General features: G+C 43.2%; 2 protein-coding genes across 3 annotated transcripts; both read right to left on the reverse strand.

Annotated features, from left to right (window-relative positions):
* Window positions 1-1,867: 1,867 nt before the first annotated feature.
* On the reverse strand, window positions 1,868-6,268 carry LOC115200372 (vesicle-associated membrane protein 8). The gene is made up of 3 exons (XM_029763393.1): window positions 5,814-6,268; window positions 3,470-3,625; window positions 1,868-3,124 (listed from the first exon to the last, which is right to left on the reverse strand). Exons 1-3 carry the CDS (start codon window positions 5,826-5,828, stop codon window positions 2,945-2,947), a joined length of 351 nt encoding a protein of 116 aa, XP_029619253.1. The 5' UTR covers window positions 5,829-6,268; the 3' UTR covers window positions 1,868-2,944.
* A 920-nt stretch (window positions 6,269-7,188) lies between these two features.
* On the reverse strand, window positions 7,189-28,215 carry LOC115200373 (condensin complex subunit 2). 2 transcript variants are annotated; one of them, XM_029763396.1, is made up of 19 exons: window positions 28,007-28,215; window positions 26,856-27,079; window positions 26,658-26,748; window positions 24,909-25,001; window positions 24,501-24,618; window positions 24,152-24,291; window positions 20,180-20,369; window positions 17,855-17,937; window positions 17,400-17,602; window positions 14,918-15,063; window positions 14,661-14,767; window positions 10,761-10,880; window positions 10,312-10,410; window positions 9,966-10,109; window positions 9,663-9,774; window positions 8,486-8,561; window positions 8,133-8,208; window positions 7,746-7,797; window positions 7,189-7,229 (listed from the first exon to the last, which is right to left on the reverse strand). In XM_029763396.1, the coding sequence occupies exons 2-19, from the start codon at window positions 27,068-27,070 to the stop codon at window positions 7,201-7,203; spliced, it is 2,094 nt and encodes a 697-aa protein (XP_029619256.1). In that variant the 5' UTR covers window positions 27,071-27,079; window positions 28,007-28,215; the 3' UTR covers window positions 7,189-7,200. The 2 variants fall into 2 exon arrangements, with proteins under 2 accessions (XP_029619256.1, XP_029619255.1); XM_029763395.1 differs by having other exon boundaries at window positions 8,486-8,559; window positions 9,664-9,774; window positions 24,152-24,330.
* Window positions 28,216-72,089: the final 43,874 nt, after the last annotated feature.

A 72,089-nucleotide genomic window follows, 5' to 3' on the forward strand; every position in this document is an offset into this window, starting at 1 on the left:
GGGCTAGGGCCATTCCCCTCCAGAAATGTCTGGGAACTTGCAGGTGCCTTGGTGGAAGAGTTGGGTAACATCTCACAGCAAGAACTGACAAAGCTGGTGCAGTCCATGAGGAGATGCACTGCAGTACTTAATGCAGCTGGTGGCCACACCAGATACTGACTGTTACTTTTGACTGTTACTTTGTTCAGGGACAAATAATACATTTCTGTTAGTCACATGTCTATGGAACTTGTTCAGTTTATGTCTCAGTTGTTGAATCTTATGTTCATACAAATATTTACACATGTTAAGTTTGCTGAAAATAAATGCAGTTGACAGCGAGAGGACATTTTTTTCTGAGTTTATGATGTTGAATGCTGAGCTATAATCAATGAACAGCATTCTTACATAGGTATTCCTCTTGTCCAGATGGGAGAGGGCAATGGGCAGTGTAATGGCGATTGCATAGTCTGTGGATCTATTGGGGCAGTAAGCAAATTGAAGTGGGTCTGGGGTGTAAGGTAGAGGTGATATGATCCTTGATCCTTAACTAGCCTCTCAAAGCACTTCATGATGAAAGAAGTGAGTGCTACCGTGCGATAGTCATTTAGTTCCGTTACCTTTGCTTTCTTGGGTACTGGATCAATGGTGGACATCTTGAAGCCAATGGGGATAGCAGACTGGGATAGGGAAAGATTGAATATGTCCATAAACACTCCAGCCAGCTGGTCTGTGCACGATCTGACGTGGCTAGGGATGCCGCCTGGGCCGGCAGCCTGCGAGGGTTAACACGCTTTAATGTCTTACTCACGTCGGCCACAGAGGAGAGCCCACAGTCCTTGGTAGTGGGCCGCATCGGTGGCACGGTGTTATCCTCAAAGTGGGCGAAGGTATTTAGCTTGTCCGGAAGCAAGACTTCGGTGTCTGCGATATGGCTGGTTTTCACTTTGTAGTCCGTAATTGTCTGTAGACTCTGCCACATACGTCTCATGTCTGAGCCGTTGAATTGCGACTCTACTTGATCTCTATACTGACGTGCCTGTTTAATTGCATTACGTAGGGAATAACTACACTGTTTGTGTTCTGCCATATTCCCAGTCACAAGGCCATGGTAAATGCATTGGTACACGCTTTCAGTTTTGTGCAAATGCTGCCATCTATCCATGGTTTCTGGTTAGGGTAGGTTTTAATGGTCACAGTGGGTACAACATATCCTATACACTTCCTGAAAAACTCAGTCACCGTATCCGTCAATGTTATTCTTAGAGGCTACCCGGAACATATCTGTGCTTTGTTAAAACCCCTCAAATTCATTGTTGGAGATAAACAAGAGTAGAAAGGATGTCAAATTTGAGTCAGTGCTATTGTGAAATATAATGTGTCATCAGATTTCCAACTGCTGTGATCCATCATACAGTACAACACTTGAGACATTGTAGATCACATCCAAGCAACCTCATCCCGTCTGAGATCTGTGCTCTGAGATATCACACATTGATGGAGATTTGGAGAGGTCTATGCATGGTGAGTAAAAATCCTAAAAGTAAGCACCCACTGGAAAATCAAAGATATAGTCCAAGAAAATACTGTTAATGATTCCCCCAAAGATATTAAATATTAGTTTAAAAACTCTTGTAACACTGACTGTTGCGGTAATGGCTCAACTATTCTGTTCTGTCAAATCACAAAGAAAGCACTTCTTTAAGACGTCCTTGTTTCCGCTTAGCTTATTGAGTGATTCTAGTAGTAAGAACACAGTAAAAACAATGAAGGAATTTCTCATGGTGCATTCAACAACTCTACCAACCTCTTTGTGTTAGTGTACTGTCTGCCTCTTGGCTGGTCAGGCAGAAACCATTTGAGATAACAGAATAATTAACAAAATCACTGCGGAAGTAAATGCTATTTATTCTAGAATGAATCCGATATAACATGATTGAACTCCATCAATGAATGAAAAACAAAATAATAGAATTCTATAGCAATTGAAACTGGCCCAAATCCCCAATACATCCTACTTGTCTAAAATACAATTATATCTCTAAACCACATATCTACTGATAGGACTCTGGGGGGGGGGGGTCCATATCATTCTCTTTCATTGGTTTTGTTGATTAAAAACAACATTAATACAGTCATATGAAAAACAAAAAAGAAAAGATGTTCAGTAGGGATGAGAAAAATAAAACATTAATAAATAGCCTCAAATTAACCTCATTGTTACACTACTGGGATGGTTTAGGGCCCCATGTGGGTGCTTTACAAATGTATATACAGGTAAGATAACTATATACAAGCATGGGAGTTAACTCCTTGACCTCCCCAAAGCTTGGCTGGTATTGTAACATTGGAGTGTGCAGGGAGATGAGTTAAAACCCACATGTAGTTAAAGAATACAGGTAGGCCTACCAAAAGCTACTATGCAATTAACCGTTTCAATTTAGTCAAGATTACATTATCTGGATGAATACATTTTTGATGAATGAAGCCTTAAGTGGGAAGAAATAGTTGAGCAACTGCTGAATTACAATTGATCTGAAAGCCATTGGCCTATTATATGAGAGGAAGACATTAACAAAGCTATGAGATGGCTGACAGTAGTCCTATGAGCTTGAGACACTCGTTTGGACCAGCAAGGGGAGTTGTTAGCTGTTCAATTCCACCTCTCTCACAACAGGTTGACTGGAGTTAGCCAGAGTTTCCAAGGCCTGAGTACAGGGACCATGAGAACCCTCATTAGGTCATGACATGAGTTCCCGCAGTTTGTGTATGATGGAGTATCAGGTCATGGATAGAGGTCAAAAGGCTCTCATGTTTCTTCAGACTCTCTCTCCGTTCCCCCTCTCTTTCAATATACCTTTGGAGCAAAGTTTTCCCCATCTTTCAAAACAAAAAAACCCACTGACATCCTCTCTAGTAACCAGCTCAGCTAAAACACATTGAAACACAGTGGGAAAAAACATGACTAGTTTGGTTTTTTAGTAGGTTTGGGAACAGGGGAGCTGGTTGGGATGACGCCAGTGCTGAGCAGTATGATGATGAGGATTATGATGAGGACAATGACCACGATCACCACCCACAGCTTCATGTTCTTCCACCAGTAGGAGCGAGCCACCTTCTGGGACGTGTGCTTGAAGTCCTCAGCCTGAGGGAGAGATGGGATGCTGCTAGGAACACGCTCACAGAAGTTCTACCATTTGCAGCGTTTTGCAGTAATCAATGCTTTGTAAACTGCAGATATGTAGTCTACACATTTCAGAAGGTTTATGGCCTGCAATTAGATTTTTTTTTTTTAAATGCACACCTTGAACAAACCCACACCATGGTTCACTCTTTAGGTCCATTGAATACTTTAGCTATCAATAATTGGATGTACTATGAAGTTATAGTAGATGTTAAGTGAGGACAAATGAATGCAGTGAGGAGCACATGATGAGGAGAGAGACAATGTAGAACAGAGATGTGGAGCAGTGTTGCAGGACTGACTGACCCCAGCCTGCAGGTCCTCTGACTTGCCCATCAAGTCGTCCAGCCTCTCTCCCCGGGCAAGGATCCGGTCCACGTTCTGGGTCATGATGTCCTTCACTCCCTCCACCTGAGACTGCAGGGTCTTCACCTTGTCCTGCTCCACCACCTCTCCCTTCTCCTGGAGACAGACAGAGACAGACAGAGGCGAGAGCCATCCAGCACGTATTTTCATAAACTGAGGATATCTGTGTGAAATATAAACCATCAAGCCAATGGTAAAGGACTCAAGTACTCAAATGCTGCTAATGGGCTGACTGGGGTTATGGTGTAGATTATTCCTACAAAGCTTTATCAACAATCCATTAACAGTAGTAAGAAGAGAACCCTGTGGGGAAGTTTTACACCTGTATCACTTCTCAAATAACCTTTTACGGTCTAGTCAGAAGAATGTCCATATCTTATGTCATAGCAGCCTTTGAATGATCATGTAAGACCTGCACAAAAATAACAGATGCACACAAGAGCCAATGAAGATCCATGTCAGGAATATATATATATTTTAAACAGGCACATTTAATTGACAGTACATGTCTGAAGGTCCCTGTAAGCCAGGAAATGCTATTTTTCACATCCAGAGCCAGTTAGCTTGCTGACGAACTTCACTACACTTAAAAGTACAAAAGACTTGATTAGACGTTGCTGACGTGTTAGGCTTTGTATGTGAGACAAAGAGAAAGGAGTGAGTGTGCATGTTGCAATTTTTGTTTCTCCCAAACCCCACGAGCAGGCTCACTGGCTCAAAAAACACAGGCGTCTCCAGGAAACGGTAAGATTTGCTGCGTCACAACCTGGCTCCCCCCCTCCTCTGTTCTCAGTCTCCTCCCTTCACAACCTGCTTTCTCCTGGCACAGGGCTTTGCCTGTATGAGGCCCACTGAATGGCCGACTGCTATCAAATGACAAGTCCCACCAAGAGAGAAACATTACATACTGACAAAGGAAGTTCACTGATGTTAGAGAGATTAGTAGGCTACATACAGTATTACACAGTATCATATTCAAATACTTGAGAAGCAAGCCTTTTTGAAGCTTTGAAAGTCCTTCAACTGGTTAGAGATCCAAACTCACAACACACAGCATTACGGCTGTATTCTTTCCTTCTTGACAGAGATACATCAAACAGATAACCACTTTGCTGACATAAATGAGGAAATCATTTAGATGAATTATGGATCTTAGGTCAGTAAATAAGTGCCAGTCTGTTTGTGATATGCCAACTCCTTGGCATGCCAAACATGTTGAACAGGGGTTAAGCACTTGATTTGTGTTCCACTGTGCTCTAAAATGTACATGTAAATACCAAGTCATTTCCCTCACATTTTGGTCAGCTACAATGTGCAAATGACAATGTATCAGGTCATAATTTTTATTTTGTTCTAAAGTGCATCTCATGGATATTGTGGACTGACTCATGGATCAGACATTTATGTTTAAGTAATCTCTGAACCTCAACCCAGAACCAAACTCTTGGGTACACGCTGGACTGTGTCTAGCTAATAGATTTGGGAGAAACTAATGCTGAAGAGCCTGTCAAGTGGTCTGTCTACAATCTACCCAGGCAACTGACACCAGGCAAGCAATATTAGGCCTACCAACCTGCCCACTTCCTTGTGAACGAACGGTCTAAACTCAGCTCTAGCTCAGAAGTAGAAAATAGCCAAATGTATGTTTGTGTTAGTTTAGCTGAAGTCCCCCTTGTAATGGCAATTCAAAACTTGACATCTACTCCTGAGGGGAAAGTACAGTACAGTAATCCACACTAAATGCATACGGGTTTCTCCAAGTATTCTCCCATAGAGCCCATAAAAAGTAAGGTGTAGTATTTGAGTTTGGTATATTTGACTATCCGCCTATATTTTCCTTAAAACATACACAGCTGACGATTCAAGCGAAAGTCGTTGAAGTGTTACATAATGACTCTTTATATGCTCTGACAGGGGTATACTTTCATGAATTGTTGTTGTTGTCGTTGTGGAATAGGCTACAATTTGTGGTGATTATCAAAATACCCACAGTAACAATTGGTGCACAGGCGCCATGTCAAATACACAAACGTTACAATTGAATTAATTCAAACGCAATCTTCCGCAAAAGCGATACTGCCAGCGACTTCTTGATCAGATACAATGTGCGCAATGAATGAAGGCAAAGCATAATATTTTCACAACTTCACACACTGTTGACTCGCAATCAACCTGTAGCATTGATTCTCAAGTGAGAAAGCCAGGCTATTAATGTGTGGATTCGAATGAGACTGGTTCAACAACACATCAGAAAAGAACCGAACGTTCCATGATCAGCACCTACCAAATTATTATCCATTTTGTCTTCAGTCTTCGTTTATCGTCACCGGAGTTTATTTTTTAATCCCGATGCATCCAATTTGTATAATTTTTTTCATGGATTATGCGAGTTTGATGTTCCTGCTGAACAGCCTTCGTTGCCTCCTGTTGCTCATGAACTTTTTTTTCTTCCTTAAAGTGAAGAGGTCCTTCGACTTGACCCACCTCTTCTTTCAGCTTCCACTTTGCATCCTCACGAGGGCGTTAGAGCACGCCGTTCTCTGGTGCACCTGCAGCAGGTAAGAAAATGGACCCAACTCAGAATGTCGTTGTGCTTGTTAGCCCACAAACTTTCACATCAGGATTCTTGATTATCGTTGGTATGTACTGGGTGCTACAGTAAGGAACGGTTTCATTTTTATCTGTAACTTCTGTTTGCAAGAACTGTATAAAATACAGCAGGTCGATTGACGTCAGCCCCCTATCTGCTGCCTGGCCCGATGCCGCGTTCATAACGACTGGGAACTTGGACATCTCCGACTTCAGTACGTTCAAAACAACTGGGAACTCGAAAAAAAACGAGGTCAAATCACGTCGGCGATCCTCAGGTCGGAGCTCTAGAATGATGCCCTACATTTTCCAACTTAGAATTCCGAGTTAGATGACCATTAAACTACTTTTTCCAGTCGGAACTCGTTTTTCCCCCGAGTTCACTGTTGTCGTGAATGCCCTGAGTCAGGGATTTCCTAGTTGTTTTGAACACAGAATAATGTCCCAGTGATAAAGATGGATCTTGTCTAAAAGGATTGATCTCGCATGCTGACAGATACATATCTGATGCAGGTTCAGTCTCAAACATGCTTTTAGGTCGACAGTCTTGTGTGGTTGCTTGTAGGTAGTTTGCTGTAAGCTTTTGATGCCAAAATCTCATTCAGTAGGCCTACATTATATGTAATACAGTGTTAATGGTGGGAGTGGACCTATGGAAAACAATGATCTGCTTTACATTCCAAATGTAGTGTGTCATTCAAGATAGGGAAGGGGGTGGGTGAGAGATTGAGGCAGTGTAACAACATACAACACATTGTCAGACAAGTCAGGCTGTATCAACATGCAAACCTCCCTCTACAGCCACCAGATCAATAAGTGAGTGACTCCACCCATCCCAGCAGCTCCTGTTCTACCAGTCATGCTGACGCGGTATCACCCAGCCCACACACACTGTTAACCCTGACCAACTGGTTTTTAGCCTGTGCCTGCGTCCCAAATGGCACCCATTCCCTTAGAGCTCTGGTAAAAAGGAGTGCAGTTTGGGACATTCGTGACAAGACTGCAGGGAGTACACTACAATCCAATGACGCCAGTTGAATGTTTAACAAGGTAGAGCATAAATAACCATTACCTAAAAATAGCTACCTTGCAGTTTGCTTGTACCCGATTCCTGTGCAATGTAGAAAAACAAACTTTTATTTTTGGTATGTACACATTACAGTCTTGAGGAAGGCAGGAGCGAAGCATTTATATTATTTACCAGTGGAGGCTCCTGAGGGGAGGACGACTCATAATAAATGGCCGGAATGGAATGGTATCAAACACATGGTTTTCATGTGTTTGATACCATTCCAGACATTATTATGAGCCACTCTCCCCTCAGCAGCCTCCACTGTTATTTACACACAATAGATGTAGAACAAAAAAAGGACAGGTTCAACTGAATGCACAGGTAAATATGTTTAACACACTATTCAGGTAATAAACAGATGAGTCATTTTTAAAAAGGGACACTTACTATACATTTCCTAGAAATAACATATTTCACCTAAATGTGATGGCGCCTTTGATTGACACGAATGGCCGGGAATTCATCATACAGAGAAAAGGTGAGAATAAGCAGATTGAGGAGAAAAAGGAAACCAGTCTCTGTTTTAAGTCCCATTGTTTAGCCCTTTTCATTGACCTTGCTTGATGACGATATCTGACATGTCGTCCACCTTCACGAGCTCCAAATTCTTTTTAAAGAAAACAGACAATGAATGACAAAAAAAATTGAGTGGCGTGGTTAACTCTTCATTCACACTCAACTACCAAGTGGAAACAGTCTTGATACTGACGACTAGATTCATATCAAGTTTATATTTAACACAGGCAAAATAGATTGTGCAGATTAAAGGGTTTGTGAACCCCTCCACACACCCGCTCAGTTGATAAAAGCTCTAAATGTATTGAGTTAATAATGTAGATATGTACTACCACTACATGCTACATGACAACATAATAGCCATGTCTAGAACCAACTTATTTTACTAATGACATGGTGCAATAGGTCAGAGAAGTAGCTACTCACCTTCTCATTGGCCAAGTGCAGCAGGACGACGAACGCCAGGGGCACAGACAGGTTCTGAGCCATGGTGGGGGGTAGGCTGAAGTGACAGGAGAGGGAGAACAACACATGGCTTTTATTACATTATTTATTAGCACATATGTCCCATCCACATCCCTTTTAGCAAATGAATGTTTGGACCATCACCATCCAAAGTCCCTCAGTTGGCAGTAATGTCTAAATAAATGACACGTCTATCTCACTACTAGTTTAATGAAAAGAAGAAGAAGCAAAACTACAATTCTCTTCAAATGGCAGCTGAGAAAACGATATAGCCATTTAAGAATGGGCCCAGTGGTGATACTAAGGCTTGGTACCTTTGAAGCAGGGTCTTTGTGGTCTGACTGAAGACTTTCTCCCCAGACACCTCTAAAGTCTCAGCATTCTCCACCTGAGAACAAAACATAACACTGTCAACCACAAGGAAGCAGTCCTGGGTTCAAATACTATTTGAAATCATTTCAAATGTAATTTGTGGTAAATTAAGCTTGGCTGTTGGAATGGAACCAATCAAAGTGCAAACCGTGCAGACCTGGGACTTCTGGCAGACTTAAGCAAACGCCCAAAATATTTGAAAGCTTTTGAATAGTATTTGAACCCAGGGAAGATTCTCAATGGCGAAAGGTGCATAAAGATGGAGGAATTCAGATGAAGTTATTGCTTTAGCAATACCCACAGTTTTTAAACTACGGCACGCAACATGGTTCAATGTGCCAATAAATCTACACAAATCTACTTTCTCGCTTTTTAAAATGGTCTTGGTTCTAGAATCGGGATCAAGTTTACTGTACTAATGCAGATACAAAACAAGAGTAAATGGGGAGCACTGTATAACACAGTGAACTTTGCAAATTAGGTATTTGTAGTAAGTACATGGGGGTTGCCATCTTTATGCATGTCAGCTATTGGGCAAGTCTGTCCACTCCTCCATGACCCGGAAACTCCATGGTCAAGGAGAGTATCAAATTGTTAGTAGGCGAACAGAGGAGTGCTCACCTCCTTGATTACCTAGTTCAGCAGAGGATGCACAAGAGTATCCTTTCAGCTTCTAGCACGGAAGTGTTTTAAAATCTGCCAAACCCCCATTGAATCAGCCGTTTTCTCAAAGGAGAAAAGCAAGCACACATTTAAAAACTATATGCTACTTATCCTTTTATCTAGAAAATGTCTTTCACATCTAGCCACATTTGTTTTTATCAGAACACTTTTGTTTTGGCATTCCACCCCTGTATACACAATTTACCCGATGAAGCGTGATTGGAGCAGGAGAGTCTGACTTCATACAAGCACATTTGTTTCCTCTCCCTGACTACCTTTGACCTTTTTCAAAAGCAGGTGAGGAGAGGAGACGAGCAAAACCTATTGATATTCTACCCAGGTCAGCAAGGAAGAGGCATGGAGGGGAAAAAAACCAACATATTAGCCAACCATAGAAGCCAGTCAATGAGACCTCGGAAGTGGAAAGAGAGGCATGAAAACACTTTAAAAAATTGACCTTGGCTGTTTTTTCCAGACTGTCAGTCAGAAGATTCCACATGGTGTTCTTGAGCCTCTTCATGTCCATCTTCTTGGCTGTTTTGGCGTAGTTTATCTCAATCTTGTTCACCTGAAATGAAAAGCAAAGCCGGGCTTTAACAACATTTCAAACATGATGCTGCCATTTATACCCTGGGTCCCAAAACATTGGTGTTTACCCATTCAATTATTTAGTCTTTATTCATTTCTACACAAATTTCAGAGCATGACACTTGCTGAACACTGGCTCCCCATAACCATTCCCCTTCCCACCCGTCTTACCCGGTGTGGTTCTGGCACCAGGTTGTCCTCCCCATAGGTGGACACGTCGTCATGGTCTTGTGAGGAGGCGAGGTTACTGTCTGCGGAAGGCTGGGTGGCATCTGCACCTCCACTGAAACCTTCACCATCATCACTGTCCCCACCCTATAGAGAGAGTCAGATAGATATGTAGAGAGGACGAGAAAGAATAGCCAAATAATTACAAAACCAGCTACTAACAAAATAGGGCTGAAGCTATAGAATTAGTGGGGGTAATGATACAGTGGCAAGTTCCATATCTCTGTAGTGGTCTTATCGACACATAATGGAAGCTGTATAAGACTGACACGGAAGTTACAATACAGACCTGCAGGCCAGGGCAGAAGTTGGCTGTGTCGTTGTTGTAGTCGTAGTCTCCGATGCTTTCCAGCTCTCCAGACAACCTCTTCTGTCCCTCTTTACACAACTGACATGGAGCACACACACACACACACACACACACACACGTTTACTGACATGGAGCACACACACACGTTTACTGACATGGAGCACACACACACACACGTTTACTGACATGGAGCACACGTCAGTGGCATCACAATCTTCACTTTATCAGTTGCACCAGCATATCAGTTCCATTCAGCTACGGTGATGAAGGCCTGACTGTATCTGGTGGCAGCTGCACATTGTTTTAGCACACCACTGTCCCCCGGTATCACCATGGAGACGCAGGACAGGGTCAACTAATGTGTGTTACATTCATTTCACCCAAAATGTGTTTATTCCATGCTGGTTGTTGTGTACAGGAGGTCTTACTGGGCTGGCAGGTTTGAGGCTGAGTTGGGACAGGGTCTCAGGGGGGAACTGGAAGTCTGCAGCTAGAGTGGTTTTCCTGTTGCTGGTACTGAGGGCTGACTTGATGATAGTGGTAGCAGCCTGGGAAAACACATTAGGCAGAGGTGAGGGAAAGGTTCGAATCAATGTGTGAGTGGTGAGGAAACTCCTATAGCCACATTTCCTCGGCTGCAGTGACTAACATTTGAAACAGCTTAACTGTCTTATACATATGCAGAGTTTGTCAAGACACTTGACCCCTGTATTAGTATCAAAAGTGATTTTCAGAAGTGACTAATACAGTAATTGACAACGGCTCAGAAAACGGGCACTTTAACGTTAGAATGTGACTGCCTACTAGTGATTATACAATCAAATTTAGTCACATGCGCCGAATACAACAGGTGTAGACCTTACGGTGAAATGCTTAAGAGCCCCTAACCAACAACGCAGGGAAAAAAAGATTTGAGTAAGAATAAGAAATAAATGTAACAAGTAATTAAACAGCAGCAGTAAAATAACAATAGTGAGACTATATACAGGAGGTACCGGTACAGAGTCAATGTGCGGGGGCACCGATTAGTTGAGGTAATATGTACATGTAGGTAGAGTTATTAAAGCGACTATGCATAGATGATAACAGAGTAGCAGCAATGGAAGGGGGGGGGGGGGGAGCCATTTGATTAGATGTTCATGAGTCTTGTGGCTTGGGTTTTTTTTATTTTTTTTATTTCACCTTCATTTAACCAGGTAGCATAGTTGAGAACAAGTTCTCATTTACAACTGCGACCTGGCCAAGATAAAGCAAAGCAGTGTGACAAACAACAGAGTTACACATGGAATAAACAAATATACAGTCAATAACAATAGAGAAAAAGTCTATATACAGTGTGTGCAAATGAGGTAGGATAAGGGAGGTTGGCAATAAATAGGCCATAGTGGCGAAATAATTACAATATAGCAATTAAACACTGGAGTGATAGATGTGCAAAAGATGAATGTGCAAGTAGAGATACTGGGGTGCAAAGGAGTAAAAAAATAAATAACAGTATGGGGATGAGGTAGTTGGATGGGCTATGTACAGGTGCAGTGATCTGTGAGCTGCTCTGACAGCTGGTGCTTAAAGTTAGTGAGGGAGATATGGGTCTCCAGCTTCAGTGATTTTTGCAATTCGTTCCAGTCATTGGCAGCAGAGGAAAGGCGGCCAAAGGAGGAATTGGCTTTGGGGGTGACCAGTGAGATATACCTGCTGGAGCGAGTGCTACGGGTGGGTGCTGCTACGGTGACCAGTGAGCTGAGATAAGGCGGGGCTTTACCTAGCAAAGACTAATAGATGACCTGGAGCCAGTGGGTTTGGCGACGAATGTGAAGCGAGGGCCAGCCAACGAGAGCAGTGGTGGGTAGTATATGGGGCTTTGGTGACAAAACGGATGGCACTGTGATAGCAAATTGGATGCAGTCTGAGTAGAGTGTTGGAGGCTATTTTGTAAATGATGTCGGCGAAGTCAAGGATCGGCAAGATACCCTCGTAAAACTGACTGTTTGGCAGCATGAGTGAAGGATGCTTTGTTGCGAAATAGGAAGCTGATTCTAGATTTAATTCTAAGTCAGAACCGTCCAGAGTAGTGATGCTGGACGGGCGGGCAGCGAACGGTTGAAGAGCATGCATTTAGTTTTACTTGCATTTAAGAGCAGTTGTAGGCCACGGAAGGAGAGTTGTATGGCATTGAAGCTCGTCTGGAGGTTAGTTAACAGTGTCCAAAGAAGGGCCAGAAGTATACAGAATGGTGTCGTCTGCGTAGAGGTGGATCAGAGAATCACCAGCAGCAAGAGCGACATCATTGATGTATACAGAGAAGAGAGTCGGCCCAGGTAGAAGCTGTTTAGAAGCCTCTTGGACCTAGACTTGGCGCTCCTGTACCGCTTGCTGTGTGGTAGCAGAGAGAACAGTCTATGACTAGGGTGGCTGGAGTCTTGACAATTTAGGGCCTTCCTCTGACACTGCCTGGTGTAGAGGTCCTGGATGACAGGAAGCTTGGCACCAGTCATGTACTGGGCCGTACGCACTAAACTCTGTAGTGCCTTACGGTCGGAGGCCGAGCAGTTGCCATACCAGGTAGTGATGCAACCAGTCAGGATGCTCTCGGTGGTGCAGCTGTAGAACCTTTTGAGGATCTGAGGACCCATGCCAAATCTTTTCAGTCTGCTGAGTGGGAACAGGTTTTGTCGTGCACTTTTCACGACTGTCTTGGTGTGCTTGGACTAGGGCTAGGCGATATGATGATATATATCGTGTGACGATAGAAAAACGTCTATCGTTTCATATTATGCTCTCGTTTATTTTGTTGTGTCGCAAATAACACTCTTTATGGCAATATTTGGACATTTGCAACACAAACAAACATGGAGGGAAGTGAACGTGGCACGGAGACCGTACCTAAAAGAGGGGCTACTTTGGTCGCAAGGGCATGGTTTGGGTATGTAAAGTATGACACGCACCAGAAAACCATCCTCTGCAAAATATGCCGCAGGCCAGTCCTGACAGGCTCAAACACCACTAACCTCTTACCACCTACGCAAGAATCATGTGAAACAGTATGGAGAGTTTACGGATGAGACCCCAAAAAGTACAGTTGAGTGCTCAAAACAAACCCCCGACTGACATTGCAAGAGGCTTTTGCCCACGGCACACCATATGGCAAAGAATCACGAAGATGGAAGGAGGTAACAGCTGCCGTAACAACTTACATTTGCAAAGACATGGCCCTAATTTACACTGTCGAGAAACGGGGGTTTCGTGAGTTGATGCTAACACTCGACTCAAGGTACCAAATGCAAATACCTTTTATTTGTAGAGTATAATTCAAAATGTAATAAGAAATAGGCCTTTACATGTTGTCACTTTATATAAACTATTTATTCATTGAATTTACAGAATGTGTCTATCGTGATATGTATCGATATCGGGATATGAAATTACCTATATCGGGATATGAGATTTTGGCCATATCGCCCATCCCTAACTTGGACTATGTAAGTTTGTTGGTGATGTGGACACCAAGGAACTTGAAGCTCTCAACCTGCTCCACTACAGCCCCGTCGATGAGAATGGAGGCGTGCTCGGTCCTCTTTTTCCTGTAGTCCACAATCATCTCCTTTGTCTTGATCACGTTGAGGGAGATGTTTTTGTCCTGGCACCTACCCTTATCACCTGGGGGCGGCCCGTCAGGAAGTCCAGGATCCAGTTGCAGAGGGAGGTGTTTAGTCCCAGGTTCCTTAGCTTATTGATGAGCTTTGAGGGCACTATGGTGTTGAACGCTGAGCTGTAGTCAATGAATAGCATTCTCACATAGGTGTTCCTTTTGTCCAGGTGGGAAAGGGTAGTGTGGAGTGCAATAGAGATTGCATCATCTGTGGATCTGTTAGGGTGGTATGCAAATTGGAGTAGGCCTAGGGTTTCTGGGATAATGGTGTTCATGTGAGCCATGACCAGCCTTTCAAAGCACTTCATGGCAACAGACCTGAGTGCTACGGGTTGGTAGTCATTTAGGCAGGTTACCTTAGTATTCTTGGGCACAGGGACTATGGTGGTCTGCTTATAACATGTTGGTATTACAGACTCGGACAGGGAGAGGTTGAAAATGTCAGTGAAGACACTTGCCAGTTGGTCAGCGCATGCTTGCAGTACACGTCCTGGTAATCTGTCTGTGAATGTTCATCTTAAGGACCCGCCCCTTTTTTTCAATTTTCACCTAAAAAGACATACCCAAATCTGACTGCCTGTAGCTCAGGCCCTGAAGCAAGGACCTTATTTCCGATTAATGCTCTTGGGTGCAGCTCAAACAATAAATCAGAGAACTGGAGGGGTTACCAAGGGCTTACTCTAGTGGTGCGGAAGTAGGTTTCAAAGTTGACATGGACGTTAAAGTCGATTTCAAAGGCCTTCTTAGGCTTTCTCTTGCGACCCTCCTTCTCAGGCATGTTGTCCTCTACACACGCACGCACACACACACACACACACACGAGCGAGACAGAGGAATGAACAGGTGCTATTTAGTGGCCAATGCTGTTAAGGAATTCACCCAAACACATATAAACTACATATACAACATGGCTTTGTGTGTACAACCACCACTCACTCTTGTGCAGAGGTTTGAAGCGCCAGTAGCCAGGACCTGCCCAGGCAGCCATGGTCCTAGGGCTGAAGTAGGAGTACTCTCTGGGCTGGTTGGACAGCTGCAGACACATGGTGGCTATGTCCCTCTCTCCAATGGGAATCACATCCCTGTGGACAGGCAGCCACACCACAGAATTACATTAAAATACATGGCCAGCAGCATACCACCCTGCATCCCACTGCTGGCTTGCCTCTGAAGCTAAGCAGGGTTGGTTCTGGTCGGTTCCTGGATGTGAGACCAGATGCTGCTGGAAGTGGTGTTGGCGGGCCAGTAGGAGGCACCCTTTCCTCTGATAAAAATAAATAAAAGCCAATCCACCTGTGCAGTGATTGGGGACATTGCCCTGTGTATGGTACCGTCTTTCAGATGGGACGTTAAACGAGTGTCCTGACTGTGGTCACTAAAGATCCTATGGCATTTATTGTACGAGTAGGGGTGTTAACCCCGGTGTCCTTGCTAAATTCCTAATCTGGCCCGCATACTATCATGGCCACCTAATCGTCTAATTGGCTCATCCATCTCCCCTGTAACTATTTCCCAAGATGGAAAAGAAACATCAGTTTCATTTTTAAACCTAGACCGAGAAAAATATGGATTTAATAAACACATCTTCAGTTAATCCAATTACTTTTGCTCAGATAAGTAACTCCAATTCTAAAGCTTGCCTGGACCTAAGTTAAGGAGGTCAAAGTCATTAGTAGAGCTTTTTCTGTCGAGTCAAATTGTTTCCCTTCATTCATTCAGACATCTAAACTGGACATTTAATGGGTTTGGGTGTGTTGCCGTCATAACAGTTTTGAAACACTCAGGACATCATGGTACACAAAACAACAACAAAACTAGAGACAGAACAAGGTCAATTCAAGCTACCGGACCGGTTTCCTTGTGGGATACCATTCCTCGTGAAACATCGCTGGGATCCTCTATGGCAGGTATTCCCAAACTGGGGTATGCATAATGCTGTCGGGGGTACGCCAAATAAAAATGTGATTCACACACACACACACACACAACACACACACACACACACACACACAGTGAGGGAAAAAAGTATTTGATCCCCTGCTGATTTTGTACGCTTGCCCACTGACAAAGAAATTATCAGTCTATAATTTTAAATGGTAGGTTTATTTGAACAGTGAGAGACAGAATAACAATAAAAAAATCCAGAAAAACACATGTCAAAAATGTTATAAAATGATTTGCATTTTAATGAGGGAAATAAATATTTGACCCCCTCTCAATCAGAAAGATTTCAGGCTCCCAGGTGTCTTTTATAAAAAGGTAACGAACTGAGATTAGGAGCACACTCTACAGGCTTCCCTGTAGCTCAGTTGGTAGAGCATGGTGTTTGCAACGCCAGGGTTGTGGGTTCGATTCCCACAGGGGGCCAGTACGAAAAAAAATAAATGTATGAAATGTATGCATTCACTACTAAGTCGCTCTGGATAAGAGCGTCTGCTAAATGAGTAAAATGTAAAAAAATGTTAAAGGGAGTGCTACTAATCTCAGCTTGTTACCTGTTTAAAAGACACCTGTCCACAGAATCAATCAGATACCAAACTCTCCACCATGGCCAAGACCAAAGAGCTCTCCAAGGATGTCAGGGACAAGATTGTAGACCTACACAAGAATGGAATGGGCTACAAGACCATCACCAAGCAACTTGGTGAGAAGTAGACAACAGTGCGATTATTCGCAAAAGAAACACAAAAGAACTGTCAATATCCCTCGGCCTGGGGCTCCATACAAGATCTCACCTCGTGGAGTTGCAATGATCATGAGAACGGTGAGGAATCAGCCCAGAACTACACGGGAGTATCTTGTCAATGATCTCAAGGCAGCTGGGACCATAGTCACCAAGTAAACAATTGGTAACACACTACGCCGTGAAGGACTGAAATCCTGCAGCACCCGCAAGGCCCCCCTGCTCAAGAAAGCACATATACATGCCCGTCTGAAGTTTGCCAATGAACATCTGAATGATTCAGAGGACAACTGGGTGAAAGTGTTGTGGTCAGTTGAGAACAAAATGGAGCTCTTTGGCATCAACTCGCCGTGTTTGGAGGAGGATGAATGCGGCCTATGACCAAGAACACCATCCCCACCGTCAAACATGGAGGTGGAAACCTTATGCTTTGGGGGTGTTTTTCTGCTAAGGGGACAGGACAACTTCACCGCATCAAAAGGGACGATGTACGTCAAATCTTAATAAATGTATCGTATAGTGTGTGGTAGGCACAATGATGGCAAAAAAAACAACATTTGAGACTGCGCTGACCCTGGTGCTACAGGGGGTACGCAGCTAGAGGTTGAATGTTTGAAGGGGTACGGGACTATAAAGTGTTTGGGAACCACTGCTCTAGAGGTATAAACAAGCAGAGTACCAACAAACGCCCCCAGGTTGTTACCACCCTGTAACAAACACCCTCAGTACACTCACCTTCCTCTCCCCAGCCCTCCAGCCTTACAGCCATCCTTGTGTTCCTTGGAACCCTCTCCACCATAGTCCCCCTGACCCTCGTCATAGTCTCCATCAAAATCATCCCCAAAATCCTGACACTCCTCCTCATCCGGCTCCGCCTCAGCATTCCGGTCAAACACGTGATCCCCCTGCTTCATCTTCTCCAGCATCTGGTTCATGGTCTGTAATAGAAGAACGATTTATATAGAGACTGTAGGGCTATATGACTACTGTATCAAAACAATACCTCCAATCTGTATCATTTCCAAACTAAAATAAAGACGGGTGCTTCCCAAATGGCACCCTATTCCCTATATCGTGCACTATATTTGACCAGGACCCATAGATTCCTGGTCAAAAGTAGTGCACTATATAGGAAATAGGGTGCCATTTGGGATGCAGCTGTGTATATTGCCAGTGTATGTTGCTCTCACCTGGTCAGGGTTCCAGCTGGTGAAAGAGAAGTCTGCCAGGGAGGGGCAGATGGAGCTCTTCTCCTGGGTCTGCTGGAGACCACCTGTCCAATCACACAATCATTTCATGAATGATACCATTAATCGGAATATGTAGGCCAACTGCCAATACCTTACAGCAGTGTTTCTTAATCCTGGTTCTGGGGGGGTGCACATTTTTGTTTTGTCCTCACACTACATACCCGATTCCACTAACAGACTCATCATCATACCTTAGATTAGTAGAATCAGGAGTGTAGTGCTAGGGCAAAACAAAAATGTGAACCGTTTTGGGTCACCAGGACCAGGATTGAGAAACACTGCCTTACAGCATCACTCAACACAACCAGCTATAGGCTCTGAGAAAATCTAGAGATACTATGCCAGACTACAGCAAAAACAGCCCAGGGGTCACATGTATTCATGTCTCAGAGTAGGAGCAGTGCTTCATTTAATCTGGATTCTGCTGCAACAGGATCCGGCACTTCTCAGTTTCCTTTCGGAACCTATTTGCCAGGATTCAGTACCTGTCGTGGCACGAAACATTTTTTTTCTCTCACTGTTTTCAATGTCAAAATTAAAGTTGACTCCACTAGATTTCTGCCCCCTAACATATGTTATGTGAAAACATGCCTGATATTCTAAGAATTGATTCGTGTGGGCCGGCCCGGGTTTTTGCGCAACATTGTAGCCTATATAGACCAACGCACGTGGCCATTGCGGTGGTGAGAGAAAGAAACACGCCTGTATCTTGCACTACATTATTTATTTCCTTATAGAACCATAGACGCAAGAATTGTGCTGGAGGTGCCGCAGCACCCCTGATAAATGTTCATGTATTTACCAAAGTTATAGAATTATTGCCGTCTGTTCAGAAATAAGGAGTAGGCCTAAAATTTAGCCACAGAGGATCAATAACATTTATTTTTTTAATAGCCTAGCTGTGGATTGTGTGTAGCCCAATCGCAATGCAAGCCAAAAGACTGCTGAACAGTTCATCAAATGGCTATCCGGACAATTTACATTGACCCCCTTTTATTTATTAATCTTAAATTGTTTTGCACCGGCTCTATGCACACTCAGAGTCTACCCACACACACTCACAATGATATTGATGCCACACACACACACACTTTCACATATGCTGCTGCTACTCTGTTTATTATATATCCTGATTGCCTAGTCACTTTTACCTCTACCCACATGTACATACTGTATTACCTCAACTACCTCGTACCCCTGCACATTGACTCAGTACTGGTACTCCTTGTACATAGCATTTTTGTTGTTACTATTCCTTTTTATTTAGAAAATATATTAGTTTTTTTTAACTTTTGCATTGTTGGGAATGGGCTTGTAAGTAAGCATTTCACTGTAAAGTCTACACCTGTTGTATTCAGCGGTATGTGACCAATAAAATGTGATTTGATGCCTACAGTCAGGAACGAGCAGTAAATCTGTAAGTGAACAGCATGCTGCCAAAACAGACCTTTAGCAATAATTTAAAATACAATCTTGGGAAAACACAGGTTGTAAAGCAAATGGATCCTGCTGAAAAGACTAATATGTCTTCCAAGTTATCAACTTCCAAATAGACCTATTGAGTGAACTTCATTGTTTTACAAAGTAAAACAAGAGATAAGCTTTTGGCACGAGCACATTAAACATCACCGGTGAGTGAGCTGCATATCATTGGGTGAGTCAGTGAAACTGGAAAGCTTTTTAAGACTAATTTCCTTTTCATATTGTACAATATGTTTGTCTCCACACACCTAGGTCAAGGCTATTGATGGATTCAAGACAAGGTCGTTTTTATTGATCTCAGATTCTTAGTTTGTCAGTGTCAAAGTATCCAGAAATTCAGATAACTTGTTGGGTATTAAAAAAGATTCTGCTAAAGTCTCGAGTCATCTAAAAGGATATAGAATTGCATGAAATTAGTTTATGAAAGACCACATTTTTCTCGGATCCCAGGCTACAAAATGGTTCCCCATGTGCGCAACTTCTGCAAATCATCTCTACTGTGCTATGCCAGTACGCAAAAGCGATAATGCATCCGATGCTTTATTATGAAGGTGAAAGTATTTTTTTATGCGTTCTGGTACCTCAGAGCCCCCCAGGTCACCGCTCTCAGGCTCACTTTGTTCAGGCACCTCCCAATTTACAAATTAAGCACTGAGTAGGAGTGCTGTTCTAGGATCAGGCTCCCATTGTACACATAATCGTATACATTGTGATCTAAAAGGCAAAACTGATCCTAAATCAGAACTTCTACTCTGAGGTATTTGCTACATATGTCAGTGTTACCTGTGAAGGACAGCGCAGGGACGTGCTGCAGAGGAGACTGGGAGCAGGATTGAGTGGAGTGCAGCAGGGTCATGTGGGAGGGGAAGAGCAGCTCACAGTGACTGTCTTCACTGAACAGCACTGACAGGAAGACGCCTGCTGTGCTGCTCTCATCGAAGGACGACGCCATGCGCTGGAACATGGGGTCCACCTGTAGTTGGAGGGGTGGGATGATAATGAGGAGAATATTGGTGAGCTTACCATGTGTGAGCTTTGTAGGAACTTTCACAATCCTGTCTGGATCCATACTTAGTAAATATCATAATAAGTCCTCTGGCTTTGTATTTATTATGGATCCCCATAAGCTGCTACCAATGCAGCAGCTACTCTTCCTGGGGTCCGGCAAAAGGCAGTTATACAATTTTAATAACATTTCAATACATTCATAACAGATTACACAAATCAAATTTCATTGGTCACATACACATGGTTAGCAGATGTTAATGCGAGTGTAGCGCAATGCTTGTGCTTCTAGTTCTGACAGTGCAGTAATATCTAACAAGTAATCTAACAATTAAACAACTACCTAATAAACACAAATCTAAAGGGATGGAATAAGAATATGTACATATAAATATATGGATGAGTGATGACCGAGCAGCATAGGCAAGATGCAATAGATTGTATAAGATACAGTATATAACATATTAGTTGACTTATGTAAGATATGTAAATATTATTAAAGTGGCATTATTTAAAGTGACTAGTGATCCATTTATTAAAGTGGCCAACGATTTGAGTCTTGTGGTGGATGAATAGATAATTAAGATGTTTTATTTGCATAATATGCTTATGTGAGATACTTGTCATATGTGAATGTATTGTTAAACCATGTGAAGGGATGGCGTGATTAATGGGGAACCAATTATTTGTCTCCACAATGTCTGTGCGCAAGTCACTCCCCTCAGTGAGCTTGTCCAGGAGTGGAGTCAAGAAGGGGTTTACTTGAGATGGGAGTATCTAGAGTTGTCAATTGATTTATGCCATTGGATGAGCTAATGGTTCTGTTCTATACCGTACCAGGGAGAGACGGTTCCAGTTTGGGGTAGGAGGACTAGATACTGGTCTATACAATGAACACTGTTGATACAGCAGTTGCTGTCTGCTATGTTTTATAGATATTTTTCATACAAAACTTAACCTTTGAACTGTTCCTATGATCTGTTGTTCGTCATGTACGTTGAGAGGGGTGGATCTTGGGTGTAAAGGATCTTTGTACTTTTGTGTAATCACTTTTTCAATGGTTCATTAGAGATGACCTTCAATGATGCGCTAAGTGCTTTTGCAAAAGCATCTTAATTATTAAAGATGTAGTTTTAAGTATAACTCTGACTTGTGTGTGAAGTTTGTAACTCTCCTCATTAGGTAATGCAGAAATTAGCCACCACAGTCTGCATGTCGGCAGCAGCCGCTCTGTGTTAGTGATGGCTGTTTAGTAGTCTGATGGCCTTGAGATAGCCGTTTTTCAGTCTCTCGGTCCCAGCTTTGATGCACCTGTACTGACATCGCCTTCTGGATGGTAGCGGGGTGAACAGGCAGTGGCTCGGGTTGTTGATGTCCTTGATGATCTTTCTGGCCTTCCTGTGACATCAGGTGCTTTAGGTGTCCTGGAGGGAATGTAGTTTGCCCACGGTGATGCGTTGTGCAGACCGCACCACCCTCTGGAGAGCCTTGCGGTTGAGGGCGGTGCAGTTGCCGTACCAGGCGGGGATACAGCCCGACAGGATGCTCTCAATTGCCCATCATTAAAAGTTTGCCAAGGTTTTAGGTGACAAGCCAAATTTCTTCAGCTTCCTGACGTCATCATCATCTCCTTTGTTTTGTTAATGTTGAGTGAGAGGTTGTTTTCCTGACACCACACTCCGAGTGCCCTCACCTCCTCCCTGTAGGCTGTCTTGTCATTGTTGGTAATCAAACCCACTACTGTTGTATCGTCTGCAAAATTGATGATTGAGTTGGAGGCATGCATGGCCACGCAGGTAAGGTGGAGGTGATCCTTGACTAGTCTCTCAAAGCACTTCATGATGACAGAAGTGAGTGCTACGGGGCGATAGTCATTTAGTTCAATTATCTTTACCTTCCTGGGTACAGGGACAATGGTGGCCACCTTGAAGCATGTGGGGACAGCAGACTGGGATAGGGAGCGATTGAATATGTTCTTAAGAACACTAGCCAGCTGGTCTGCGCATGCTCTGAGGATGCGGCTAGGGATGCTGTCTGGGCCAGCAGCCTTGCAAGGGTTAACACGTTAAAATGTTTTACGTTAGCCACGGAGAAGGAGAGGCCCGCACTCCTTGGTAGCGGGCCACGTCGGTGGCACTTATCCTCAACGCGGGCAAAGAAGGTGTTTCGTTTGTCTGGAAGCAAGACGGTGTCCGTGACGTAGCTGGTTTTCTTTTTGTAGTCCGTAACTGCCTGTAGACCCTGCCACATACGTCTCGTGTCTGAGCTGTTGAATTGCGACTCCCCCTTTTCCCTATACCAACATGTCGGTTGTTTGATTGCCTTGCAGAGGGAATAAATACACTGTTTATATTCAGCCATATTCCCAGTCATCTTTCAGACAGCAGCTCACAACACACTCGGTGTTGTGCATTTGTTATTGTGTGTGTGTATGCATGTGTCTGTGCCTATGTTTGTGTTGCTTCACAGTCCCCGCTGTTCCATAAGGTGTATTTTTATCTGTTTTTTAAATCTGATTCTACTGCTTGCATCAGTTACCTGATGTGGAATAGAGTTCCATGTAGCCATGGCTCTATGTAGTACTGTGCGCCTCCCATAGTCTGTTCTGGACTTGGACGGTGAAGAGACCTCTGGTGGCATGTCTTGTGGGGTATGCATGGGTGTCTGAGCGGTGTGTTTGTCGTTTAAATAGAGAGCTCGGTGTTTTCAACATGTCAATACCTCCCACAAATACAATTAGTGATTAAGTCAATCTCTCCAGCTATGCTGCCCTATTCTGAGCCAATTGCAATTTTCTAACTCCCTCTTTGTGGCACCTGACCACACGACTGAACAGTAGTCCAGGTGCGACAAAACTAGGGCCTGTAGGACCTGCCTTGTTAATAGTGCTGTTAAGGTAAAACAGCTCTTTATTATGGACAGACTTCTCACCATCTTAGCTACTGTTGTATCAATATGTTTTAACCATTACAGTTTACAATCCAGGGTTACTCCAAGCAGTTTAGTCACCTCAACATGCTCAATTTCCTGTGGCATGTCGTTAGTAAAGATTGAAATAAGTAAGGGGCCTAGACAGCTGCCCTGGGGAATTCCTGATTCTACCTGGATTATGTTGGTAAGGCTTCTGTTAAAGAACACTCTCTCTGTTCTGTTAGCCAGGTAACTGTTTATCCACAATATCACAGGGGGTGCAAAGCCATAACACATACGTTTTTCCAGTAGCAGACTATGATCAATAATGTCAAAAGCCCACTAAAGTCTAACAAAGCAGCCCCCACAATATTTATCATGAATTTCTCTCAGACAATCATCAATCATTTGTGTAAGTGCTGTGCTTGTTGAATGTCCTTCCCTATAAGCGTGCTGAAAGTCTGTTGTCAATTTGTTTACTGTAAAATAGCATTGTATCCAGTCAAACACAATTTTTCCCAAAACCTTACTAAGGGTTGGTAAGAGGCTGATAGGGTGGCTATTTGAGCCAGTCATTCCTCTATTCTTAGGTGGCGGAATTACTTTTGCTTCCCTCCAGGCCCGAGGGCATACACTTTCTAGTAATACAATAATAACAATTATTTCACCTCTTCCACACTCACTTTACAAAATTAAAAAGGCTTTCCGCACCAATTACATTTATATTCAGAGTTTGGCTATGTGTCTCAAACATGTCCAGGTGACTCCACATCAAACCTCACAGGCATAGCCTGGTACTTTACCTCATGCTATTCCTGGAGCAGGAAAACCATCACTTACCTCACACTTCCTCTCTGACTCAGAGCTGTTGATGTTGCTCAGGTTCTGCTCCACAGTCTTTTTGGGAGGCCTCTTCTTCTTCACCACCTGCTTGGCAGCCAGCTCTCCTGCAGCACCATCCTCCATCTCTCCCCCATCTCCTGCTCCATACGCATAGGAAAAGGTCAGAGCCCGATGATCTTAAATTGACAACAATTATTACATTTTTTACGACAGAGTAAGTCACAGTATGGCACCATATTCCCTATATAGTGCACTACGCTGTGTCAAACGTAGTGGACAATAAAGGGAATAGTTTGCCATTTGGGACACAGACAGTGTATGGATGTTATAGTTAAGAGGCTCTCACCTTCCCCAGGCTTGGTCTCAGCACCCAGGCCTCCCAGTACTCTGTAGGCATCAGCATGGACAGCATCCACTCGGACTGCGTAAATCTTGGTGCTGGCATCCAAGGTACCCGCTGCCACCTAGGCAAGGACAGAGAAAAACACATTCTCATACAGCCAACAGACGCTAGGCCCATAAAGTGAAATGACCAGTCTGTCATCAATATACTCCATTAGTTTGGAATAAGCCTATAAAAACAAACAATGTATATCTTAAGTGGTTGCGCTAAAAACGTATTTCTTCATTAGTAGATTATACTTTAATCTCCTCAATAGTAGTGCAAATCTTAAGAGTTTTGTGATGAGTAAATTTAAGGAGACATAAGAAACAGAAACTACAATAAAGGAATAATTAATGTATCAAGCCATACCTTGAAATTTGTGAGCTCAGAATCCTTCTGTTTGAGGATGTCAGCCATGTAGTCAATCAGGTGGAGACCAAAGGCATTTTTGGTGGTAATTTTCTACAAAAATAGGACAAGGCTTTGTGAATCTGAGACGCCAGTTTCCAATAACCTGCATGGTTGGAGATACAGTGCCTTCAGAAAGTATTCACACCCCTTGACTTTTCCCACATTTTGTTCTGTTATAGCCTGAATTTAAAATGGATTAAATTGAGATTGTGTGTCACTGGCCTGCCTACAGACAATACCACATAATGTCAAAGTGGAATTATGTTTTTTATTTTGCAAATTAATAACAAAAATTACAGCTGAAATGTCTTGAGTCAAAAAGTATTCAACCCCTTTGTTATGGCAAGCCCAAAGAAGTTCAGGAGTAAGAATTTGCTTAACCAGTCACATAATAAGTTGCATGGACTCACTGTGTGCAATAGTGTTTAACATGATTTTTGAATGACTACCTCAATCTCTGTACCCCACACATACAGATAACTGTAAGGTCCTTCAACCGATCAGTGAATTTCAAACACAGATTCAACCACAAAGACCAGGGAGGTTTTCCAATGCCTTGAAAAGAATTGCATCTATTGGTAGATGGGTAAAAAAAAGCAGACATTGAATATCCTTTTGGGCATGGTGAAGTTATTACATTTACATTTTAGTCATTTAGTAGACGCTCTTATCCAGAGCGACTTACAGTAGTGAATAGATTTCATACATTTCCCCCCCCGTACTGGTCCCCCGTGGGAATCGAACCCACAACCCTGGCGTTGCAAACACCATGCTCTACCAACTGAGCCACACGGGACCGTGTATTAATTACACTTTGGATGGTGTATCAATACACCCAATCACTACAAAGATACAGAAGTCCTTCCTAACTCAGTTCCCGAAGAGGAAGGAAACCACTGAGGGATTTCACCATGAGGCCAAAAGTGACTTTAAAACAGTTAGAGTTTAATGACTGTGATAGGACAAAACTGAGGATAGATCAACAACATTGTAGTTACTCCACAAACACTAACCTAATTGACAAAGTGAAAAGAAGGATGCCTGCACAGAATAATATTCCAAAACATGCATCCTGTTTGCAGTAAGGTACTAAAGTACAACTGCAAAATATTTGGCAAAGATATTAACTTTATGTCCTGAATATAAAGCGTTATGTTTGGGGCACACTGAACACAACATATCACTGAGTGCGCACTTCATTTTTTTCAAGGTTGTATCATGTTATGGGTATGCTTGTCATTGGCAAGGACTAGGGAGCTTTTTAGGATAAAAGGAAACAGAAAAACTAAGCACAGGCAAAATCATAAAGGAACAGAGCTGAAAAATAATAATGTGCAAATGTTGTACGATCCAGGTTTGCTAAGTTCTTAGAGACTCTTCCAGAAAGACACACTGCTAAAATTGCTGCCAAATGTTATTGTAACATGTACTGACTCAGGGGTGTCATTAAAAAAACATGTTTCCACTTTGTCATTATGAGATGGTGTAAATGGGTGACAAAAAGAATGTATGTTATTTATTTTGAATTCAGGCTGTAACAAAATGTGGAATAAGTCAAGGGGTATGAATACTTTCTGAAGGAAACATATGACACCATAAGCAATGACTAGGAGCGAGAACACCACATCAACATTTCCTTGGGATGTATTCTGCCCCTCTTAGAATAGTGCCTGTTAACAGCAATATATGCATGCACATGCTGCTTACATTTTCAGTGGAGAGCTTGATGCAGGTGGAGTAATGCTCTGAGATCTGTGCATTTGACAGTTTGGGCACAGCAGCAGGGGTCTCCGTGGTGCTGACCACAAACACAAGGATTGTCTCTTACAAAGGTCTAAATCAATAGAACACCTGTCAAGACGTCGTACTAAAGGAGATTACTGGCAGAGAGAGGGCTTGTCCTACCTATGAGAGGGAGATTCATTAAATGAGGAGTCAGCGGCAGCTTGCAGGTCAATGACCCGGGATCTGCGCCTCTGACGCCGCTCTAGCTCATCATCGTTTCCCTCGAAAGATGCGAAGAGCGGGGTGCTGCTCGCGGCAGGAGAGGCGCCCCTGTGCTTCAGGGACGGTGAGGCCCACTGACGCACCCGGGAAAGGGGTGAGGATGATGAGCTCATCGTGACTGCCTGGGGGGAGAGGGGGACACAGAGATGCACATTAGGTTCTTTATTCCTCTCTGCTTCCTGAAGTTGCATTTATTAAACTGAGTTATACTGTCGGTAGCTAACAGTAACGTTAGCTGTTGGATATTTGATCATAGGAGCCTAGCTATCTAACGTTACCAAAGCAAAGGCGACCTGATTTTTCCCCAAAGCAATCCTAAAATAACACAACATTTTTGTTGTTGGCCACCTGTAAACAAAGTAATTTTAGTTAGCACTTGGGCACTAAACCTAGCTAGCCTAAATACAGGAATGTATCGTTTGTGGTTGTTGGTAGCTGTGATACTAACGTTACCTAGTTAACCAACTTTTTAGCTAGCTAAAAACATAACTGGATTAGATAGATAACTTGCTACTGTAGTTAGCTATATCGGATATCAATAAACTAGTTAAATTAGCTCAAGTTAAGGTTGGGTGGGTATCATTTCTGTAACGTTCCAACAGGAATCTGTTCTAAAAACTTCGTAAATAACAAGGATGCCAACAACAAACGCATACAAAGTAAGTTAGCATGATCAATTCACCTAGTTAACTAGCTGCCGAATAAGCATCAACTCACCACGTAGCTTATTCTTAATGTTTGTCCATAGGCTACCAGAATGAGGACAGATATTTCGGAATAAACGTGGTGAGTGAAAAACTTAACAAAATTGCCCACTCCCTACTCGGTATCTTATTCTACCGCTATACAACTTTGTATGCGTTGTTTGTTGGCAATCTTATTATTTACGAAGTTTTGGGAACAGATTCCTGTTGGAACGTTCCACAAATTATACCCACCCGTTAAAGTTAACTAAAATTTGGTAATTTGACATCCCCAGATTTTGTTTATGCTAGCTACCGTTGCTGTATGAAAACAAAAGCTGTAACTAGATTGAATTAGTACATTACCTCGATTATTTCCAAAGCTTCTGGAACAGTGAACTGTTTCTTTATAGATAGCTACATTAACATGTGTAGGAATGCACTTTTGTTCCTGATCAGATTTGAAAATGTGCGCCGAAGGGTTTACGTAACGACAGAGTGCGTTACCATGTTGAATCGACACTCGGCTCCGCCCTATTGCGGTAGCTCCGCCCATACCACGTTTTGTGTTTAGACGCCCGATTAGCCACCAATCACCCCATTAAAAGGTGGAAACATTTTACCAATCACACCATTGTCTCCACCTTTTAATGGGGTGATTGGTGGCTAATCGGGTGGTTTAGAAGATGACAAACTGGGGGAGTGTTACCGAGGTGCTCAACTTTTTGAGGTGACATTTCTACCATTAAATATTTTCTCTGGTGTTTTATCTCTTGAGTGGGTGACCCACCTGCGGTGTAGAGTCCTTTCTCTAATTAAAATATTTGACCAAGTTGTGTCCCAAATGGCACCATATTCCAGAGCATATTCACCCTTTGGACTAAGAATTTTTTTCTTTGGACTAAGAATTTTTTACTGCCTGACCCAGTAAAAAATGCCATTTTAAAACTTCTACATGATACTGCAAGAAATTTCCCCAAAGGGGACAATAAAGTCAGTAAATGGCGCTGTGCGTTAACCTAGGCAGAGAGCTCTGTAAATAGGCCTATTGTAATTATTAAGTGTTTATTTTTTTGTTGCATTTTTTAATCAACTTTTGGTGATAGATGAACTGAAATATCTGGTGGTGACCCATGCAATTCAAATCAAAATAAAATAACATTTTATTGGTCACATTCGTTATTAGCGAATGTTATTGCGGTGTAGCGAAATGCTTGTGTGATTGTGACAAGTCTGTTTATATTTGGCTTGGCTAGCTAGCTATCTTGCTAATTGTGATTTGAATGATGCAGCAACACCAGATAAAGAGCATCTGCTTTTTGGCCCCCTGGCCCAGTTTCTAGAGAGAAGTGGACTGCGGTGAGGAGATGCAGAGGCTTGCTCCGGCTTTTCTGGACCGCTGCTGATGTGTACTGCCGCTTTCTCTCCTCTCAAGATAGTACCTTTCTCAACTGCTTATCATCTAAAGCTGTGCAAGACCATCACCCAAGAACTGCCATATTCCTACATTTGTTTTGTCAACTAGTTTATTGTTTATTTTGTTTTTGAAGCGACTTTGAGATTCTACTTGTAATGAAAGCGCTATATTAAAGAAATCGATTATTTATTTTTAAAGTCTATTTAGAAAAGATAAAGGTCCCTGGTTTAGGCCAGAACCTTATCATTGTAATTGAGTTTAGGTTTGGATATTGAAATAATTCCCCTATTTCTGTCATAAAAAACATGTTGGTAACCTATGAAAGAATTGCTAGACTAATTCAAACATTCTCAAATACATCAAGTACTGATGTTTTATTCATAAATGACACTAGATGGCGGTAAGTAGGTCTAGAAGAGAACAGAATCAATGCATTGCATTGGGTAGGTTTGTGGCCTTTCCAATATAAGTCTTTTATTTGATCAAATGGTGATCAGGACTGTGTATTATGATGTAGTAATAGTTAGTGAAATTGTGTGCACAGATATATGGTTTTAACATTTCACACCTTATGAATAAACATACAACCTTTGCACATGTGTACTCTTTCAACAAACCCTATTTCCTATCAATGGGTCTCACCATTATGTAGTCTATTTGTCTATTCCATTTTATCTATGCTACTCTAGTGCCAATGATCTCTCTGTCACCATATAATCTCTCTATGTTGTTTTTCTCAGCCAAAGCCTACCTATTCCCGGAATACCTGCATTGAGGAAGCCTTCACGCCTTCATTGTTTACTCCCACAGTCAGTCTAAATGCCCTGGCTTGCACTACTCCCTTTCCCTCCCTCCTCCTGGAGAGATGTGATGTATAATCTGGCTAATGCATCTGCAGAGAAGTGCCCCAATGATATATGGTTATGATCTATAGAGGAAACTGGAACATAAACACACACACACCATGAGTAGAAGTGGATAGAGTGCCTGGGAGGATGGGATGAGGGGGAGAAAGAGGCCATTTATCTTTCCAAAGGATATTTGAATCCACCCCTATTCTTATTATTGAGTGTTGTTCTTCTTTGGGAGTTCATATAGTGATTACATGTACTGCTAGTTAAGTCTACCATCCCCGTCTGTGTACACCGCTGTCATTAGTTCACTATACCCTCGTAAAACTGACCATCCTACCGATCCTCGACTTCGGCGATGTCATTTACAAAATAGCCTCCAATACCCTACTCAATAAATTGGATGCAGTCTATCACAGTGCCATCCGTTTTGTCACCAAAGCTCCATATACTACCCACCACTGCGACCTGTACACTCTCGTTGGCTGGCCCTCGCTTCATACTCGTCGCCAAACCCACTGACTCCAGGTCATCTACAAGACCCTGCTAGGTAAAGTTCCCCCTTATCTCAGCTCGCTGGTCACCATAGCAGCACACACCTGTAGCACGCGCTCCAGCAGGTATATCTCTCTGGTCACCCCCAAAGCCAATTCCTCCTTCAGCCGCCTCGCCTTCCAGTTCTCTGCTGCCAATGATTGTAACGAACTACAAAAATCTCTAAAACTGGAAACACATCTCCCTCACTAGCTTTAAGCACCAGCTGTCAGAGCAGCTCACAGATCACTGCACCTGTACATAGCCCATCTATAATTTAGCCCAAACAACTACCTCTTCCCCTACTGTATTTATTTATTTTGCTCCTTTGCACCCCATTATTTCTACTTTGCACTTTCTTCCACTACAAATCTACCATTCCAGTGTTTTAATTGCTATATTGTATTTACTTCGCCACCATGGCCTTTTTTGCCTTACCTCCCTTATCTCACCTCATTTGCTCACTTTGTATATAGACTTATTTTTCTACTATATTATTGACTGTATGTTTGTTTTACTCCATGTGTAACTCTGTGTTGTTGTATGTGTCAAACTACTTGCTTTATCTTGGCCAGGTCGCAATTGCAAATGAGAACTTGTTCTCAACTTGCCTACCTGGTTAAATAAAGGTGAAATAAAAAACATATCAGCAGTCATCGGCTGACTGTCCCCCAAACAGGTCAACCAGCAGCAACGGGGATACTGGCACTTTACTCCCAATAAAATTGCAAAACTGGCTGGTACGATGTATTGGTAAGGACTTTTCTATTGTCTATGTATGTATTGTAAATTGAAGGTCTGGGAGGTGTAGTGAAGCTGGTCCTACGAGCAAGGGCTTGCATCCCTATATCAATTTCTCTCATTCTCTCCTGTCATCATTTCATCTGTAACAAATTACCTGTGGGACACTCCAATCACCTGCGTGGGCACCTTGTTGACCTTATAAAGGTCGACACACAGATATTATTGGGTATTTTTGGTAAGCCCACCCTGCTGTTCCATTGGCCATCAGAGAAAGGCCTTTGGAAAAGGACAATGTTGGGCTATAGTGTGGGCTATACAAAATCTTATAGCCTATGAAAACATTTGTTTCAAACATACTGTATATACAGTAGACTATCTTAAGATATATGTTCTTCCATATTTTAAGAGGGATACTATTCATTACACATACAGCAACAGTAAAGAGAGACAGCTTAAAACATTTGAGAAGCTATCTATATCATTGTAGTAAGGAGCTCCGTACCCACAGGGCAGCCTTTTCCACAGGCTAGTTTATGAAGCATTTACTTGACAGGAGCTTGCATCCATGGCATCTTAAATGACTTACATTTAATGCATAAAATCCTTTATACTGTTATTTACCAAAGGGAAAGTTAAATCAGGTAGTCACTGCTAAATGGCGCAGCAGTGTTGCCACACCAACATTTAGAATTTCCTTGTGGCAAATATATGAATACTGATAGCTTTTACTGAGAAGGTGGGACTTAAAATATTTGTTTCACTGACTTTTTCTTAGACAGATTCAGTAAAAAATGCGTGATTAGCAAGACTGACATCCACTTATTTACTATGGGAGCCCAGGAGAGCCCATAGGATCTTCTTAATGGACTAGCTACAGGCCAGAAGATATGGGCTTGGCCTTCAGGGTGTGAGACTTGTCGATTTTTTGACAGATGTATGATAGAAATCAATACTCTATATTGGATATTAAGCCTGTCTGTGTAAGGGTAAATACTCTTGTAGACAGAATGTTACCAACGTTGATTGCTTTCATCCAGTAGACTGCTCCATTCACACTGACGTGTTTAGAGGCTCTCATTCGATGTTGTCATATGAACAGTCACGTAGTATCACAGATAAACTGTTGGTCTACTTAATACGAATATAGCCTTGCTATCCTTCTACTGTATGTCGCTTTGCTAAGACCAAAGTTGCACACTTGGAATCTGACTCCCCTGCCAGTTGGTTTTGGAATTTAACTGTGACGGAATATATTTCACAGCTGAAGAGGAGGTGAATGAAGAGAGGGATGCCCCCTGGGACTATGTAAAGGGTTTGTCAAAAACTAAAGGTGGGAGTGAGAGAAGGGGGGAGAGAGAGGAGGAGATACGGTTGCGAGAGAAACAGAGAGCGAGAGAAAACGGGAAAGAGAGGAACAGAATGGAACAGGTGGCTTGTGTAGAGCCACAACCACGGACATTAACAATGCCTTTGTCCCGTTCACCAGATAGCAGTTTTAATTCACCACAGGGCTTGCATGCATTGTTGTGTTGCTGCCATTACATATTTTCTCTGGTGATTTATATCCCCAGAGCGGTGTGACCCACCTGCGGTGCAGTCTTCTCGCTAAATTAAAAGATTTGACTAAGTTTGTGTCCCAAATGGCACCGTATTCCCTACAGGACCCATAGCGTAGTAGTACACTATATAGGGAATATGGTGCCATTTGGAACGCTGATTAAGTTAATGGCCAAAAGAAAGAAGACTGTTGATTAAGAGAAATATTAATTAGACTGCTGCTGCACTGGTGGTCTGTGTGTTGATTGATATGGTAGGATGCCTGCCTCAGTGGCGATTTTAGCATGTAAATATTGGTGGGGCAATAATTTTTTTTAGATGCATGCAGTGATGGAAAAAGTACACAATTGTCATACTTGAGAAAAGTAAAGATACCTTAATAGAAAATGACTCGGGTAAAAGTGAAAGTTACCCAGAAAAATACTACTTGAGTAATTCCATACAGTATTCTATACTATTCTATGGTATTTTAGTCACTTAATGTTTGCATATCTGGCATTACTCATCTCATATGTATATACTGTTTTCTATACTATTCTACGGTATCTCATTCACTTAATGATGTTTACATATCTTGCATTACTCCTCTCATATGTATATACTGTATTCTATACTATTCTACTGTATCTTAGTCCGTTCCGCTCTGACATCGATCGTCCATATGTATATAGTCTTAATTCATTCCTACTTAGATTTGTGTGTATTGGGTATATGATGTGTAATTTGTTAGATATTACTTGTTAGATACTACCACACTGTCGGAGCTAGAAGCACAAGCATTTTGCTACACCCGCAATAATGTCTGCTAATCACGAGTATGTGACCAATACAATTTGATTTGAAGAGTTACAGGGTGTGTTAAGTGGTGGTGTCCCATCCTTTCTGGTTATTGGTCTGAAGTAGGACTAAATATATTTAACTAGGCATTTAATGGGACGATGAGCAGATAAGAGGCAATCCGTAATCGATTAAGACATTAATGAGCGAGCTAGGACGGACATAGTCAATATAACTATTTGTTCAGCACTTTGGAAATGTACAGCAACAGAATTCAGAACATGGGCCGTTCTTACAGTGTTCTCCCTGTACACCAAGTCAGAACCGTAGGATAAATAAAGGTAGCATATAAGCAGACAATGAAAGCTCTTGCAATATTCTATGATTACATTTCTCTAAAACAGGCTATAGGCTACATGTGCACCACCAAGTCAGAACAGTAGGCTAAGTTATGAGGGGGAAAGGGACCAAATTATTAGGATGAGGCACATCGGCTACTAACAGCTTACTACACAACATACAGTCAGTATGAATTTCTAAGCAACAGTATATATATCTCGCAGGTATATTACATCGTTTATGCAGCAGCATACAATACATTTTTGGAATCACCTTGCTGAGCTGTGCTCACTTGAACAGGAAGGTGGCACGGCGGTCCTTCGTAGGCAAATTTTGTCATTAAACCTTGTCATCAGTCTGTCATTCTTTGGATTTGTGGTGCTTTCAAGACAACTGGTAACTGCCACTGATTCCTTCCAAACCACTGATTGTTGAATTTGCGATTTCCAACTTGTTGTGTAATGTTTATGTCCAATGGCCGATGAGCACCGATATCTATAATTTCTCTTCATAATTTCTCTTCATATGACAAGGATTGAAAAGGATTTGCCAGTAGATTGTCGACTTGATTCATGATGATGATTGCTAGCTAAGATTTTGAAAGTATGTCCAATCAAAGCTACGGTAGATATAACATGATTTGACGTAATTTTATCTGTGGGCAATGACCTTGAGCCTTCTTGGATGGGCACTTCTAATGTAACTCTATGGCAGCACCCAAAGGGCTTGAATTTTCAAGCTCTACCCGTACATTTTGCGGTGATGTAGGCTCTGCCCTACCTGCCCTGAAAGGCGGGTCGCCACTGCCCTTCCATTTCCCCATGGATTCCCAGTGTTAATCCGTTAGAGCTGGTGTTTCTGGAGGAAGACAACAGACTGGCTGTGACTGGGGCTGTTGCAGTGACCTTACTACCACCACACCAGTCATGAGTCATGACCGTAGTAAAATTCCACGTGACCACGGTAATCTCCTGTTATGCATTCTGGACATGCTTTGGTAGTACCCAATTTGCTAATGATCATCAGGTCCTAATGGTTTACTGTCCCTCTAACCATCAATGCAAATGCAATCGAAAATCACATCAAACACTTATTGTCAAAACAGTAGGCCTATCATAATTGTAAAACTCACCTCACTGTGATGATCAATTTAAAGAAACAAGTTCAACAGCAGTTTGAAACAGTGTAAAACCTGATTGTTGTGGTGTTGTTTCAAAGCCTAACACAATGAAATGGACAGGGTTTTCTAAGGTGAGGATTAATTCAAAACCCCATATGCATATTAGAGCTTATGCATATCCATACATAATTGGTCTCGCCTATACTCCAAAATTAAACAAATTTGAGTAATCGCTTTTGAGTGTGGACTGTATTATTATGGATACTGGATGGACTGGTTAGCTTATGCTACGCTCCAAAATGTCTATCCATGAGTCTGGGAGAGAACGTATAGCCTTAGGCGATGCTGTTGTAGCCTAATAATAGGGAATTGTTTATATTTTCATAATGAAATGGGTGACAGATTACCTTTAGCGAAAAAGAATATCTCACCACCATGAGTTTCCATCTCCTTCTCACTCTCCATTATTCCTTTCTCGAGCGTGTAGACGGGCTGTAAACAGTTTAGTGAAATATGTTTTGTTGCGATTTTCCTGAATTGATTTCACTTGGTTTCCCAAATTAAGCATGGCTAGCTGCAGGAATAAGGTTGGAGAGCCGTGACATACAGAGTTGGGGCAGAATATCACCTGTCGGGCAGCGAGAGCATGCTCCTCAAACAGTGGTTGATGCATGGAGTGAAAAAAAGTGTTCTTATGCACTACATGACCAAAAGTATGTGGACACCAGCTTGTCGAACATCTCATGGGCATTAATACGGAGTTGGTCCCCCCTTTGCTGCTATAACAGCCTCCACTCTTCTGGGAAGGCTTTCCACTAGATGTTGGAACATTGCTGCAGGGACTTGCTTCCATTCAGCCACACCATTTTACTGCCAATGTTTGTCTATGGAGATTGCATGGCTGTGTGCTCGATTTTATACACCTATCAGCAACAGGTGTGGATGAAATAGCCGAATCCACAAATTTGCAAGGCTGTCCACATACTTTTGTATATATAGTGTATTTATTTCTCAGCTGCTCATATTAAGCACATGATAATAAAATCAAAGTAGCCAACAAAACGGACCGGTGGAAAAGCGCATAGCCTCCATTCGCTATTCCAGTGCATACAGATGACATGTCTTTTTCCCCCTGGCCCTGTACATTTTATGGGCTGCGTGGCGCGACTATAGGCTATTGATGGTTTGCACTCTGTTCCTTGCCTCAGACTGCACAGCTGTTCTCATCAAGTGATCATATTTTCAGACTGTTCTCAATTTAATCTTGTCTTTACTAATATGTAAATAAAAAATGTAAAAATAGAATGGCCCATATATTATATGTTTAGATTTCTAAGGCACTCTAAGGTTTGTATTATTCACAACTAAAGCCGCCAAATATCTCCAAATCTAGCATAGGCCTATATGACCTTTTTCAAACTCCGTAATGAGAAAAATATCCTTTGTATTTTATTTAGCTACATTCAATTATACTGAACAAGAATATAAATGCCACATGTAAAGTGTTTTTCCCATGTTTCATGACCTGAAATAAAAGATTCCAGAAATGTTCCATATGCACAAAAAGCTTAGTTCTCTAAAACTTTGTGCACAAATTTGTTTACATCCCTGTTAGTGAGCATTTCTTCTTTGCCAAGATAATCTATCCAGCTGACAGGTGTGACATATCAAGAAGCTGATTGAGTTTCAGTTGGAGTTTATTTTATTTTTACAGGGACAGTGCTCATTAATCAACGTTTCAGTAAAAGTGCCGGTTTTAGCCAGCCGGCTAATTTTCAACCGCAGTCCCTGGGCAGGTTATTAAAAACAATTACAATACAGACAATCATTGAGCAGTGAGCACACGCAGAGCAACATAGGACAGGCAAGACATAGCATACAGACAGAGCACAAAAAGCAACCAGACAAAATCCATAAAAGCAACAAAGTGTTTCCACACCTCACAAGCTACAGCCAACAGACAACATGGAAAGCGGCAATACACAATTAAGCAGCATGCAATTAAACTACATGATCATTACACAGGTGCACCTTGTGCTGGGGACAATCAAATGCCACTCTAAAATGTGCAGTTTTGTCACACATCACAATACCACAGATGTCTTAAGTTTTGAGGGAGTGTGCAATTGGCATGCTAACTGCAGGAATGTGCACCGCAGACCATGTGTAACCACGCCAGCCCAGGACCTCCACATCAGGCTTCTTCACCTGCGGGATTGTTTGAGGAAGTGTTGAGAAGTATTTCTGTCTGTAATTTTGTGTGAAAAACTAATTCTGATTTGCTGGGCACGGCTCCGTAGTGGGTGGGCCTGGCTCCCAAGTGGGTGGGCGTTTCCCCTCCCAGGTCCACTCGTGGTTGCGCCCTTGCTAAGCCATGTGATATCCATAGATTAGGGCCTAATTAATTTATGTAAATTGACTGATTTCCTTATATGAACTGTAACTGAAATTGTTGCATGTTGCTCATGTATTTTTCTTCAGTATTATATTCTTCTATTCTTATAAAATGATATAAAAGAAAAATGATAGTGCGGACTTATAAGCATATCTTGTCAGCTAAATGAACAAGCCTAAAGCCTATGGCATGGAGCATAGCCAGATAACTAACATACAGTAGGCCAACTGATATTCTGTTCTCCTGAAATACATTTTCTTCATATCATAATGTTTCTTTAGACCTGACTAAAATAAATCATGGATTTATTGTGATGGTGTATATTAAATTGATTTATTATACTTTTTTAAACATAGATGTTCCGAAGGCATGCATCACTGGCTTGAATGCGTGGAGGCCTGGAGATGCTAAACATGTTTATGTTAATTAACCGTCAATTACTGTGAGGCCGGCTGCCAAAATGTCATTGCCGCCACAGCCCTAGCTGTGACATGGAATTTTAGGGGAGATCAGATGGTAGGAGGCAGCAAATAAGAGGTCTCTTAGGGAGAGAGAAAGGACAGAAGAGGGGAAACACTGAAAAGGACAGAGTGAGATAGCAGTAATGACATTAACCTTGTATCTTTATTGACCTTTTATTTGTAGTTTTGTCTCTATGCACATCCACTGGACCCTGCACACTCACACACATACTCACTCCATCATCTGCTCACTCCAGTGGCGGTCAGTGCCGTTTAAGATGAGGGAGGGCACTTTTTCTTAATGAGCATGGCTTTATTTCTATTACAACATATTGGATGACTGTCATTCATATTCCATTCACCCAGTTCAATGTAACATCAATAGGTTTAGGCTACTACATGATACTCCAATTGTCCCTATACCCATCACAAGGTTGCTACAACCTAGCCTATGAATCAAAGTATACAACGAAGGTGCACACAGGTTGAGAGATACATTTGAGGTGAGAGACAGTGACACATGGACAGACAGTGACATTCAATACCGCCTTGCATCTAGCTGATATAGGATGTAGTCATTAGTTCAACAGTTGCAAACGAGAGATTCTATTGGACATATTAAAATGTGTTTATCCCCGTTTTGTTCCATTTGCTGCTGTTTAAGAAACGTTTTTCAACAGAATCGGCGGATTGAATACACCCATGACCACGCGTAAACACACAACCACGTTGTATTCCTTCTCGCATCCATGCACTCTCCTCCTCTCACCTCTTCCCTTCGCTTGTGGACTTCAATGCACAACACATCAGCTGTATGTGACCAGGCGATAAAACCTTTTCAAGCCAAACCGCTACATACAGCCGACATCTTTGTCACCATATTAGCTAAAGTAATGTCATAGTCAGCATAGCTAATAGAACTAACGTGTTAGTAATCCCACTACAATCATGCAGTAACGTTACAGTGTACAGTCAGTAAGCAGTTACACAGGCGGGCCCCGGTGCCAATAAATGAGTAAAACCAAAAGCTTACCTTGACTTGGAAGAGTTCCAGTGTTGTGTTGGATCGTCACAGCCAGCTAGCTAACATAGCATCCCCCTGTTTGAGCAGGGTGTTTCAGTAGGCTAAACTAGCTAGCTGCATTTGCTAGCTAAGTAAGTAAAACTGAAAAAAATTACAATCTCTCTATATTTATATTTCTTTCTTGCTTCTCCTTCATTTTGGAAGAAATTAATTTGTTCAAAATGGTTAAACTATTGTCTTTCACTCTCTTTGAGCCAACTACTCACCATATTTTATGCACTGCAGTGCTAGCTAGCTGTAGCTTATGCTTTCAGTACTAGATTAATTCTCTGATTCTTTGATTTGGTGGACAACAAGTCAGTTTATGCTGCAGAAGCTCTGATAGTTTGGAGGATATCCTCCGGAGGTTTACATAATTGCTGTGTAAGTCTATGGAAGGGGGTGAGAACCATGAGCCTCTTAGGTTTTGTATTGAAGTCAATGTACCCAGAAGAGGACAGAAGCTAGCTATTTGTTGACGTGATTATATTTAGTATCGTTTTATCTAAAAAGGCTAACTTGTTTAATGTTTTGAAATTTTTGTTTATATGAAATTCACTGAGGAGGATGATCCTCCCCTTCCTCATCTGGGGAGCCTCCATTGGCTCCTTCACACATAATATGCACATACATTACTGACTCTACACACATATTTAAAAACATTTCTAAAAACCTGTTTTCGCTTTATCATTATGGTATTGTGTGTAGATTGTTGAAGAAAAACAATAATTTTATAATTTGAGAAGAAGGCTGTAATGTAGCAAAATGTGGAAAATGTCAATGGGTGTGAATACTTTTCGAATGCACTTTACCTCCATCACTCCAGTATCCCTGCACATTGTAATATGGTATTGGAACTGACCCTGTATATAGTATGCTTACCCACTTAGGCCTACTAAGTGTGTTCTTCATATTTCTTCTTATTTCTTGTGTTTTTTTTCTAGTATTACATTTCTATTGATTATTGTATTGTTGGGTTTTGAGTTTGCAAGAAAGGCATTTCATTGTACTTGTGCATGTGACATTAAAACTTGAAACTAAAGGGGGAATAAATAAAATGGCTGATGTTAAAAGGTGTGTTATGGTGTTTATGATACAGGTTTGTGTGTCCAGTTACCCGGGAAGATATACCTAAAGGCTCCAAAGGCAGTTTGTTGCCATGCAGTTGTGATTTACACCCAGAGATTGACAGTGGTAGTTTAAGCGTGTGTGTGTGTGTGTGTGTGTGTGTGGGGGGGGGGTTACGTTACTCAAGCATGGCTTCCTGAATGGTAGAGGCAGTTTAAACCAACATGAAAACACACGAGAACATGTCAGTCAGCATGATGGAGCTGCAAACTAATTCCATGTTGTAAAATACATGGCATGTTATGTCATTTTAAAGGCAACAGTTGGTATGGTAATGGCGCAAACGGGGGGATATTTGAAATAAGGTGTGTTTGTCCAATAAATAAATGCTTTGGCTGAGAGTTTAATTTTGCGAGGGTGGACCATGTAAACTCTCAATTTCTAACACGTATTGACCCAGAAGTTAATCACGCAGCTGACCAAATGATGCAAGATTTTACTTCATTTTCAGACTAAAATGACATACGCAAATCTAACTGCCTGTAGCTCAGGCCCTGAAGCAAGGATATGCATATTTTGCATAGTTTGTGGAAATGTGAAAGGAATATTGAAGAATATAACACAATAGATCTGGTAAAAGATAATACAAAGAAAAAAAACTAACATTATTTTGTATTTTTTTTGTACCATCATCTTTGAAATGCAAGACAAAGGCCATAATGTATTATTCCAGCCCAGGTGCAATTTAGATTTGGTCACTAGATGGCAGCAGTGTACATGCAAAGGTTTAGACTGATCAAATAAACCATTGCATTTCTGTAAAACATTTTGTATCAAGACTGCCCAAATGTGCCTAATTTGTTTATTAATAACTTTTCATGTTCAAAATTGTCACGTCCTGACCAGTAATAGGGGTTATTTGTTATTGTAGTTTGGTCAGGACGTGGCAGGGGGTATTTGTTTTATGTGGTTCGGGGGTTATGTGTATGTAGAGGGGTGTTTTATTTATGTGTTCCGGGGTTTTGGTGTATGTTCTTGTTTTGGGTATTCTAGGTTTTTCTAGTTTGTATATTTCTTTGTTGGTCTGTGTGGCTCTCGATCAGGAACAGCTGTACATCGTTGTTCCTGATTGAGAGTCATATATAGGGAGTTTGTTTTCACCTGGTTGATTGTGGGTAGTTGTATTTTGCACTGCTGTTATTATTAGCCTGTGAAACGGTCGTTCTTTGTTTATTGTTTTCGTGTTCACTTTAATTAAAATAAATTAAAGTATGAGTATTCACGTACCCGCTGCGCCTTGGTCCCCTTCTCTCTTCAACGACGACCGTTACAAAAATTGTGCACTCTCCTCAAACAATAGCATGGTATTCTTTCACTGTAATAGCTACTGTAAATTGGACAGTGCAGTCAGATTAACAAGAATTTAAGCTTTCTGCCAATATCAGATATGTCTATGTCCTAGGAAATGTTCTTGTTACTTACAACCTCATGCTAATCGCATTAGCCTACGTTAGCTCAACCATCCCGTGGATGGGACACCGATCCCGAAGTTAACCAAGATTATGTAAGAAACAACATGTACTAGGCCCTGTGAATGCAGATAAAGATAAAGTGACTGTAACACTTCCTTTTAAGGGGTCCTTATTACATTTTAATTACACTGTAACAAGTATTGTAATTAACTGTAACAACTATATTTCTAAGCATAGTACATGTAATGTTAACCTAAGCACAATGTAATTACTAGTTGTAACAAAGGATTCAGCTAGTTAAAATGAAGTGTATCTTGCAGGGTACTTACATGTAACTAATGTGTACTTATACAGTACATTACCCACCCTGACAACCCGGCCCTCATTTTTTAAGTTTCTGGAAGTGCCATCCAAGTGGGAGAATAAACACACTAGTACACCACAGAGTACATGTAATATTTGCATAAGTACAATGTAATTACTAGTTGTCACACAGTATTTAGCTAGTTAAAATTAAGTGTATCTTGAGGGGGACTTACTTGTAATTATAGTGTACTTACAAAGAACGTTACACATCCTGACAATCTAATCGTTAGCTTCTGAAAGTGGCATCCAAGTGGGAAATAAACACATTATTACACCACAGAGTACATATAATATCTGCATAAGTAATTACTAGGTGTTACACAGGATTTATCTAGTTAAAATGCAGTATAGCTTGAGGGGTACTGACTTGTAATTATAGAGTACCTACCTGTAAAGTACGTTACCCATCCTGACAAACTAATCGTCAGCTTCTGAAAGCCCCATCCAAGTGAAATATAAACACAATAATGCACCACAGAGTACATGTAATATCTGCATAAGTACAATGTACACAGGATTTAGCTAGTTAAAATGAACTGCATCTTGAGGAGTACTTGTAATTATAGTGTACCTACAAAGTATGTTACCCATCCTGACAATCTAATCATCAGTTTCTGAATGCGCCATCCGAGTGAGAAATACACACTCTAGTTTAATGGAAATCAACAACTCTGTTTCTGTCTTCATATGTTTCTTTCTTGTAAGCATTTCCCATCCTGGAGTCTGAGACCTTGTGGAAATCTGTGGTATAGAAGAAGAATGTATGACAATTTAGCAATAGACACTACATTACTCGGTTTGATGTTTTGTCTGCCATCCATCTATTCATGAAAGCACGTGCTGTGTGTAGCCTATGTGCTTTGTCCGCTTGCCTGTCATTCTGTTAGAAGGACAAAGTATTTGAAGCCTAGTATTAATATATGCTCTTTGAAGTCCCTTCTCTCACCTCCAGAGGAAATCAGAAGAAATCCTTGATACAGAGAGGTCTGTTGCTTAAAGTCTGAGAGAGAATAAGGATGTGGTGTTCTTGTAAGGACCGACTCTGGAGTAGAGGAGCAGGTACGAGGAGTCAAACATTTAATTGGAACAGACATGGAACAAGACAGAAACAGCGTCAGCACACGGGTATACAAGGACATAAGACAATCAATGCTGAAATAGGGAACACAGTGGTGGAACAGACAGATATAGGGGAGGTAATGACAGAGGTGATTTAGTCCAGGTGAGTCCAATAATCACTGATGCGCGTGACGGGGAAGGCAGGTGTGCGTAATGATGGTGGCAGGAGTGTGTAATGCTGGGGAGCCTGGCATCCTCGAGCGCCAGGGGGGAAGAGCGGGAGCAGGCGTGACAGTTCTAGCTTCTTTACCTCTATAAGAGTTGATCATCTCAATGAACGAAGAGCTGTCAGTCTAGACACTACTCAGAAATCACAGAAAATGTCCTAGTTTTAAAACCTTTGTCTATTAGTCTGCTCTGGAGCACCAGACATTGTCTCAGCTCCTTTACCTCTCAGAGAGATCTGCTGTGACCAAAATGGCATCCTATTCCCTATTTAGGGCACTACTTTTGGCCAAGGCCAATAGTACACTACATAGGGAATATAGGTTGCCATTTCAGACGGAGGCATCTCAATGAGTGATGATCAGTCTTGCCACTTCTATGATTTTTTTTATTTGACCTTTACTTAACTTGGCAAGTCAGTTTAGAACAAATTCTTATTTTCAATGATGGTCTAGAAACAGTGTGTTAACTGCCTTGTTCAGGGGCAGAATGACAGATTTTTACCTTGTCAGCTCTGAGATTTGATCTTGCAACCTGTTGATTACTAGTCCAACACTCTAAACACTAGGCTACCTGCCGCCCCAACAATAGTTGTTGCTATATATATGGAGTTTGAATTGACAAGATCTTGTGTGCTTTCAATGTGCAAATACACAACTTTATCAGCCAAAATACTTTTATGAAAATTGAATTGCTCAGTTTCAGTCCAACAAGTTCTCACAGTCTAGATGTTTTTGCACTTTTCTCAAAACGTCAAATTTCGAAGTTGCTCCAAACTTTGAAGTGTTTTTGACACCTGGGATGAATCCTCCTGCTCAGCATCTTTCCATTTCTCCAAACGTCAAATTTAGAAGTTAAGGGTTAAGGTTTTAGACAGGGTTAAAACATTACGTTTAAGCATTCATTCGGTATGGTTAAGTTAAGGTATAAGGTTTGGTATAGATAAAAATAAATACAAAATTAAAGTGAGTGTCCACAACTAGGATTGAACATGTGAATTTCTGATCTGGAGTCATGAAATTATGGAATCATGGGATTACACCCATCCACTATCCCTGTCCACAACGTCCTAGCAAAACCCAAGCCTACTTGATGTTAACAGCGCTCACTGTTGCCCCTAGTGGGCGATTCTGAAGATATTTTCCAACATCCTCAGGACATGGACAGACGCCCAATTTTCGAAGTCACTCTTGAGTGATCTGCCTCTTTATTCAGCCTTCTTACTTTATTCAAATAAAATTCAGCCCTTTTTCCCTGTCATGTAGCTTTTGAATTTCCTTTTCTGTTGAAAAGGGTGAAATGTTGATAATTGCAACGTTTCTCATCATTTGCTGATGAGTTATTTTAACATAAGCGATATTTGGTTGGAGGGCCCCCCACCAAGCGGGCATATTTTTTTTGCGGCCCCCCTCTTGAAGGCGGAGAGAACAATGTACGTTTTAAAGTTAATTTCCTGCAATTCTACTCATTTTGCCATTGGGTGGTGTAACGGCTGTCGTCGGGAATGGAGGACCAAAACGCAGCAGGAATGTGGATGCTCATCTTGTATTTATTTTAAAATAAAGAGAACACCAAAATAACAAAAACGAAGAACTCACGAACAACAAAACAGTCTTGTCATGCTCACACAGGCAAAACAAGAAACAATCTCCCACAACACTACACCAAACAATTACCCATATATAGGACTTTCAATCAGAGGCAACGAGAAAGCACCTGCCTCCAATTGAGAGTCCAACCCCCCATTAACCTACACATAGAAATACCACAAACCAGAAAGAACATAGAAATACAAAACATAGAACAAAACCTGGAAATAAGAAATCAAACACCCTACTACATAAATCACCACCCCAAACCACATAAACAAAATACCCTCTGCCACGTCCTGACCAAACTACAATAACAAATAACCCTTATACTGGTCAGGACGCGACAGGTGGAGAGACTTTTGCAGTTTTAAAGCTAATTTCTTGCAATTCTAAAGACTGCCATTGTCATGGGCGTCGTAAGGATTGGACCAAGGCGCAGCGGGTAAAGTGCTCATCTTCTTAATTTATTAGAAATAACACTTAAACAAAAGAAACAAACGATGAAACAGTCCCATAAGGTGCACAGACTATACAGGAAATAACCACCCACAAAACACAAGTGAAACAAACCTCAACTAAATATGGCCTCCAATTAGAGACAACGACAACCAGCTGCCTCTAATTGGAGGTCCTACCAAAAACCCAACATAGAAATAGAAAACTAGATTTAAACATAGAAATAGAAAACATAGAACCTAAACCAAAAACACCAAAACACACAAAACAAACACCCCCTGCCACGCCCTGACCAAACTACAATGACAAATAACCCCTTTTACTGGTCAGGACGTGACAGCCATGATTTATGCCATATTAATGATTTATGAGTGAGAGTGACAAACAAAATCAATGGAGGCCCCCTGGAGGTCAGGGCCCCTGGGCACATGCCCTGTGTGCCCAGTTGGTATTTGGCTATGATTACTACAAGTTTACATAACTTGTAAGACTCACTTCCCAATCAAAATATTGTTGGCCTACATTGCTATTTGAGTGATTGTCAGTGACTGACAAACAAGAGAAAAACTGCTGATGCACAACCAAATTTCGAACTTACACCTTGTGTATTCTACTATTCTGTAAGTCGAGACTCGACTGAGTTCCTAAAAAACTTGGGGGGCCCACTAGTGGTCGGGGGCTCTAAGCGTCCGCTTATGTCGCTTATGCCTGGAGCCGGCCCTGTTGGTGGAGAAAATGTTTTACGCGTCTCTCATTTTCTTTGTTAGCAGCAGGGTGTAATTTGTGTCAATCTTCCCCTCTCTGTTAATAATAATGAAGACTCTGGAGTTGGTCGGATTACAGCTGCTGCTCTGTGCTCTTTGAAACATTAATCTCTGCTTTCTCCTCACACAGACTATGCCTCCGTCTCCACCTTTGTTTCCCAAATGGCACCCTATTCCCTATGTAGTGCACTACATAGGCAATAAGGTGCTATTTGGGACACATCCCATACCCGCTAGTGTAGTTTGCTTTCCAGTGGTGCCTGGTGGGAAGCTTTTCCAATGCTCTTTGATTACATGGGTGTACGACCAGGCTTCTCACCTCAATCACACTCAGAGTCAGACCAGAGGATTCCTCTAGGATGTGAGTGAGGCGAGTGGCAGAGCAGATGTTAGGTAGAGAACAGTCATGCACGCACCCGTCAAACTCTCCCTGCTGCTGCACTGACCAATCGATTTGACTTTTGTATGCAATTCTTGAACCTTGGCGTGGAGGGAGCACAGATAGAAAACAAGTAAAGGAACATAGAAGTCCTGCAACAAAGCTGCATGAGAGGCTACTCTTAGCTACTCAGTGGAGGGCAATGAACTCCAGAGAACAGGAGTCATGAGACATGTGATTATAGAGAGCGTGGGCCTGTACGTGTGATGAGAGAGAGAGATGTGATTATAGAGAGTGTGGGCCTGTACGTGTGATGAGAGAGAGAGATGTGGTTATAGAGAGTGTGGGCCTGTATGTGTGATGAGAGATGTGGTTATAGAGAGTGTGGGCCTGTATGTGTGATGAGAGATGTGGTTATAGAGAGTGTGGGCCTGTATGTGTGATGAGAGAGAGAGATGTGGTTATAGAGAGTGTGGGCCTGTATGTGTGATGAGAGATGGGGTTATAGAGAGTGTGGGCCTGTATGTGTGATGAGAGAGAGAGATGTGGTTATAGAGAGTGTGGGCCTGTATGTGTGATGGGAGATGGGGTTATAGAGAGTGTGGGCCTGTATGTGTGATGAGAGATGTGGTTATAGAGAGTGGGGGCTTGTACGAGTGATGAGAGAGAGAGATGTGGTTATAGAGAGTGTGGGCTTGTACGTGTGGTGAGAGAGAGAGATGTGGTTATAGAGAGTGGGGGCTTGTACGAGTGATGAGAGAGAGAGATGTGGTTATAGAGAGTGGGGGCTTGTACGTGTGATGAGAGATGTGGTTATAGAGAGTGGGGGCTTGTACGTGTGATGAGAGAGAGAGATGTGGTTATAGAGAGTGGGGGCTTGTACGTGTGATGGGAGATGTGGTTATAGAGAGTGGGGGCTTGTACGTGTGGTGAGAGAGAGAGATGTGGTTATAGAGAGTGGGGGCTTGTATGTGTGGTGAGAGAGAGAGATGTGGTTATAGAGAGTGGGGGCTTGTACGAGTGATGAGAGAGAGAGATGTGGTTATAGAGAGTGGGGGCTTGTACGTGTGATGAGAGATGTGGTTATAGAGAGTGGGGGCTTGTACGTGTGATGAGAGAGAGAGATGTGGTTATAGAGAGTGGGGGCTTGTACGTGTGATGGGAGATGTGGTTATAGAGAGTGGGGGCTTGTACGTGTGGTGAGAGAGAGAGATGTGGTTATAGAGAGTGGGGGCTTGTATGTGTGGTGAGAGAGAGAGATGTGGTTATAGAGAGTGGGGGCTTGTACGTGTGATGAGAGAGAGAGATGTGATTAAAGAAAGTGGGGGCTTGTACGTGTGATGAGAGATGTGATTATAGAGAGTGGGGGCTTGTACATGTGATGAGAGATGTGATTATAGAGAGTGGGGGCTTATATAGTTGCTTGGCCTATCGCTCTTCATATGATCTGCTCATAATAACACCACTGCCCCCTCTTTATGGCTGAAAACATCTCTCTCTCTCTCTCTCTCTCTCTCAAACATTTTCAATTACTGTTCCATATTTTATTGAACTAATATTTGTTAGCTTATTTATGCATTAAAGTCTTGTGTCTTGCACAGGGTACTATCCTAGTAGCAGTCAGATATTTACAATGTGCCATGAATACTGTGATAGTGTTTTGCAAAGAAGCTAGCTACCTAGATGATGTAAGCAACATACCCTTATTATACCGGATCTTCTTCTCCTTCAGCTGGCGGAGGTTTATATTTAATCCCTTGTCATTTCTGCCAACTATATGAACGAGGTGAAATCTATTTAAATTCATGGTGTCAGAATGCATTGCTGTATTAAAGCAATTCAGAACTAACTTGTTGACATATTCTGTTGCCGAGTCAAAGCCAGATCTCTCTCTCACTTTCTTTCCTCTCTCTCACCTACCTTTCTCTCTCTCACCTACCTTTCTCTCTCTCACCTACCTCTCTCTCTTTCTCTCTTTCTCTCTTGCGCTCGCTCTCTCTGTCTCTCTCTCTCTCTCTCTCTCTCTCTCTCTCTCTCGCTACCTACTTATCAGGTCTTAGATTCCTAATGCGGTCTGCTTATTAATGTGAGAATATTGCGGCCCATCCTCTCGACATTTGAGCCGGCTGCTTGTGAATGCAATCGCTCAATCACCCATCATCCTCTCTTTTATTCCCCGGCTTGCGCCTCTGGCTCTGTGGCTGGTTTGTCTAGGCTGAGGCATTCAATTCCTTTGGCTGTCAGCGGCCGTTCATTTAATTTGTGAAAGCTGCTCTGTCAGACTGGGAATGGCAGGACAAAGACACCTAACCCTGCTATACACTCATATTTGAGGTCCTTAGGAGCTGTCAACTTTATCACATAGAAGAAAGCTCGCTCTGTCATAAGGGAAGAAGAAGAGGAGCTTCAAGTTCCTTAGTGTCCACATCACCAACAAACTATCATGGGCCAAACACACCAAGACAGTTGTGAAGAGGGCACGACAAAGCCTATTCCCCCTCAAGAGACTGAAAATATTTGGCATGGGTCCTCAGATCCTCAAAAGGTTCTACAGCTGCATCATCGAGAGCATCCTGACTGGTTGCATCACTGCCTGGTATGGCAACTGCTCGGCCTCCGACCGCAAGGCACAACAGAGGGTAGTGTGTACGGCCCAGTACATCACTGGGGCCAAGCTTCCTGCCATCCAGGACCTCAATACCAAGCGGTGTCAGAGGAAGGTCCTAAAAATTCCAGCCACCCTAGTCATAGACTGTTCTTTCTGCTACCACACGGCAAGCGGTACCGGAGCACCAAGTCTAGGTCCAAAAGGCTTCTTAACAGCTTCTACCCCCAAGCCATAAGACTCCCGAACAGCTAATCAAATGGCTATCCAGACTATTTGCATTCCCCCCCTTTTACGCTGGTGCTACTCTCTGTTATTATCTATGTATAGTCACTTTAACGCTACCTAAATGTACATATTACCTCCATTACCTTGACTAACCGGTGCCCCCTCACATTGACTCTGTGCCAGTACACCCTGTATATGGCCTCGCTTGTTATTTTACTGCTGCTCTTTAATTATTTGTTATTTTTACTTATCAGAACTAACTTGTTGACATATTCTGTTGCCGAATCAAAGCCAGATCTCTCTCTCACCTTCTTTCCTCTCTCTCAACTACCTTTCTCTCTCTCGCCTACCTTTCTTTCACTGTCAGGTTGTATTCAGGGCATGTGACAAATACAATTTGATTAGATTTTTTTTTATTCCACATTTTGCCCCTGGGTTTAGGTTATTCGCTGATGTCAATTGTTATCCTGTTTATTGCTGTGATAAAGAACAATATTGACATGGTTCTTCTAAGCTGGAGACACTCTGCATATGCAAACTGGTGATCTCTATTCAGAAATTGGCTTGGTTCCCAATGACTAGAGCAAACAAATTCATACACTGGCACTCAAATGCTGTCATGAAATGACAACCACACATAGTCACTGTAGTAGTCTACTGGATTTTTCAAATTTATTTAACTAGGTAAGTCAGTTAAGAACAACTTCTTATTTACAATGACAGCCTACCCCGGCTGACACTGGGCCAATTGTACACCACCCTATGGGATTCCAAATCACAGCCAGATGTGATGCAGCATGGATTTGAACCAGGTACTGCAATGACACCTCTTGCATTGATATGCAGTGTCTTAGACAACTGTGCCACTTGGGAGCCCACTTGGGAGCCCACTTGGGAGCCCACTTGGGAGCCCACTTGGGAGCCCACTTGGGAGCCCACTTGGGAGCCCACTTGGGAGCCCACTTGGGAGCACTGAATCCAGTACTCCTGGATTCCTTGTTTTCCCTAGTTCAGCCTGAAGTGTGTGTTAAGCCTGATATCATCTCTGAGTTGAGGGGTGGCCAGGTGTGCGTCCCAAATGGCACCCTATTTCCTACATAGTACACTACTTTTGACCAGAGCCTTGGTCAAAAGTAATCCCCTATATAGGGAATAGTGCGCCATTTGGGACGTTCACCGGAAGAGTGTATTACACAGAAAATGGGATTGGCCAGTTGAAGGCGTGAGGGTCAGCCTCTCAACCTCTCAGCCTCTCTCTTTTTTCTATCTCTCTCAATTACATTTTAATTGCTTTATTGGCATGACAAAACAATGTACATTGTACTTTGGAAATGGAATGATTCCTAAACGATATTATATCACAATATCACAAACAGGACAATCAGTAACAACAATAATGAAGGGTGGGGGGATGGGGTAGACATGGAAATCAGTAAGTAAATAAATAAATAAGTACAAAGACATGCAGGTTGTTTGGTCTGTCAGAAACTGTCCCTCAGGATGGCAGGTAGCCTAGGGGTCAGAGCATTAGGCCAGTAACTGAAAGGTTGCTGGTATGAATCTCTGAGCTGACAAGGCTCTGTTGCTGTGCCCTTGAGCAAGGCACTTGACCCTAGTTGCTCTGGATAATTGACTAAAATATGTAAATGTAAAAAAATATTATGGCAGGCAACAATGTAGTGTAGTCCCCCGGCAGGATGGGTAACCTATTCTCAGCCGAGAGGTCTTGGAAACCTTCAATGATGATTTCAAATTTGGGGAAATGAAACTCTCTATTTGCTTTCTATTTTTAACATTTGATCAAGAAATCACTCTCTTTCTCCCCCCCCCCTTTAATTTGCTCTCCCACCCAGTCATCTTCCACCAGCGCATCTCTTCGGCCCAGACAGCCAGTCCATAACAACATCAAGATTAGTCATCTGCTACAGCACCTTGGCAGACCCAGCTCGTAATAAGAGGATAGCTCGTCTTCCCAAGGCAAAGCACATCCGTCTTCTCTCAGAGGGTGTTTTCAAACAATGCCTGCCGTGTCACGAAACAACCTCATCTTAGTCCAGAGCGTTGACTTAAATTAAGCATTGCTCAGTCACAGAACCCTTAAGCATGTGTCCACCCCCTATTGTACAGCTGGGAATGATCCCACATGCATCTCTGTCTTCATTTCAAGCACCCTCCAACAGCATCCCCCAATTTGGATACACACACACAGGCAAGTCTCACTGTCATTCACCACTCCAAGTTACTTCGACTTAATCCCCTCTTCTCTCTCATTTTTTATTTCTCACTCTGTATTAAACATACACATTATTTATTTATTTCTCACTCAGTCTCTCTCTCCACACACACACACACACACACACACACACACACACACTACAAATGATAACACCATGACTGACTCTCTTGGCTCTGATTAGCAACTTTTCTTTCCCACCCAATCTAAATTGAACAAGACTTCATGATGTGTGTGTGTGTGTGTGCGTGTGCGTGTGTGTGTGTGTGTTTGCCATTTGGAAGTTAGAATGAGAATACTGTGTCCCAAGCCGTCAGCACAGCACACCTACTGTGCTGCTCAGCCAGTTCACACCTGCTGCATAGACCACTGAGCAGGCAACATAACCATTTGCCACCTGTCAGTCTGAGAGCAGTACTCTCTGAGTATAGGAATAATAAGGGACCAGCAGGCACCCTATTCCCTGTATAGTGCACTACTGTATATAGGGAGTAGGATGCCATTTGAAACGTAACCAGTGAGCGATGGTAGGCTGTCTCCTTGTGTAAATGAGCCTATGTGCTGCCAGTCTGCAGTAGTGTTGTGAGGTGGTGAGTGAGTGAATGCATGGCACAGGCAGATACAGGAGGGAGGGTTAGTGTGACATTTTCATCCTGCTATGAACTGAGAGACCTGCTGTTCCATGACAGCTGCGCTCTTTCTCTCTCCTCCCACACCTCTCTTCCCATCTCTTTCTTTCTAGCTCTCTCTCTTCCTCTCTCTGACTCGCGCGCCCACACACATACGCACGCACGCACGCACATGCACACACACACACACACACACACACACACACACACACACACACACACACACACACACACACACACACACACACACACACACACACACACACACACACTATTCTGCATGCAAACATTATCTGTCTCTTTCTTCCTCCTTGTGCTCAAACATGCCAACAACAGTCATACTAACTCATACACAAATCCATAGCCTATGTTTGGTTGCATCCACAATACAAATATGCTCAATCCCTGAAGAATGCGATCCTGTTAATCCAACCCAACCCCTCTGTCAGAGTGTAATTGGCTATGTGACTGATGTTGATGGCTTCCTCTGCCTGGTCACCTGACCCGACCCGCTCTCCATGTGAGTCTGTTGAGCCTCTCATTATTCAGATTCACAGAGCCGGGGATAATTAATCTGAGGTCAGTGATGGATAATGACTGGGGCTGCCATGACATACAGGTGGCGTCCCAAATGTCATCCTATTCCCAATATAGTGCACTACTTTTTTACCAGAGCCCATGGATTCGGGTCAAAATTTGTACACTAGGTAGGGCATTATATAGGGAATAGGGTGCCATTTGGGATGTTGCCAGTCAGGGGGTCAAAGTCAGACAGAACCACAGACCAGAGCCCTGCTTAATGCAATAAACACAGACCTCTAACCGGGATAATGCCTGCTTACTGCTAGACACGACAGCAAATTAAGAGTTTCATTCCAAAACGCTATACAGTATATCCATTTTCAGAAATGTGTGTAAAATAACTTTTATTGTTTAAAGAACTTATGAAAGAGATTGGTGTGTTTTTTCTCCGCCTAATCATGACTTTGGGTTGTTCAATAACAGACATGTATTTGTTTGAAATCTACCAATTAATTTCAGAGAGACAAATAATCATGTTTAGTTGCAAACACTATATATCCACCTCACCCTGAGTAAGAAGTAGGACTGCTAGTTTTACATTTACATTTAAGTCATTTAGCAGACGCTCTTATCCAGATTGGTGCATTCACCTTATGATATCCAGTGGAACAACCACTTTACAATAGTGCATCTAAATCTTTTAGGTGGGGGGGGTTAGAAGGATTACTTTATCCTATCCCAGGTATTCCTTAAAGAGGTGGGGTTTCAGGTGTCTCCGGAAGGTGGTGATTGACTCCGCTGTCCTGGCGTTGTGAGGGAGCTTGTTCCACCATAGGGGTGCCAGAGCAGCGAACAGTTTTGACTGGGCTGAGCGGGAACTGTGCTTCCTCAGAGGTAGGGGGGCCAGCAGGCCAGAGGTGGATGAGCGCAGTGCCCTCGTTTGGGTGTAGGGACTGATCAGAGCCTGAAGGTACGGAGGTGCCGTTCCCCTCACGGCTCAGTAGGCAAGCACCATGGTCTTGTAGCGGATGCGAGCTTCAACTGGAAGCCAGTGGAGAGAGCGGAGGAGCGGGGTGACGTGAGAGAACTTGGGAAGGTTGAACACCAGACGGGCTGCGGCGTTCTGGATGAGTTGTAGGGGTTTAATGGCACAGGCAGGGAGCCCAGCCAACAGCGAGTTGCAGTAATCCAGACGGGAGATGACAAGTGCCTGGATTACGACCTGCGCCGCTTCCTGTGTGAGGCAAGGTCGTACTCTGCGAATGTTGTAGAGCATGAACCTACAGGATCGGGTCACTGCCTTGATGTTAGTGGAGAACGACAGGGTGTTGTCCAGGGTCACGCCAAGGTTCTTAGCACTCTGGGAGGAGGACACAATGGAGTTGTCAACCGTGATGGCGAGATCATGGAACGGGCAGTCCTTCCCCGGGAGGAAAAGCAGCTCCGTCTTGCCGAGGTTCAGCTTGAGGTGGTGATCCGTCATCCACACTGATATGTCTGCCAGACATGCAGAGATGCGATTCGCCACCTGGTTATCAGAAGGGGGAAAGGAGAAGATTAATTGAGTGTCGTCTGCATAGCAATGATAGGAGAGACCATGTGAGGATATGACAGAGCCAAGTGACTTGGTGTATAGCGAGAATAGGAGAGGGCCTAGAACAGAGCCCTGGGGGACACCAGTGGTGAGAGCACGTGGTGCGGAGACAGATTCTCGCCACGCCACCTGGTAGGAGCAACCTGTCAGGTAGGACGCAATCCAAGCGTGGGCCGCGCCAGAGATGCCTAACTCGGAGAGGGTGGAGAGGAGGATCTGGTGGTTCACAGTATCAAAGGCAGCAGATAGGTCTAGAAGGATGAGAGCAGAGGAGAGAGAGTTAGCTTTAGCAGTGCGGAGAGCCTCCGTGACACAGAGAAGAGCAGTCTCAGTTGAATGACCAGTCTTGAAACCTGACTGATTTGGATCAAGAAGGTCATTCTGAGAGGGATAGCAAGAGAGCTGGCCAAGGACGGCACGTTCAAGAGTTTTGGAGAGAAAAGAAAGAAGGGATACTGGTCTGTAGTTATTGACATCGGAGGGATCGAGTGTAGGTTTTTTCAGAAGGGGTGCAACTCTCGCTCTCTTGAAGACGGAAGGGACGTAGCCAGCGGTCAAGGATGAGTTGATGAGCGAGGTGAGGTAAGGGAGAAGGTCTCCGGAAATGGTCTGGAGAAGAGAGGAGGGGATAGGGTCAAGCGGGCAGGTTGTTGGGCGGCCGGCCGTCACAAGACGCGAGATTTCATCTGGAGAGAGAGGGGAGAAAGAGGTCAAAGCACAGGGTAGGGCAGTGTGAGCAGGACCAGCGGTGTCGTTTGACTTAACAAACGAGGATCGGATGTCGTCGACCTTCTTTTCAAAATGGTTGACAAAGTCATCCACAGAGAGGGAGGAGGGGGGGAGGGGGAGGAGGTTTCAGGAGGGAGGAGAAGGTGGCAAAGAGCTTCCTAGGGTTAGAGGCAGATGCTTGGAATTTAGAGTGGTAGAAAGTGGCTTTAGCAGCAGAAACAGAAGAGGAAAATGTAGAGAGGAGGGAGTGAAAGGATGCCAGGTCCGCAGGGAGGTGAGTTTTCCTCCATTTCCGCTCGGCTGCCCGGAGCCCTGTTCTACACAGTCAAATGTGATTTTTTAGTAAAGAACTGTACAAATTATACATTTGTGACATCATTACAGTAATATGAGACCTGTATGTAAAATATTTACATTTAACATTTTAGTAATTTATCAGATGCTCTTATCCAGAGCGACTTTGTAACGAGGGTCGTACAAAGGGGACCAAGGCGCGGCATGTAAAGTGCTCATATTTTACTTTAATGAAAACACTAAATCAAAAACAACAAAAACGACCGTCAACAGTTCCATCAGGTTACAAGGAACAAAACAGAAAACAACTACCCACAAAAAACAAAGTAAAAACAGGCTGCCTAAGTACGGCTTCCAATCAGAGACAATGATAGACACCTGCCTCTGATTGGAAACCATACCCAGCCAAAACATAGAAAACAAAACATAGAATGCCCACCCACCTATCACACCTTGGCCTAGCTTAACAGAGAAAACACAGCTCTCCTAGGTCAGAGCGTGACAGTACCCCCCCCAAAGGTGCGGACTCCCGGCCACAAACCTGAACCTATTGGGGAGGGTCCGGGTGGGCATCTATAATTGGCGGCGGCTCTGGTTCGGGGCGTAGCCCTCACACCGCCCGCTGATCCCCCCGCTTCTGTGTTGCCGGAGGAACCAGACCGTGGATCAGCGCCGGAGGCTCTGAACTGCCGACCGCCGCTGAAGACTCCGGGCTGCAGGCCGCCGCTGAAGACTCCGGGCTGCAGACCGTCGCTGAAGACTCCGGGCTGCAGACCGTCGCTGAAGACTCCGGGCTGAGGAGCGTCGCTGGAGGCTCCGGGCTGAGGAGCGTCGCTGGAGGCTCCGGACTGGAGAGCATCTCTGTAGGTTCCGGACTGGGGACCTTCGCTGCAGGCTCCGTGCCATGGATCCTCACTACTGGTTCCGCGCCATGGATCATCACTGGAGGCTTTGTGCCATGGATCATCACTGGAGGCTCCGGGCCATGGATTATCACTGGAGGCTTCGTGCCATGGATCATCCCTACAGGCTCCGGGCCATGGATCATCACTGGAGGCTTCGTGCCATGGATTATCACTGGAGGCTTCGGACCATTGATTATCACTGGAGGCTTCCTACGGGGAGCTGGAACTGGTCTCACCGGACTGGGGAGACACACTGAGGACCGAGTGCTCAAAGCAGGCACCGGCCTTACTGGGCTATTGAGGCGAACTGGAGGGAGAGTGTGGGAAGCAGGCACAGGACTTCCTTGATTCTGGAGGTGCACTGGAGGGAGAGCGTGAGGAGCAGGCACTGGATGTACTGGATTATGGAGGCATACCGGAGAGAGAGTGCGAGAGGCAGGCACATGCTCACCACAATAAGCACGGGGAGTTGGCTCATGGTTCACCCCTGGCCCAGCCAAACTACCCGTGTGCCTCCCCAAAAAAATAGTTGGGGGCTGTCTCTCGTTCTTCCCCGGTAGGCTCCGTTATCTGTCAATGACTTGCCCCCAAGTCCAGTTTCTCCTCTCCATCCATTCCATGTGTGACCAGGTGTCCATCTCTGCCTGGGCACGCCGCTTGATCCAGTCATGGTGGGTAGTTCCAGTCATGGTGAGTAATATCAGCTGATGTAAGAAGGGCTATATACATACATTTGATTTGATTTAGTTCTGTAACGAGGGTCGTACAAAGGGGACGAAGGCGCGGCATGTAAAGTGCTCATATTTTACTTTAAAGAAAAGACTAAATCCAAAACAACAAAAACGACCGTCAACAGTTCCGTCAGGTTACAAGGAACAAAACAGAAAACAACTACCCACAAAAACAAAGTAAAAACAGGCTGCCTAAGTATGGCTTCCAATCAGAGACAACGATAGACACCTGCCTCTAATTGGAAACCATACCCGGCCAAAACATAGAAAACAAAACATAGAATGCCCACCCACCTATCACACCTTGGCCTAGCTAAACAGAGAAAACACAGCTCTCCTAGGTCAGAGCGTTACAGACTTAGGGTTAATGCATTCATCTTAAGATTGCTAGGTGTTAAATAAAGGTGAGACAACCACATCACAGTCAAATATACAGTATACAACATTCCATTCCAGCTAAACAATGGATAGGCTATAAAGCATTTTGCAACAAAACCCATTTAATACACATCTAAAATCTGTGGGTAAAAAAATCTGAGAACAGTAATATTTTACACACATGAATGTGCCCCTAAGCAATAATTTCTGATGAAAAAACACAAATGTGAAAAATGTGGATATAGCGTTTTGGAACTAAATTCTTCAAATAGTTGCACAACATAATGGTATCACTAGAAATTATACACTGAACAAAAATATAAACGCAACATTCAACAATTTCAATGATTTTACTGAGATACAGTTCCTACAAGGAAATCAGTCAATTGAAATAAATAAAATCATTAGGCCCTAATATATGGATTTCACATGACTCGAATGCAGATATACATCTGTTGGTCACAGATACCTTTAAAAAAAGGTAGAGGCGTGGATCAGAAAACCAGTCAGTGTCTGGTGTGACCACCATTTGCCCCATGTTGCGTGACACATCTCCTTCACATAGAGTTGATCAGGCTATTGATTGTGGCCTGTGGAATGTTGTCCCACTCTTCTTCAATGACTGTGCGAAGTTGCTGGATATAGGATGGAACTGAAACACGCTGTCAGACACGTCGATCCAGAGCATGCAGTCAGATCAAGACCAATGTTCCCTCTAATTTCTTTCAGTACTGAGCAAATTTCAGGTCTGCTGAGCGCCACCTTTAACTTTGACAATTCTGTGCAACTTCCAGCTTGCGTTAACACTGAGGCTGTACCCGCTTTAAGTTACAGTTTTAACTGTTGCCATGTAGGCTACTGTTGCTATTTGATCATAATGTAGGCCTACCAGATTGCCCTACCATAAAAACAATGGAGAAAAAGCATCCCATAACATTTTAACATGGAACTAACTGTTCTATCATTCAGCCTACAGTAGCAGCCAATGTGTGGTGTTCAATGTTGTTGGAAAAATCACTTTACAAATAAAATGCATTATTATACCATTATTACAGAGAATCAGACAAATGATGCTACCTTCTGCCTATTGGTTACTTAGCTTATTCAAGGCTGTCTCAAAATACAACACTGCCCCTTTAAAACAAAAAAAAGCTATTTTTACCTAACTCGCTTTTTAAAGAGGTCTAGAAATGTACACGTTTTGTGCTCTTGTAGGAAGAAGTCACTCCCCTATTGCTGACTACAAATATCTATAACTGGGCTAATAACTCACTAACTAGCAAAATATATGAACAAAATGTGCTCACGTGGCTACATGCAGCTCTCACTTTGATCTCAAAACAAGTGCATCTCCTCACGACTGCACATGCTGTAAACACAGTCCAGTTCAAAGTAGATGGCACAGATCCATATATGGCAATGGTCTATTTGCGTATAGGCCTACTGCAGCTCTGATTGTTTATGCCACACCGGTCTGTGTAGAGTACAGGCTGAGACGTGTATGTCAATGAAATAGAATCCTACTCCGATGCGTTCTGCCTACAACAAAATCTCTTGCATAGTTCGTTTTATTTCGGTATGTTACATTGAAAGTGGCTAATATTGCGTTGATTCGATCACAATTGCCACAGTAAAGAGAAACGTTGATAGCTTTAAAAGAGAAAACTCTAGAACAGTGGTCACCAACCTTTTCTGAGTCAAGATCACTTTGAGTCAAAATGCAAGCCGAGCTCTACCACTCATATTTTTTTTAACATGACTTAAAAAATGTAAGCCTATGCAGCATTAACCAATTAAAAGCAGTATTGAAGCATTGAGTTTTGTGCAGTGAGCTATAGGCCCAATACATTATCACCGCATATTGGCTTTGCTTGAATTACCCTGCCAATGCATTGTTGTTCGGCCCATTTTTTAAAATTATATTTCAACATTTGCGCTAGGCTATATGATCACACAGGTAATAGATCCATTGTTGTATTACTTGTGAAGCACAGCTGAATGAGCTTACATTTAAATCATTTGCTTTTTATTTTACTGGGCATGTCAGAGGAAGGCCCTAAAAATTGTCAAAGACCCCAGCCACCCCAGTCATACACTGTTCGCTCTACTACCGCATGGCAAGCGGTACCGGAGTGCCAAGTCTAGGACAAAAAGGCTTCTTAACAGTTTTTACCCCCAAGCCATAAGACTCCTGAACAGGTAATCAAATGGCTACCCGGACTATTTGCATTGTGTGCCCCCGCCCCCCCCAACCCCTCTTTTTATGCTGCTGCTACTCTCTTTTTATCAAATATGCATAGTCACTTCAACTATACATTCATGTACATAATACCTCAATTGGGCCGACCAACCAGTGCTCATTGGCTAACCGGGCTATCTGCATTGCGTCCCGCCACCCACCACCCACCAACCCCTCTTTTACGCTACTGTTACTCTCTGTTCATCATATATGCATAGTGACTTTAACCATATCTACATGTACATACAGCCTCAATCAGCCTGACTAACCGGTGTCTGTATGTAGCCTCGCTACTTTTATAGCCTCGCTACTTTTATAGCCTCGCTACTGTATATAGCCTGTCTTTTTAAAGTTGTTTTATTTCTTTACTTACCTATTGTTCACCTAATACCTTTTTTGCACTATTGGTTAGAGCCTGTAAGTAAGCATTTCACTGTAAGGTCTACACCTGCTGTATTCGGCGAATGTGTCAAATTAACTTTGATTTGATTTGATTTGATGGTGCCTGTATCTGCTGGTCAGTCTCAGCGGAGAGAGAAAGCAACAGACTGAGGGTCCTCCTCTCAACATCTCTGCTCTCTCCCTTTACTCCACTGACACTGACCAAAAAGGGACACCCTCTTCCAGCTGATGGTGAAACTCGAGTCGCATTATTTTTGCCTCATGCACAAATTCATGTTGTTACTCCTATGAACATAGAAAGTGAAATATTCCTCGATATTAAAAAAGACCGAAGCCGCTAATAATAACAACAACGCAAGCCTATAGATACACTTTCCTACTTATTCATTACTGCTGCAGGGCTTGTTGTAGCGCTGAGTGGAAATAGGAAGAACTAGCGTTGAATACAAAGTGTTGACAGTTCTGAGTAAGAACTTAAACATGAACTCACTCATAAAAGCAGCAGCTCTGCTGTATTCGTTGACAGTCTCTCTAGTCATGGTTTTAAACGTTTAGAAATCTCACAGTATCAACTTTGCTGTAGCTTTCTTTTATAACTGCTACGTTACTGCAGACAGGGTCATCTGAGCCATTCGATTGGCCAGCGGTAGGCCTGTAGTGCATTCGATTTGCTCTCTGGGCCAACTGGGAAGGCAGAGTTTGTATCTTCAGACACATGAAATGGTTAAATATTGCAGCAGTTCGCCTACCGGGCACGCAGCGCAGCTGAATCGGGTGCACCCTCCACAAACAGCCTGAGACTAAGAAAAAAAATAGGAACACAAGGCTTTATTGTTGAGTTATTTTACAGAAATGTTTGGCGATCAACTAGGAATGCCTTGGAGATGCGAGCAGTGGTTAAACAGTGGTTGGTTACCATTGCTCTAGAAAGTTGAGTGAAGTTCAATCTTGTGCTTCTCTCTGTGGGCTGATATTTCTGCATGGCTGTCTCTGGGAGCTGCTCGGCAGTCTCTGGCTAGTGCACGGGTACGCACAGCTTAGAGGAAACATTGGTCAAGACCCTGGTGAGGATGATGAGCACTCAGATGAGCTTCCCTGAGATGGTTTCTGACAGTTTGTGCAGAAATCCTCCGGTTGTGCAAACCCACAGTTTTATCAGCTGTCATGGTGGCTGGTCTCAGACATCCCGCAAGTGAAGATGACGGATGTGGAGGTCCTGGCCTGGTGTGGTTACACGTGGTCTGCGGTTGTGAGGCCGGTTGGACTTACTGCCAAATTCTCTAAACCGATGTTGGAGGCGGCTTATGGTAGAGACATGAACATTAAATTATCTGGCAACAGCTCTTGTGGACATTCCTGCAGTCAGCATGGCAATTGCACGCTCCCTCAAAACTTGACACATCTGTGGCATTATGTTGTGTGACAAAACTGCACATGATCATGCTGTTTTATCAGCTTCTTGATATGCCGCACCTGTCAGGTGGATGGATTATCTTGGCAAAGAATAAATGATTACTAACGGTGATGTAAACAAATTTGTGCACATTTGAGAGAAATTAGGTTTTTGTATGTATGGAACATTTCTGGGATCTTTTATTTTAGCTTATGAAATTTTTTTCAGTGTAGTTATATCCTATGAGTCACTTAATGGGGCATGGCATGCGTTGTCTATTTAGCTGCGTGTCGGAACCCATAGTTCGCCGTGTTGAAATATTGATGGGAAATTACTTTGCACACAGACTTACAGTTTCTCTGTTTATACAACCCTGTGTGAGCGTGTGCGTGCATTTACACAGTGTATTTTGACCTCCGGTGAGTTGGCAATGGGGATGTGGGGATGGCAGTTTAGGGATTTGCAGCTTTTTCTTCACCATTTAATTTATGTCCTACAAATGTATGATCTGAATTTGTCATTTTTCTCATAGCAGGAAAATATTCCTGCAGCAACAGGAAATGTGAATTATTGTGTGGATTATAATTAATGGACATTTTTGTAAGGGTTGATACATTTTTTGTTAAAGAAAATCAAGTCTGACCTTTTTAAGTGGAAATTACAAACTTTAGAAGCCTTTTTAAGTCTTGAATACACTACAAATGTGCATTTCATACTGTGCAGGGAATCAAATTAAGATCCTACATCTGTATGTCATTATCCATTAGATTTCGATGAGTCAGCACCGGGAGAAACGGACGATTTTGTGCCTGTGCCGTGCAGGGCAGAGAAACTTATTGGATAGGGCCTGCAGCTACAGCAGCAGCCGTGGACACTCAGCATAGCAAACACCAGGCTCTGTCGTTTTCATCCCAGGTTGCTCACTCAGACATACAGACAGATAGTAGCCCACCATGCTTTTGTGACATAATGGATGCATCCCAAATGGCACCTTAATTCCTATTTAGCACACTACTTTTTCCTAAGGCCTATATGGCACTGTAAAAGGAATAGGGTGCCATTTGGGGCGCATACTTTATGATTCTGATTCATATGACAGGTGGTCTTTCTTGGGAGGGAGCGCAAAAAAGGGGGGAACAGCTTTGCTGAGCCTGGCTGCTCTGCTCTATAGCATGGGCCAAGTCATCTAGTAGCTAGCTAGCTCGATCGCTGAGGTAATTTATCTGGAGACAAGTGCAAGTGGTTACTGGGAAAATTACTTTAAAGGGATACTTCGGGATTTTGGCGATGTTATCTTCTACATTTAGTATGAAGGAAGTTGGAGGTGGTTTCGCGGGGCCAATGCTAATTAGCGTTAGTGTAATGACTGGAAGTCTATGGCAACTGCTATCCTAGATACTATAGACTTCCAGTCATTGTGCTAACACTATTTAGCAATAGTGCTAATGCTAGTTAGCAATTTTCTTCAAACTGCCTTGCGTCCCACCTTGCGTCCCACCTACTCAACAGCCAGTGGAATCCCGTGGCGCGTTATTCAAATACCTTAGAAATGCTATTACTTCAATTTCTCAAACATATGACTATTTTACACCATTTTAAAGACAAGACTCTTGTTAATCTAACCACACTGTCCGATTTCAAAAAGGCTTTACAACGAAAGCAAAACATTAGATTATGTCAGCAGAGTACCCAGCCAGAAATAATCAGACACCCATTTTTCAAGCTAGCATATAATGTCACATAAACCCAAACCACAGCTAAATGCAGCACTAACCTTTGATGATCTTCATCAGATGACAATCTTAGGACATTATGTTATACAATACATGCATGTTTTGTTCAATCAAGTTCATATGTATATCAAAAACCAGCTTTTTACATTAGCATGTGACTAGCATGTGACTAGCATTGCCACCGAACACTTCCGGTGAATTTACTAAATTACTCACGATAAACGTTCACAAAAAACATAACAATTATTTTAAGAATTATAGATACAGAACTCCTATATGCACTCGCTATGTCCGATTTTAAAATAGCTTTTCGGTGAAAGCACATTTTGCAATATTCTAAGTAGATAGCCCGGCATCACAGGGCTAGCTATTTAGACACCCAGCAAGTTTAGCACTCACCAAAGTCAGATTTACTATAAGAAAAATGTTATTACCTTTGCTGTTCTTTGTCAGAATGCACTCCCAGGACTTCTACTTCAATAACAAATGTTGGTTTGGTCCCAAATAATCCATAGTTATATCCAAATAGCGGCGTTTTGTTCGTGCGTTCTTGACACTATCCGAAAGGGTAAATAAGGGTTGCGCCCCTGACGTGTTTCGTGACAAAAAAATTCTAAATATTCCATTACCGTACTTCGAAGCATGTCAACCGCTGTTTAAAATCTATTTTTATGCCATTTTTGTTGTTATAAAGCGATAATATTCCGACCGGGAAAGCGTGTTTACGTTCAAAGAGAGAGAAAGTAAAAACATGGGATCCCCTCGTGCACGAGCCTCAGTCTGATGGTCCCCTGATAGAGCACTTACCAAAGGTGCTAAAGTTTTTCAGCGGCTGGAATTACATCATTCAGCTTTTTCCCAGGTTCTGAGAGCCTATGGGAGCCGTAGGAAGTGTCACGTTACAGCAAAGATCCTAAATGTTCAATAAACAGAGCCAAGAAGCCCAAGGAATGGTCAGAGAGGGTACTTCCTGTTTGGAATCTTCTCAGGTTTTTGCCTGCCATATGAGTTCTGTTATACTCACAGACACCATTCAAACAGTTTTAGAAACTTTAGGGTGTTTTCTATCCAAAGCCAATAATTATATGCATATTCTAGTTTCTGGGCAGTAGTAATAACCAGATTAAATCGGGTACGTTTTTTATCCGGCCGTGTAAATACTGCCCTCTAGCCCTAACAGGTTAACTGTTATTTTTGTTGGCAAATGAGATTTATTTAGAAGGTTACGTATGTAACCACAGTTATGTGAGCTATATGGACCACTCCAATATATTGGTACACTCCAATATATTGGTATCACTCAGCGGCGGAGGGATACATCTGAGGTGAGGATTTACAGATTTACTCCTGTGTACACCTGTGTCACGGCTGGGGTCCACCCCTATATATAGATCCCATGGCTGCGACACGTTCTCTACATAATTTTTGAGGCGCCTCTAGCACCGTAGAGGATTGGAGTGATCCATATAGCTCACATAACCGTGGTTACATACGTAACCTTCGTTATGTTTCACTCTATTGGATCACTCCAATATATTGGTATACACATACCAGATTAGTCAGTGCTAGAAGGACCTGGCCAGCCACCGGCGAAGTCCCAGCGTGGGACCGAGGCGCAGGGGCCGTCAATGTGGAAGGGGGTCCCGGCACAGTCCCAGGAAGGGGAGGTGACGCCTAGGATCGCTAAACCAAACGCAGAGGGAGGTGCTACATTTACCCGATAGTACCTAGCAAAGGTGCAAGAGGAATCCCAGCTGGCCGCAGCACAGATCTCAGCGAGGGGCACTCCTCTCAGTAGAGCCCAGGACGCAGCCACTCCTCGTGTTGAATGTGCCACCACAGATCCCAGCACTGGCATGCCAGCCAGGCGGTATACTGTCGTAATCATGTCCACGATCCAGTGAGAGAGCCTCTGCTTTGATAGCCCAGCCCCCAGGACTCTCTTACCATAGCAGACAAAGAGCTGCTCTGTTGTTCTCACTGACCGTGTCCGCTCCACATAGGCAGCCAGTGCTCTCACAGGGCACAGCATGTCAGAGGGAGGCCCAGACTCCCCCACCACTGCCGGGGGGTCGTAAGCAGACAGGATAAAAGGGATGTTCACATGCCTGTCTGACAGAACCTTCGGGAGGAATGAAAAGTTGGGGCGGAGAGATATACTCCTCCCCCCAGGGTTCATCCAGTAGCACTCAGAACTTACCGAAAGAGCATGGAGCTCACCCACCCTCTTCAAGAAAGCCACCTTCATAGAGAGGTGTTTCAGGGAGGCAGACTCCAACAGTTCGAAAGGTGGCTTAACCAAAGCTGCCAAGACCACATCCAGATCCCAGCTCGCCATTGAGCAGGTCCTAGCTGGACGCAGGCAACGAACCCCCTTCATAAACCTGGAGACCAAGGGATGGCACCCCACTGGCATGTCCATCCACACCGCATGGCAGGCAGATATAGTGGCCAAATACCCTCTCAGTGTAGAGGCTGCCAAGTCCTCATCCAACGAGACTACAAGTATTGGAGGACATACTGCACCCCACATGACTCGGGCACAACCTCAATACCAGTGCACCAAGAGCAGATCAACCACCAGCCCAACTGGTATGCTGCGGTTGTAGCCGACACCCTTGCACTCTGCATGGTGTTCATTACACCCTCCTGTAGTCCTAACATGGATCATTGGTGCCGTTCAGTGGCCAAGCCCACAGGCTGAGGCGGTAAGGCCTCGGATGCCACAGAGTTCCCCCGGCCTGAGACAGCAAGTCCTGTCTCAGGGGAAGTTGCCAAGATGTCCCAGACAACAGGGACAGGAGAAGGCTGAACCAGGGTAGTCTGGGCCAGTATGAGGCTATCCGAAGCAGACGATGCTCTGCCATCCTGGTCCTGTCCAGCACAGCCTGGATCAGGGGAAAAGGGGGTAATGCGTAAAGCTCCAGCCCTGGCCAATCGTGAGCCAGAGCATCCAAGCCCAGAGGCCCTGGTGGCTCCAACATGGGGTACCACAGAGGGCAGTGTGCACTGTCCAGGTAATTGAGGATCAACAATCCTCGGGACGTGAGAGGTGCCAGGACAGCGGCCATACACTTTGTGAAAGTGAGGGGTGCCAAAGAGGCCGAAGGGAGGAACCATGAATTCGTAAACCGTCCCTTCGAAAGTGAATCGGAGGTACTGCCAATCAGCTCCAGCGCCACAAACCACTGGTCCCTGGACACGGCCTGCAACACAAAGCTGGGGACAGCATGTGGAACCTCAGTACTTTCAAGTACCCATTGAGGTTGCGGAGGTCCAGAATTGGTCGAAACCCATCGTCTCTTTTAGGAACCACAAAATAAGTGGAGTAGAACCTACCTAGTCATTCTGATGTCTCGATCCTGCGGATGGCACCCTTGTCCAGGAGTGAGGAGCTCTCCAGCCCCAGGGTTTTCTTCAGGGGATCGGTCACTCTGGCGCCCCGGGCACCTGGGTCTCCAAGGCACGTCCCTATGGCGGTGATGGTTGACACCATCATACCTGTCACAAAGGGAAGCCATAAGCTCAACCAAGCCAACAAGGCCACGGAGCAGGGGTCCGACGCCATGGGAGAGCTTATGTTGTGACCCCCTTGGAGGAATAGATGTACTATTGTAAAGTGGTTGTTCCACTGGATATCCTCTCTGGGCTAGGTGGGACGATTGCGTCCCACCCTAGTCAACAGCCAGTGGAATCCCGTGGCGCGATATTCAAATACCTTAGAAATGCTATTACTTCAATTTCTCAAACATATGACTATTTTACACCATTTTAAAGACAAGACTCTCGTTAATCTAACCACACTGTCCGATTTCAAAAAGGCTTTACACCGAAAGCAAAACATTAGATTATGTCAGCAGAGTACCCAGCCAGAAATAATCAGACACCCATTTTTCAAGCTAGCATATAATGTCACAAAAACCAAAACCACAGCTAAATGCAGCACTAACCTTTGATGATCTTCATCACATGACACTCCTAGGACATTATGTTATACAATACATGCATGTTTTGTTCAATCAAGTTCATATTTATATCAAAAACCAGCTTTTTACATTAGCATGTGACGTTCAGAACTAGCATTCCCACCGAACACTTCCGGTGAATTTACTAAATTACTCACGATAAACGTTCACAAAAAACATAACAATTATTTTAAGAATATTAGATACAGAACTCCTTTATGCAATCGCGGTGTCCGATTTTAAAATAGCTTTTCGGTGAAAGCACATTTTGCAATATTCTGAGTAGATAGCCCGGCCATCACAGGCTAGCTATTTTGACACCCACCAAGTTTGGTACTCACCAAACTCAGATTTACTATAAGAAAAATGTTATTACCTTTGCTGTTCTTTGTCAGAATGCACTCCCAGGACTTCTACTTCAACAACAAATGTTGGTTTGGTTCCAAATAATCCATAGTTATATCCAAATAGCGGCGTTTTGTTCGTGCGTTCAAGACACTATCCGAAGGGTGACGCGCCAGCGCATATCGTGACAAAAAAATTCAAAATATTCCATTACCGTACTTCGAAACATGTCAAACGCTGTTTAAAATCAATTTTTATGCGATTTTTCTCGTAAAATAGCGATAATATTCCGACCGGGAGAAGTTGTTTTTGTTCAAAGACTCAAAGAAGAAAATGGACTCTTCACATGCACGCGCGCACCCGTCTCATTGTTCTCAGATCGACCACTTACCAAATGCGCTACTGTTTTTCAGCCAGTAACTGCAGAGTCATCATTCAATGTTCTGGCGCCTTCTGAGAGCCTATGGGAGCCTTAGAAAGTGTCACGTTACAGCAGAGATCCTCTGTTTGGATAGAGATGACAAAGAAGGCCAAGAAATGGTCAGAAAGGGCACTTCCTGTTTGGAATCTTCTCAGGTTTTGGCCTGCCATATGAGTTCTGTTATACTCACAGACACCATTCAAACAGTTTTAGAAACGTTAGGGTGTTTTCTATCCAAATCAAATAATTATATGCATATTCTAGTTACTGGGCAGGAGTAGTAACCAGATTAAATCGGGTACATTTTTTATCCGGCCGTGCAAATACTGCCCCCTATCCCCAACAGGATATCATAAGGTGAATGCACCAATTTGGAAGCCGCTCTGGATAAGAGCGTCTGCTAAATGACGTAAATGTAAAATGTAATAGGAACCCAGTGAGGGATAAATTACCCAGTACCTCTGCAAACACAGGGGAAGACCTAAGCAGTAAAAACAGCACCATATGGAGTAATGCCCATTAAGGAACCCCAAAGTTAATGTCTCAATGTAGTTTTCCACGATACTCACACTGCAGGGGAAAGAACAAGAAAAAACCCTGCAAGATAATTAACAGAGAACCCGCGCCTACAGCACGGGGAGCAGCATGTTATAGCAATTCACAACACATACATAGAACAAGCCAGTCAGCAATTGTGTAAAGTAAATTACAGTTTGTGGCCTCAAGAGCCAAGAAAAAAATGAATGCACATGGAATCGTAGTGAAACGCTAAGGAAACACAAGCACGACAAACCACGGGCAGAAGATACAGATCAACTGTGCTCAAGAGGAGCGGCTGGCCATGTGGCCAGCTGCTCCAGGCTGCAAACAGCCAGTGAGTATACTTCCACACAAGATATTACACTTACCAGTGACTTACCAAGCGAACTTCAGAAAGTTTGTCCCTCAAACCATACGGACGTCCGCCGAGAAAATGAAAGAGAACGTGTCGCGGCCATGGGGTCTATATATAGGGGTGGACCCAGCCGTGACACAGTTGTACACGGGAGTAAATCTGTAAATCCTCACCTTGGATGTATCCCTCCGCCGCGGAATGATCCAATATAGTGAAACATAACTGTTCATTGTTTTGCCTGTCAGCAATCAACAATCACCCGTCATCTTCGCACGTGAAATACGCTGACAGACCGGTTGAAAAAACGTTGTTGATGTGTGGTTGGATTGGGCCATTTTCCATGGTAACAAGGCAGTAATTGGTCAAAATTACAAACCCGCTTTTGATTGGACCCTTTTATGAGCTAAAAGTGAGGGGCTTGGCAAAATTGAGTTCTCCCATAATATACGCTGTTTGGTTGATTTTGCATTGAATTATGCGATCGCAGAATCTCGGAATCCTGGAGGGACTGAAAAAGGAAAACTAGTCCACGGTTGGAAAAGCTATTTGCAGACAGTGATGGATGTGGATGAGGATAATTAGCTACAATGATTCCTAATTAGAGGGGATTACCGTTTCGTAAAAATAGCTTGGAAAGAGTCTAGTGTATAGATACTAATTATTGATACTGATAGTCTCTGGGAGTACGTGGGAGATGCTCTTGTATGGATACTGATCTCCATCTCTGTATGGATATTGATGGAAATGAGGTTACGTTCCAAAGTAGTGCACTATAAATGGAATAGGGAGCAATTTGGGACGCAACTTCTGTCCGTGTGTGGATGCTGATCTGTCTCTGGTATAGCTGGCCTGGGATATGCTAGACAGTTTTTATGACATGAACTTGTTCTGGCAAAACTCTGGCTTTGCATATTAGATTCCAGTAACTGTTGGCAGCATGGGAAATCGCTGTGCTCATTTAATTATCCTCTCACCAGGGTATGTATGTTTGTTTGTTTCATAACTTGAATTACATTTATTTGAATGGCTTATATGAAATGCCGATCACCTCTGTCTGAATGGAAGAGAACATTGTCTGCTTGCGCATACTGTGAAATGTTGATTGTGTTTGTTTAGTCTAAGGGAAAGAACTTCACTTGACAAAGGATTACAAAGTCCAGACACACTCCGACAGAGAGACATCCAAGTCTTAAAAAACTAGTCTGAAGCATTAGCTTCTCAATGTGAATTGAGATAACATGCTGGTATAATTTGAATTGTGATGGCAGGAAGCTTGGCCCCAGTGATATACTGAGCCATACGCACTACCCTCTGTAGTGCCTTGCGGTCGGAGGGCAAACAGTTGCCATACCAGGCGATGATGCAACCAGTCAGGATGATCTTGATCGTGTTGCTGTCGAACTTATTGAGGATCTGAGGACCCATGCCAAGCCCCATCGATGAGAATGGGGGCGTGCTCGGCCCTCCTTTTCTCGTAGTCCACGATCATCTCCTTTGTATTGATGTCCTGGCAACACACTGCCAGGTCCCTGACCTCCTCCCTATAGGCTGTCTCATCTTTGTTGATGATCATGCCTATCTGTTGGGGCGTTATACAAATTGGAGTGAGTCTAGGGTTTCTGGGATGATGGTGTGGATGTGAGCCATGACCAGCCTTTCAAAGCACTTCATGGCTACAGACGTGAGTGTTACATCAGTAGTCATTTAGGCAGGTTACCTTCGTGTTCTTGGGCACAGGGACTATGGTGGTCTGCTTGAAACATGTAGGTATTACAGACAGGCTATCTCATCACTGTCGGTGATCAGGCCTACCACCATTGTGTCGTCTGCAAACTTAATGATGGTGTTGGAGTTGTGCTTGGCCACGCAATCATGGATGAACAGGGAGTACATGAGGGGACTAAGCATGCACCCCTGAGGGACCCCCGTGTTTTAGGATCAGCGTGGCAGATATGTTGTTGCCTATACTTACCACCTTGGGGCGGCCCGTCAGAAAGTCCAGGATCCAGTTGCAAGGGAGGTGTTTAGTCCCAGGGTCCTTAGCTTAGTGATGAGCTTTGAGGGCACTATGATGTTGAACGCTGAGCTGTAGTCAATGAACAGCATTCTCACGTAGGACTTCCCTTTGTCCAGGAGGGAAAGGGCAGTGTGGAGTGTAATAAAGTGTCATCTGTGGGTCTGTTGGGTCAGTATGCAAATTAGAGTGGGTCTAGGGTTTCTGGGATGATGGTGTTAATGTGAGCCATGACCAGCCTTTCAAAGCACAGAATGGCTACAGATGTGAGTGCTACGAGTCTGTAGTCATTTAGGCAGGTTACCTTGGTGTTCTTGAGCACAGGGACTGTGGTGGTCTGCTTGAAACATGTAGGTATTACAGACTCGGTCAGGGACAGTTTGAAAATGTCAGTGAAGACACTTGCCAGTTGGTCAGAGCATGCTCGGAGTACACATACTGGTAATCCGTCTGGCCCTGCGGACTTGTGAATGTTGACCTGTTTAAAGGTCTTACTCACATCGGCTACGGAGAGCGTGATCCCACAGTCGTCCGGAACAGCTGGTGCTCTCATGCATGCTTCATTGTTGCTTGCCTCGAAGCACGCATAAAAGTTATTTAGCTCGTCTTGTAGGTTTGTGTCACTGGCAAGCTCGTGGCTGGGCTTCCCTTTGTAGTCAGTAATAGTTTGCAAGCCCTGCGACATCTGACGAGAGTCGGAGCCGGCATAGTAGGATTCAATTTTAGTCCTGTATTGACGCTTCGCCTGTTTGATGGTTTCGTCGGAGGGCATAGTGTGATTTCTTATAAGCGTCCAGGTTAGAGTTCCGCTCCTTGAAAGTAGCAGGTCAACCCTTTAACTCAGTGCAGATGTTGCTTGTAGTCCATGGCTTCTGGTTGGGGTACAGTGAGGGAAAAAAGTATTTGATCCCCTGCTGATTTTGTACGTTTCTCCACTGACCATGAAATTATCAGTCTATAATTTTAATGGTAGGTTTATTTGAACAGTGAGAGAGAGAATAACAACAAAAATATCCAGAAAAACGCATGTCAAAAATGTTATATATTGATTTGCATTTTAATGAGGGAAATAACTATTTGACCCCCTCTCAATCAGAAAGATTTCTGGCTCCCAGGTGTCTTTTATACAGGTAATGAGCTGAGATTAGGAGCACACTCTTAAAGGGAGTGCTCCTAATCTCAGTTTGTTTCCTGTATAAAAGACATTTGTCCACAGCAGCAATCAATCAATCAATCAGATTTCAAACTCTCCACCATGGCCAAGACCAAAGAGCTCTCCAAGGATGTCAGGGACAAGATTGCAGACCTACACAAGGCTGGAATGGGCTACAAGACCATCGCCAAGCAGCTTGGTGAGAAGGTGACAACATTTGGTGCGATTATTCGTAAATGGAAGAAACACAAAAGAACTGTCAATATCCCTCGGCCTGGGGCTCCATGCAAGATCTCACCTTGTGGAGTTGCAATGATCATGAGAACGGTGAGGAATCAGCCCAGAACTATACGGGAGGATCTTGTCAATGATCTCAAGGCAGCTGGGACCATAGTCACCAAG

This window comes from Salmo trutta, chromosome 9, assembly GCF_901001165.1.
Source record: "Salmo trutta chromosome 9, fSalTru1.1, whole genome shotgun sequence".
Taxonomy (NCBI): domain Eukaryota; kingdom Metazoa; phylum Chordata; class Actinopteri; order Salmoniformes; family Salmonidae; genus Salmo; species Salmo trutta.

Excerpts from the sequence above, each read along its gene's own strand:
- LOC115200372 (XM_029763393.1), bottom strand. Across the intron at positions 3,125-3,469 it reads CAGAGGACCTGCAGGCTGGG|GCTGAGGACTTCAAGCACAC; the intron begins GTCAGTCAGTCC and ends TCTCTCCCTCAG.
- LOC115200373 (XM_029763395.1), bottom strand. The coding sequence starts at position 27,070 with ATGAGCTCATCATCCTCACCCCTTTCCCGGGTGCGTCAGTGGGCCTCA. Across the intron at positions 24,619-24,908 it reads CTGAGCTCACAAATTTCAAG|GTGGCAGCGGGTACCTTGGA; the intron begins GTATGGCTTGAT and ends GTCCTTGCCTAG. Across the intron at positions 10,110-10,311 it reads ACTTCTGCCCTGGCCTGCAG|GGTGGGGACAGTGATGATGG; the intron begins GTCTGTATTGTA and ends CTCTCTCTATAG.